General features: G+C 42.8%; 1 protein-coding gene and 1 long non-coding RNA gene across 2 annotated transcripts; one reads left to right on the top strand and one right to left on the bottom strand.

The window, feature by feature from the left end:
* Nucleotides 1-14,187: 14,187 nt before the first annotated feature.
* Nucleotides 14,188-16,301, top strand: LOC130116654 (uncharacterized). The gene is made up of 4 exons (XR_008810592.1): nucleotides 14,188-14,250; nucleotides 15,000-15,031; nucleotides 16,152-16,187; nucleotides 16,286-16,301. It is a non-coding gene; the product is annotated as an uncharacterized LOC130116654 (long non-coding RNA).
* A 3,425-nt stretch (nucleotides 16,302-19,726) lies between these two features.
* Nucleotides 19,727-61,380, bottom strand: arrb2a (arrestin, beta 2a). The gene is made up of 16 exons (XM_056284387.1): nucleotides 61,171-61,380; nucleotides 42,572-42,602; nucleotides 40,978-41,038; nucleotides 40,409-40,453; nucleotides 40,104-40,201; nucleotides 37,894-37,992; nucleotides 37,635-37,694; nucleotides 35,256-35,323; nucleotides 34,063-34,198; nucleotides 33,480-33,564; nucleotides 31,437-31,509; nucleotides 28,683-28,820; nucleotides 27,676-27,759; nucleotides 25,395-25,471; nucleotides 24,804-24,858; nucleotides 19,727-22,910 (listed from the first exon to the last, which is right to left on the bottom strand). The coding sequence occupies exons 1-16, from the start codon at nucleotides 61,191-61,193 to the stop codon at nucleotides 22,820-22,822; spliced, it is 1,224 nt and encodes a 407-aa protein (XP_056140362.1). The 5' UTR covers nucleotides 61,194-61,380; the 3' UTR covers nucleotides 19,727-22,819.
* Nucleotides 61,381-72,089: the final 10,709 nt, after the last annotated feature.

Raw genomic sequence — 72,089 nt, 5'->3', positions numbered from 1 at the left:
AGACAGGGTTTTCCTGGCCAACCGGCAACAGTTTGTGCATGCCCTGCTACCCTACAAGACCGCCCCACCACCACCTGTGTACGACTATATGGACACCGCGGCTGCGGTGACAGCCCACCGCCAACCTGACGACGGGCTCTGTTATTACCATGCCAGGTTTAGGGCAAAAGCAAAACAGTGTCGCAAACCCTGCAGTTACAGGGTTCAGGGAAACGCCAAGGCCGGCGCTCGTTAACGGCTATGGGCGCCGGCCGTGACTGCAAGCTGTTGTTCATCAGAGACTCCTTGTCGGGCCGGCGGCTGCTGGTTGACTCTGGCGCTCAACTCAGCATACTACCAGCACAAGCTGTGGACACAATGACCGACAGTCACGGCCCCCAGATGGACGCCGCCAACGGCACGTCCATTCGGACGTACGGTATCAGACATGTGGACGTGTGTTTTGGCGGCCGACGTTTCGGCTGGGACTTTGTGATGGCTGCTGTATCCACCCCGCTCCTAGGTGCGGATTTCCTCTGTGCTTTCAACCTGCTGGTGGATGTTAAAAACTGTCGCGTGATTGATGCCGTCTCTTTTGCGTCATACCCCTGCACGCTTGGGGGGGCTGGAGCGCTGTGCCTCGCTAACACACTCTCCACCGTGGATCCATACCAACGCCTGCTCGCAAATTTCCCCGAGCTCACCACACCCACCTTCTCCCCGGCGGTGGCCAAGCACGGCGTGGAACATCATATCACCACAGTGGGCCCCCCAGTTTACGCCCGGGCCCGACGCCTCGACTCGGCCAAGCTCGCAATAGCCAGGGATGAGTTTTCGACTATGGAGCGCCTCGGCATTGTCTGCCGTTCTGACAGCCCGTGGGCTTCCCCTCTTCACATGGTTACTAAGGCCGACGGGGGTTGGCGCCCGTGCGGGGACTACCGTCGCCTAAACAGTGCCACGACCCCCGACTGGTACCCCATACCGCACATACAAGATTTCTCTACCCACCTGGTGGGCGCTGCCATCTATTCCAAAATCGACTTAGTGCGGGGGTATCACCAAGTGCCGGTCCACCCACTGGATGTCCCAAAAACGGCAGTCATCACACCCTTTGGGCTCTTTGAGTTCTTACATATGCCTTTCGGCCTTAAAGGGACGGCGCAGACGTTTCAGCACCTTTTGGATTCTGTGCTCCGCGACATGCCATTTTTGTTAGTGTACTTAGACGACATCCTCGTGGCCAGCGCGTCGGCGGAGGAACACATGACGCACCTCAGACAGCTGTTCGACAGGCTCAGTGAACACGGCCTCATCATCAACCCAGCTAAGTGTCAGTTCGGGGAGTCGTCCATCACCTTCCTCGGGCACCACATCACTCCACAGGGGGCCGTTCCCCTCCCTGCCAGGGTTGAGGCTGTCACCATGTTCCCCCGCCCCCGCACTGTACAGTCGCTGCAGGAATTCCTGGGCATGGTGAACTTTTATAACCGTTTCCTGCCCCGTGCCGCCCACATCATGCGTCCCCTGTATGAGGCCCTGCGGGGTAAGAAGTCTAAGGACGAGCTGGACTGGTCTTCGGGGATGGACGAGGCTTTTGTGGCCGCCAAGACCGCGCTGGCCAACGCTGCGCTGCTAGCTCACCCGTCGCCTGCCGCCCCCATAGCCCTTACAACGGATGCCTCCGACTACGCCGTGGGGGCCGTGTGTGAGCAGTGGGTGAGAGGGGGCTGGCAGCCGTTGGCGTTCTTCAGTAAACAACTCCGTGAGAGCGAGCGCAAATACAGCACCTTTGATAGGGAACTACTGGGTCTCTTCCTCGCAACCAGACACTTTAGGTTCCTATTGGAGGGCCGACAGTTCACCACAAACCGCTGACGTTCTGTATGGCCAAAACCTCAGAACCGTGGTCTGGGCGTCAGCAGCGCCATCTCGCGGCGGTTTCCGAGTTTACCACGGACATACAACACGTGTCGGGCAAGGATAACTTCGTCGCCGACTGCCTTTCACGGGCGGTTGTTAACGCCGTTCACTTGGGACTCGACCACGCCGCTATGGCAGCGGACCGAGCCAAGGACGCGACCGTTCAAGACTACCGGTCGACCCCTACGGCGCTACGGCTGGAGGACGTGACGTTCGACGCGGCCAACACCACCCTCCTCTGTGACATCTCCACTGGTCAACCGCGCCCCCTGGTGCCTACTTCCTGGCGGCGCCGAGTTTTCGACACCGTCCACGGCCTTTACCACCCGGGAGTGAAGGCCTCGACCAAGCTGGTGAGCATCAAGTTCGTTTGGCCTGGGCTCCGTAAGGATGTTAGAGCCTGGGCCAGCTCGTGTGTGGCGTGCCAACACGCCAAGGTGCACCGCCATACCAAGGCCCCTTTGGCGCCGTTTGTGGTTCCAGAGAGGCGGTTTGACCACGTCAATGTTGACCTGGTGGGTCCCCTGCCCCCCTCCCGTGGTTATACGTTCCTCCTCACTATTGTGGACAGGGCCACCAGGTGGCCAGAGGCTATTCCCTTGTCCTCCACGACGGCAGCAGAGGTAGCACGGGCGTTCATCGGCTGCTAGGTGGCCCGTTTCGGCACACCTGGTGACATCACGAGCGACCGGGGCTCCCAGTTTACCTCGGAGCTCTGGACGGCGGTCGCTGAGCACCTGGGGGTGAAGATCCACCGCACTACGGCGTACAACCCGCAGAGCAACGGACTTTGTGAGCGGTTCCATCGGGACATGAAAGCCGCTCTGCGGGCAAGCCTCACTGGCTGCGACTGGATGGACCGGCTCCCGTGGGTCATGCTCGGCCTGCGTTCGGCCCCGAAGGAAGACCTCCAGACCTCCTCCGCTGAGCTGGTGTATGGCCAGCCCCTGCGGGTTCCGGGGGAGTTTCTTACGGATGCTACGGCTCCCTGGTCGGCTGCCTCTCACCTCAGTGCGTCCCGGAGCGCTGCCGGTGCCTTCGCTCCCGTCACCTGTTTTCCCCATGACTTTGCACTATGTCATTGACTGTTCTGTTGTAGAGTCTATTTTTATGTTCATGACTTGCACTTTTGCTGTTTTGCATTGTTTTGTGTAGGTGAATTCTGGGGGGGCCTGTGTGGTGACCCACATCTATATAACGAAAGACATTCACCTGAGAGGACGGTGTACCTTTAAGGGAAGAGGCGAGGGGTCAGATAATGCACTTCCGCTTCCGGTTCACAGTTCAGTGTCGTTGTCGAATGTATGACATGCTAAGTTGGAGCTAGTAAACTACCTCGACTACGTCTACTCTCACGTCTCCTGTCTCGTTTTCTAACTCCACACTGCACACATACACGGGCACACATGTCACAGGTAGACGCTGCACCGCTTAAAAACTACATTGAAATAAAGTTGTAAATTTATTTTTTTATCCGAAATTATTTTAAAATATCTTATTGTAAACCCAGCCACTGAGGATGCACAAGCCAGTGCATTCTTAGTGCCGGTCCCAAGCCCGGATAAATGGGGAGGGTTGCGTCAGGAAGGGCATCCGGCGTAAAATCTTTGCCAAATCAAATATGCGGATCATAAATAAGACTTACATACCGGATCGGTCGAGGCCCGGGTTACCAACGACCGCCACCGGTACTGTTAACCCACAGGGTGCCGGTGGAAACTATGCTACTGTTGGGCGAAGGAGAAGGAGAGGGGGAAGGCATGTCCAGAGGCAGCTAGAGAGGAGGAAGGGTAGGCGTGTGGAGGTGAGAGTCAGAACTTTGAATGATGCTAATATGACTAGTATAGGGAGAGAGCTGGCTGACATGATGGAAAGAAGAAAGGTAGGCATACTGTGTGTGCAAGAGACCAGGTGGAAGGGGAGTAAGGCCAGGAGTATCGAAGGTGGGTTCAAACTCTTCTACCATGGTGTGAATGGGAGGAGAAATGGGGTAGGGGTAATTCTGAAGGAAGAGTATGTAAAGAGTGTGCTGGAGGTGAAGAGAGTGTCAGAAAGAGTGATGAGTACGAAGCTGGAAATCGAAGGTGTATTGCTGAATGTTATCAGTGCATATGCCCTGCAAGTTGGGTGTGAGATGGACGAAAAAGAAGAATTCTGGAGTGAGTTGGACGACGTGATGGAGAGGGTACCCAAGGAGGAGAGAGTGGTGATTGGAGCGGACTTCAATGGACATGTTGGTGAAGGGAACAGAGGTGATGAGGAGGTGATGGGAAGGTATGGAGTCAAGGAGAGAAATGTGGAAGGACAGATGGTGGTCGATTTTGCGAAAAGGATGGAAATGGCTGTGGTGAATACATATTTCAAGAAGAGGGAGGAAAACAGGATGATGTACAAGAGTGGAGGAAAGTGCACACAGGTGGATATCTTATGTAGAAGGCGCGATCTAAAAGGGATTGGAGACTGCAATGTGGTGACAGGGGAGAACGTAGCTAGGCAGCATCGGATGGTGGTCTGTAGGATGACTTTGGAGGCCAAGAAGAGGAAGTGAGTGAAGACACAGCCGAAGATCAAATGGTGGAAGTTGAAGAAGGAAGACTGTTGTGTGGAGTGCAGGCAGGAGTTAAGACAGGCACTGGGTGGTAGTGAAGAGTTGCCAGATGGCTGGGCAAGCATTGCAGAAATAGTGAGGGAGACAGCTAGGAAGGTACTTGGTGTGTCATCAGGACAGAGGAAGGAAGACAAGGAGACTTGGTGGTGGAATGAGGACGTACAGCAAAGTATACAGAGGAAAAGGTTGGCAAAGAAGAAGTGGGATAGTCAGAGAGATGAAGAAAGTAGACAGGAGTACAAGGAGATGCAGCATAAAGCAAAGAGAGAGGTGGCAAAGGCAAAGGAAAAGGTGTATGGTGAGTTGTATGACAGGTTAGACACTAAGGAAGGAGAAAAGGACTTGTACCGATTGGCTAGACAGAGGGACCAAGCTGCAAAGGATGTGCAGCAAGTTAGGGCGATCAAGGATAGAGATGGAAATGTGCTGACAAGCGAGAAGAGTGTGCTAAGAAGGTGGAAGGAGTGCTTTGAGGGGCTGATGAATGAAGAAAATGAGAGAGAGAGAAGGTTGGGTGATGTAGGGATAGTGAATCAGGAAGTTCAGTGGATTAACAAGGAGGAAGTGAGGGCAGCTATGAAGAGGATGAAGAGTGGAAAGGCAGTTGGTCCTGATGACATACCTGTGGAGGCATGGAGATGTTTAGGAGAGATGGCAGTGGAGTTTTTAACTAGATCGTTTAACACAATCTTGGAAAGTGAGAGGATGCCTGAGGAGTGGAGAAGAAGCATACTGGTACAAATTTTCAAGAACAAGGGTGATGTGCAGAACTGTAGCAACTACAGAGGTGTAAAGTTGATCAGCCACAGCATGAAGATTTGGGAAAGAGTAATAGAAGCTAGGTTAAGAGGAGAGGTGATGATCAGTGAGCAGCAGTATGGTTTCATGCCACGAAAGAGCGCCACAGATGTGATGTTTGCTTTGAGAATGTTGATTGAGAAGTATAGAGAAGGCCAGAAAGAGTTGCATTGTGTCTTTGTAGATTTAGAGAAAGCATATGACAGGGTGCCGAGAGAGGAGGTGTGGTATTGTATGAGGAAGTCAGGAGTTGCAGAGAAGTACGTAGGAGTGGTGCAGGATATGTATTAGGGAGGTGTGACAATGGTGAGGTGTGTGGTTGGAATGACAGATGGGTTCAAGGTTGAGGTGGAATTACATCAAGGATTGGCTCTGAGCCCTTTCTTGTTTGCAATGGTGATGGACAGGTTGACGGACATCATCATGGATGATGATGTTCGCGGATGACATTGTGATCTGTAGCGAGAGTAGGGTGCAGGTTGAGGAGAGCCGGGAGAGGTAGAAGTATGCACTGGAGAGAAGAGGAATGAAAGTCAGTAGGAGCAAGACGGAATACCTATGCATGAATGAGAGGGAGGACAGTGGAATGGTGAGGATGCAAGGAGTGGAGGTGACAAAGGCATTTGAGTTTAAATACTTGGGGTCAACTGTCCAAAGTAACGGGGAGTGCAGTAGAGAGGTGAAGAAGAGAGTGCAGGCAGGGTGGAGTGGGTGGAGAAGAGTGTCAGGAGTGATTTGTAACAGAAGGGTACCAGCAAGAGTTAAAGGGAAGGTTTACAAGATGGTTGTGAGACCAGTTATGTTATATGGTTTGGAGACAGTGGCACTGACGAAAAGACAGGAGGCGGAGCTGGAGGTGGCAGAGTTGAAGATGCTAAGATTTTCACTGGGAGTAACGAAGAAGGGCAGGATTAGGAACGATTATATTAGAGGGACCGCTCAGGTTGGACGGTTTGGAGACAAAGCAAGAGAGGCAAGATTGAGATGGCTGGGACATGTGTGGAGGAGAGATGCTGGTTATATTGGGAGAAGGATACTGAATATGGAGCTGCCAGGAAAGAGGAAAAGAGGAAGGCCAAAGAGGAGGTTTATGGATGTGGTGAGGGAAGACATGCAGGTGGCTGGTGTGACAGAGGAAGACGCAGAAGACAGGAAGAAATGGAAACGGATGATCCGCTGTGGCGACCCCTAACAGGAGCAGCTGAAAGTAGTAGTAGATTTTAAAATATCTTATTGTAGTGACCTACTTACAGGTTACATATTAACCATGCGGGCGGCGGGCCAGAGACGGTCCCTTTAAGACAGTGGGCGGGTGTTAGCAAAGGGTATTATGGGTAGACACGAGGATGAGGTTTAGCAGAATGAACTGCGAACTTAGTTTGAGTTGGAGGAAATAAACGACCCCATGGCTGTGTGGTCAAAAGGGGAAGTGGTCTCGTCTCCTTTTTTCCATCCTCCACATTATGTTAAATATTTTTAATGTAGACCTAAAGTTGATGTTTTTTATCCGTCTGTCTAGACGACCCCCCCCCCCCCCGTGGCAATTAAACCCTGGGCAGCTGCCTAGTTTGCTTATGCCTAGATCCGGCTCTGGCGATGAGTTGTTGTCACACGCTCAATTCATTGACTTCGACCACTGGGCCTTGCATGGTTTTGAGAGTGTGCAGTTCATCGCACACAGATTCAAGATGCATCTACAGTGGGATGACAGCGCCATTGACAAGCTGTGGGAGACATTTATGGACTATCAACGTTTGCGAAAAGAGGGAATTCCACAGAATGCGTGGAAATGGAATGAAGCGGAGATCAAGCTGGAGACTAAAGATGGTAGCGCCACCGCAGTGTACCATCAGGTGGATGTGGTATGGGCTTTTCTATCGCAAGTAAAGGTGACAGGATCCGCTATTAATCGATTTGGTCGCCTATTGCAACTAGCACGCTTGTTGCTTGTGATTCCTCACAGCAATGCGGACGAGGAGAGACTTTTCAGTCTAGTCCGTAAAAACAGAACTGGTTTCCGAGCCAGCCTTGACTTGGACAGAACACTCAGTTCAGTGATTACGGTCAAGGTCAACAACAAGGACCCTTGTTTTAAATTCGCACCCGATCGAGAACTTCTAAAAAGGCCAAGAAGGTGACCTGGGAATATAATAACGCAAAAAGCTCGACCACAGAAACAGCATCCACTTCAGCGTCCACGCAGCCCTATTTATTATAGTTCATGTAAGTAACTCAGCTTTATCACTCTGCTGCTTATCTTATTTACTTGGCCATTGTTATGTTGTGCAGCACGAAGGACACCTTGCGGTGATATGCTGGTACTGCGTGTTGTAGTTGTACTGTGTGCATGCTCTATGTGACGCAGTTTTCTCTGACTGCGGACTATTTTTACTGTCTAAATGTTTGTGTAGTATATGTTGATAAAAAATAGAAATAAATAAATACATAATAATTATCTTCTTCGTTTTGTTGTTAATAAAACAAACAAACAAATAAATAATTGTATTCTTCGTTTTTGACCGCCCTGTCTGTCCGTCCATCTGTCCGTCGACAAATCTCACGCATTGGAATTCTGCAAACTTGAGAGCTACGTCCTCTCCCGGTCCGCCAAAGTATTGTCAATATTAAACCGGTCCGCGGTGCAAAAAAGGTTGGGCACCCCTGCTGTAAGGGACAATAGAGATACTTTGACGTTTGACGTATTTTCGCGCATGCGTCAAACAAATTGGTTTCGGCGGGAATTTGAAACGAGACGTAACCCAAGGTAGGCTGAATCGACGTAAAAGAAAATAATCCTTTAATGTCTTCCAGCGTCTCAATGCGTCTTTTATCGTTTTCGATTTTTGCTGTAGTGATATTTTCAAGGTGTCCAGAACATTTCAATACGAATCTGAAAAGGCGATCGTCAAGTTTTCGAAGACCTAAAAAGCGCTTGCGTACTCGGCCCTTGTCACATACGGGCCAGCTCATTTGCTTCTTTCCAACTGAGCACCACCCATCAGCACTCCCACACAGCACATAGGCCAGATTTAAAGGCAGTATAAGTGTATATATAAAATATTTTTTAAATCATTCAGATGCGGAGCAAATGTCGCCCCGTACGGGACGAACCACGTTTGATCTAAATACGGGGCGTCCCGGCTAATACGGGACAGTTGGCAACCCTAGTATGCAGCATGTTAATGAGCATTTTGGCGACGTTTGTTATGGACCTTGTCTTTGCAAACCCTCGGGTTTAACAGAGCTCGAGCTATGATAATATTTTTTGGATTCACTCCACACAGCTGAAACTAATTGCATACAGGTTACACTCCGTATTACCATCAGTCAGTCTTCCAGATGCTTTTCAGTCTGCCTGTGCGTAAACCCAATATCAGTAAAGCGCAGCACTGATCAGAAGACCGCTGTGTACAAGGGGTTTGCTTTATCTGTCTAATAGAACTACTCCGTTAGGATAGAAAATGGGAATTTGGCGATAATTCCCTATAGTCATATGTATTTTTGTATTTTCCCGGCAATATTTTCGTATTTCTTACTTATTTTAGTTTCCTCTATGCAGTGGCATCTTTAAGCATGGGCTTCTTGGGCTCCAGCCTCGTATGTTTTCTCAAAAGCCCCGAATCTTTTAGGTGTTTAAAATAACTTCGATTTTGTCTAATTTCTGCTCAGTCTGTATGCCGAATTAGCTATTATAAATTCCTGTTTGCTATACACCATTAGCTGTTCTGACAACTATCACCGGGTTACTTTGATACTGAAGAAAACTTGGAAACGTGATGATTCCCAGGGAAGTTCTGGAGTTTTAAGGAGCTTATATTTTCTCTGAATTCTAAGCAGATTTTTGGACGTTTATTTGCAATGGGCCTTGGACATAATTGTATATTATTGGAAAGTGTAAGTCACACTGAATCTAAAATTAAAAGATTCCATGTCTGTGTGGACAAGGAAGGAGGAAAAGAGAAATAAATCAAATAAAGTACCATAAAATGATAATATATGCCCATGTTGTTTATCCCACTATGCTTTTCCTTAAAGAAATCTAATATCATTTGAGTAAATGTTCTTTTATTGGCCTAATATTCAGTTCAGAGTATTGAAGACCAGTTACTTGGCATTGCTGCAGATACTTGATTTGCAGTTAGAGCAGCCCAGATTGATATGGCATGGATTCAAATGTAGATTTGTCCGCTAAACATTCATCTTGTGAACTCTACTCCATCATAGTATAACAAAAATAGGCTTCAGGATTAGTACTAATGCTGTCTTACACCAAATTCCTACCCTACCTATGTTATGTAACTTAAAAATAGTAACAACAGCCATTTTTTGCCTCCTTTTAGGTGGCATGAGTGAGAATTAGTCATCTTGTGTAGAGGAGCTCAATCAGGAGTCGTGACAACTTTCTCTTTCGGCTACACAACGTGCACCATTTATTCCTTCACCATAACAACAACCATAAAAACCCACACAGCGGAAGTGTGTCACTGTAAACACGAACCGAGAAAACAGGAGCTGTAAACAAACGTTCCTACTAGCTCAATAAGGGGAATTATGTATCCCTGTAACCACTACACTTCCACATTTGTTGTGTTATGATTTCAGAATTATGAAGACAGTTGGAGAACAATTAGATACAAAATAGTGGAGATGCATCGATTGCAGTTTTCTTGGCCAATTCCAATTTCCCCTTTTTTTTATTTTTATAGTCTGACTCGCCGATTCCGATTATGGCTTGAAAAATAGTGCATATTGCTGCCGTAAATGGGGGGGAAAAACCTCCCTGGGGGAGCATGCCGCCGGGCCCCACTAGGTTTGATTAAGATTAAGATATACTTTATTAATCCCCATGGGGAAATTCATCCTCTGCATTTAACCCATCCTATTGTATATGAGCAGTGGGCAGTTGCAGCACCTGGGGACCAACTCCAGTTCTTCTTTCCATTTCCTTGGTCAGGGACACAGATGGGAGTATTAACCCTAACTAACATGCATGTCTTTTTGATGGTGGGAGGAAACATTACATTACAGTCATTTAGCCGATGCTTTTATCCAAAGCGATTTACAATAAGTGCATTTAATGTAAGAAATCAGGAGAACTACTAGTCATTAGAGGTCATAAGTGCATCTTCTCTCTAAACAAGCATCTAAGAGCAAAACCAGGGCTAAATTAAAAGTGCAAGAAAGAGATTTTTTCTTTAAATGAGTGAATACAATAAGTGCTAAGAGCAAGTAACAGGGTAGTAGTTCTTGAAGAGGTGAGTTTTCAACCTGCAATGAAAGATGGGCAGCGACTCCGTTGTCCTGACATCAGTGGGGAGTTCATTCCATCACTGTGGAGCCAGGACAGAAAAGAGCCGTGACCGGGTCGATCGACAGCAGGGGCCTCTGAGCGACGGGGCAACCAGGCGTCCCAAGGCAGTAGAGCGAAGTGGTTGGGCGGGGGTGTAGGGCTTGACCATGGCCTGGAGATAGGAAGGAGCTGTTCCTTTCACTGCCCTGTAGGCTAGCACCAGAGTCTTAGACTGAATGCGAGCAGCTACTGGGAGCCAGTGTAGGGACATGAGAAGGGGAGTTGTGTGGGAGAACTTAGGGCGGTTGAACACCAGACGAGCTGCAGCTTTCTGAACAAGCTCCAGAGGTCTGATGGCTGACGCTGGGGCACCAGCAAGGAGGGAGTTGCCGTAGTCCAGCCGGGAGATGACCAGAGCCTGGATGAGCACCTGTGCCGTCTCGTCGGTGAAGAATGGGCAAATCCTCCTGATGTTATAGAGGAGAAATCTGCAGGAGCGAGCAACCGATGCAAGATTTGCGGCAGGAACTAGGAGACGAGTCAGGATCGAGGGAAAGTTGAATGGAGCAAAGTACAAAGAGATCCTTGATGAAAACCTGCTCCAGAGCGCTCAGGACCTCAGACTGGGGCGAATGTTTACCTTTCAACACGACAACGACCCTAAGCACACAACCAAGACAACGAGGGGTGGCTTCGGGACAAGTCTGTGAATGTCCTTGAGTGGCCCAGCCAGAGCCCAGACTTGAACCCCATTGAACATCTCTGGAAAGACCTGAAAATAGTTGTGCAGCGACGCTCCCCATCTAACCTTACAGAGCTCGAGAGGATCTGCAGAGAAGAATGGGAGAAATACCCCAAATATAGGTGTGCCAAGCTTGTAGCTTCATATCCAAGAAAACTTGAGGCTAATCGCTGCCAAGGGTGCCTCAACCAAGTACTGAGTAAAGGGTGTGAATACTTATGTACATGCAATATTTCAGTTTTTAATTTTTAATAAACTTGCAAAAATTTCTACAAAACCTTTTTCGCTTTGTCATTATGGGGTATTGTATGTAGATTGATGAGGAAAAAAAAGGAATTTAATCCATTTTGGAATAAGGCTGTAACATAACAAAATGTGGGGAAAGTGAAAGGGTGTGAATACTTTCCAGATGCACTGTATATATAATTAGTAGAGAACAGGAGGAGAAAGCAGAGGAGAGCGGCAGACAGATGAGACCCTAAAAGTGCTACTAGAGAGGTGAAGAAGAGGACAGTATCAGATAGACAGATAAGACACAGAGTTAACACAGTTTTTCACAGTTCAGAAGGAGACCTTGTCACACAACAGAAGCAGAAGCAACGAGACCAGGGTTGTTCAGTTTTCAAAATTGAACAAAGTATTGGCAACATACAATATGACCGCTTCATCAACGTCAAGGCTCTTTATTTCTTCTTAGTGTTTTACTCCTGCTGCTGAAAATAAAAATAATATTGAATGAAAACTCAGATTGCACTCAATTTTGTTTATTTTGATTTCATGTTGTGAAAGCCAGCCTACACACCTGACTGGGACCTTAAGGTAGAGCAGTGTCTCACATCTGTCCATAGCACATGAATCCTTTAAATAGTCTTCATTCTCACTTTCAGTCTTTATTTGTCAGGTCACACCCTGTCTTCTTTTTTTTTCTTAGATGAGTAAAAGGATTTGTGAGAAATCATGGAAAAAGGCTCTCATCGCCATCATAGACGAGTTACACAAAAAAGAGTACAAGAAGATGCTGCTGCTTTTGGATGGCATCCCAGCCGGTTTAAAGGAACGCAACAATTCAAAGGAGATGTTGGCTCAAATAATCATACAGCACCTGGGCAAAAAGAAGTCAGTTCACAAGATAAAGAAGATTATGGAAGAGATTCCCAGGAGGGACGATGGGGTTCAGAAACTACTGAAGCCTTTTGTAGCAACACTGAAAAAACAGTCAAAAGGTAATAGCAGGGGTATCCTAATACAATCTGTAGCTAATTAATCAGATTTTTGAGAGGTGCAAAGTGCATGTTTTTACACAAAAGTTTTAATCTTGCAAAACGTCTTTCAAGATGATTTTAAAGGAACTCATAAGATGCACCACGATTTTAAGGTACCTCTTAAGTAAACATGTTTTGGAAAATTGTGCAAATTTTTCGATTTTTTTTTCTTCTTTCCTCGATGAAACACTGTTCCTCTGTAAATCCAATAACACCATAATTTGGACTTGAACCAACAAATCCTCAAGTCTTCTCTATCCTCTAACCTAAACTTGTCGTCTAGTGAGGATTCTGATTAAAGAATAACAATATGTGGCTTTTCATTATTTTAAAGTGGGTCTGCCAGGTAAATCAAAGCAAAGAACACATTTTTCTTGAAATAGACAGCATTTTAATGATGACAAAGGACAGTAGTAGCTTTATTGAATGTAAGAGTCCTCCATGCTTTTAACGGGGCAGAAGAAGAACCATGAGGAACAGTCAGATTCAGACACAGAAGATGAGGCACCACAAACTACCAGTACAAGACCCATCTGTTTGTCTGTCTGTCTGTCTGTCTCTCTCTATCTATCTATCTATCTATCTATCTATCTGTCTATCTGTCTATCTGTCTGTCTGTCTGTCTGTCTGTCTGTCTGTCTGTCTATCTACCTATATAATTAGTCATGTGCATTAGTGTGTTAAACTTAACACTTCTACATATTTGTTTGTCGTACGTTTATGTAATACCTCTTCACATGAAAAGGACAGAAGAAATACATAAGTGACTCCGAGTCAGACACTGAGAATGAGAAGCCAAAGACTGCGAGTAGGTTCTCACACACACACACACACAAACACAAACACAATAGTTAATAATATAACAGGGAAATATACACACCATTTGGGGGGAAAAAACACCTTCTGATAAACAATTGCTATTAAACCTGTATCAAGAATTTATCTAAGTGACACCCTGGTTAGAATTTCATAAAACTCATGTAGTTAGATACATAGAACATACATACTGGCACACAAAATTTCGGGACAAAAGCAATTCTCAATTAGCACAAGAGAACAGTATAGGGTTAAATTTAATAAAAGAAAGCATTGATGAATTATAAAACAATGTATGTCAATGAACCCAACAAACACTAAAATGGGGATTTGAACTGGACACCTCAGATCTTCTCTAACGTCTTGGCTACAATATTAAGACTCATTTCTGAAAACTATGGTTAAAGGCACTTGTCTAGTGAGAATTTTGATTAAAGATTATATTGTTTTCAGATTTGAGTTCTTATTTTGAAGTGGGTGTACCAAGTAAACCACAACACAGAACACCTTTTTTTTCCCTTGAAATAGGCAGTGTTTTAAGCTACATTTAACTTTATTTTTATGTAATTGTCTTCTATATACTTTTCACAGGCAAGAGAGAAAGTGTGGAACAATCAGATTTGGACACACAAGATGAGGTGCTACAAATTGCTAGTAGGTGATGTATCTATCCATCCATCTACATCTATCCATTTATTTATCTAATTGTGTGCATTGGTGTATTAAACTTTGTGTTGTACGTTTATGTAATGCCACTTCACATGAAAAGAGCGCAAGAAATATGCAAGTGACTCCAAGTCAGACACTGAGAATGAGAAGCCAAAGACTGCAAGTAGGTTCTCAAACCACACACACACACACACACACACACACACACACTGGGATAATACATTTGCAATTCAAATCTTGAACAGAAATGGCGTGAAAGGTTACATAATTTAGTAAATAAATGACACCTCTTCTGGCAAAACAATTGCTATTAAACCAGATTCAGGAATTAGTCTTAATGCTACTGGCATGAAGATACTGAAGACTTGTGTAGCTACATACATACACATTATGAGATGCTGGGACAAAAAAAAAACAAACTTCATAATTAGCACAAGAGGGCAGTACGTGATAACATTACACAATAGGCTATGAGCGTCACTACATAGAGCTGTGTAGTGGAACACCAGATACGTTTATGTATAGTGGGAAATAAGTACAGTCCTCAAGGCTTAAGGATTGTGGTTTATAATGACCTGTGCAGATGATCTGTAGGTTGTACAAAACTAAGCAAATAACACTAAGTGCTTATAAAGGACTCGACAGTAATGACAGAAGAAAAGTTGCACTGTATTGTTGGTGGCAGCCCTTGCCATTATGCAACCCTTTCAAGAGCACCAGCCAGTGCACTGCTCAAGGGTACTGACAATATGTTTAAACTTTCTAAAGTGAAGTATGAGTCAAAATTGAAACTATACAACACCTTGAAATTATTGCTCACAGAATAGGTGTTTTCGCAACACTGATTGATACCATTAATGTTCTGACATGGAAGTCCCATTGACTTATACCACTTCCTGACTTTTTCTTAAGGCCAGCGAGAGAAAAGCTCTTCAAATGACAAGGTAGGACTTCCCATATGGGTTGAAGTCATATTTGACTGATAAATATGTACTGTAAATATGTACGATTGTTTTACTAAAGAGGTCAGTCACTATATGGGCCCCCTTGCTAGCAACATCAAGACTGCCTCTAAGAATTTTGGTCTTCTTTTGTTACCAGCATTTGAACTTTGAACCTCATATAACTTAACTTAGTAATTTCTTTCAGTTGAGAAGTAGTGCAAAAATCAGAACTTTATACTATCTGCCAAAAACTTGGTACCTCTAGTGCATACCTTAATCTTTTCTTGCTTAGACTACTGTAACCCCTTCTTTACTTCCATTACTTGGTCCTCTCTTGCTCACCTTCAGTTGGTGCAAAATGCAGTGGCTAGGCTGCTAACAAAAACTAGTCGTCGGTCCACATCACCCCAATTCTTGCCTCCCTTCACTGGCTTCCAGTAAAACATAGAATTGATTTTAAAATTGTACTAATTACGTACAAGGCCTTGCATGGTCCCTGCATATATAGCACAGTTGTTAAGCCCCTACTCAAGGAGCTGTCGGCCACTCAGGTCTTCTGATCAAGGCCTTTTATCTGTTCCCCGTTATTTTAAATCCAGAGGTGACTGTGCTTTAGCTTCTAAACTTTGGAACAGCCTTCCCCATTCCACCAGATCTGCTGAATTTGTGCTTTTAAGCAGCTGCTGAAAACGAATTTCTTTAGGTTAGCCTTTTTATAAATACTCTGTTTGCATTTAGTTTTGTTTATTTTGGTCGTGTGCTTTCAATTTTTTCTGTGTATCATGAATATGTAAATATGTAGGCATGTAGGTATTGTGAAGCACCTTACCTTGCACAAAGTCTCACTAGTTTATAATATCTCATACAAGAGTATTTGTTATAGATTTTATTTTTGTTGCATTTTATGATGCCAAGAACTTAAGTTAGTAGCACTTGGAGTAGTAACAATAAAATAATTTCACCGAGCAGTTTTCTCCAGCTGTAAACGAGGCAGATAAAACTTTGCTCTAAAAGCACAGTCATAGTGCAGCTATATGCCTCACAATGTAAACAGAATTGCTGGTTTTCAAATTAGCCGTGACAATCAAACATGATTAATAAACCTGTATGTCCTCTGCAGGAGAATGCTTCTCCATGGGACAAATCCAGATCTTGGGTAAGAAACCTCAGAATTGTGTCATAATTTGTAAAAGCTCTAATCAGGTACAATATAATGTTACTCAGGCAGACCCCCCCTTTTTTTTTTCTATCCAGAGAAAAACCATCAGGGATCTGAAATACACACGTGACCTCAACAATAAAGTCATCGTTGGAAAAGTGGTCCGGAAATTTGGGCTCCGTTCTTACAAAACACAAGCACAGAAAGCAAAGATGTTATTTCATCTGGTGCTTGCTGATGAGACAGACAGCATCAAGGTCACAGTGTATGGGATACAGCGCTACAATTACATTACGGAAGGGGGTTCTTACATGTTTCAAGATGTGATCTTTGACAATGAACAGAATACAGTAAAAGTTACTCAGGTTAGCAAAGTCTCAAAAACAGCTGCAGTCAAAGTCCCAGTGGAGGTGGAGACTGAGGCAAAAACACTTATTAATCATCAGAAGCCAGTTTATTTGATTGCAGAAGCCAAGAATTCCCCTGAGAAAACAGAAATGACCGTGGAAGGAACCATAACAATGGTGAGTTGCCATTGCCCTTCACAGAATTTATTTGTTCAGGATACATGGCCACAAGACTCTTGCACACATATTCACCTGTATACAAAAACAAGACATCACCTGAAGCTCGTCAATCAGTATTTTTACAATTAAGTAGCAAGAATCAAAAGATACTGCAACTTTGTAAGGAAATATGTTACTGACCCACTATCCGTCATTTTTTTTTTTTGGAGATTTTTTAGAAATGTGCGTTTATTCGTTTTTAAAGAGTTGGTCCCCATTTTAGAAGAGTGGGATGCCTCATTATGGTACCAAACATCTCATGTATCTTGCACTGTTGCTTGCTTGTTCAGATGGGCCTTGTTGAGAAAGTCAAGGTAAAAACAGAAAAGGGGACCGAGCTGCGTCGGGTTTTGATCTTGGAGGATGAGACTGGATCCATCAGAGTCTGCCTCTGGGGGGATAAGGCCAACCAATGCAATGCATTGGAGGGAAACACTGTCAGGATAACCAACGTCAAGTCCTCTCAGTTCAGGCAAACAACTTCCCTCAATTCCTCTGGGGAGACCAGCATTTTTAAAGTAGGTTAATGACGCGACTCTACTTACCTCCTCAGTTCAGACCAAATTAACTTTTATTATACCCCTCAGGGAAACAAGGTTGTCAAATCAGCAGAGATGTACTGTATACTATGAACATATGTACAAGTAGAGTAAAGCAGAACATCATACCAACCAAACAACACCCAACTAAAATCTTCTGGTTATATTGACATGCTAGTGAGCATCACAAGCTATATCTGCTGTTGAAGATACAGATATATGGAGAAAAGCAAGTCGGACTACTCTGGTAGCTATTCACATGGGGGAAAAAGATACAAAGTATGAATAGAAGTGAATATTCAACTGTGTGAGCATCTCAAATTTTCAGGATTTCAGCGCATGTTGAATGAATACTTTTTTTTAGCAACTTCATGGCTTGATTTTTAATTTTATATTTAGACTTGCATTAAAATGTTATCCCTAATGCTGATCTGCCTTTACATTGCAGATCCGCGCTGCTTCTCTCCAGACTGGTAGAATTGAGATAATAGGAATCACCAAGGCACACAAAACGGAGTACACTCTGGAGGTGGTGCTCAGCGGCGAAGTGAAAACACTCTTTGTGGCATCAGAGCTTCTGGCAAAGATGTATGACATCAAACTGGGGTCTGATTTTGAGGGAAAACTCCTTGATAAAATGTCTCTCTTTGCTGTTGCAGAAATGCAGGGTAACAGGATTACAGCCCTCAACAAAGATAAGACCGATGATTAGTGAGGGAAAGTACAAAACAAAAAAACCTGTACATTTTTTTCCCTGAAATTTCATTTAAAAAAGTCTTACGCCTTTATCGATTTGTTAATTTTTCATATAAAGCTACAATCATGAGATGTGCCATCTATAAATGACTGTCTAGTTTTCTACAATTTGAATTGAGAGCTTTCTCCACTCATCCAACCCAAATTCTCTCATAGAATGTGGTTCCATTTATTTTGTTGAACCAACAGCAAATGACAAATCTGAGCTCTGATGAACAGGCTCAGAGTTTTGTAATCTGGTTTCTTTTTACAAAGAAAAGTTTTCAGAATTTGGTTCACAATTTCTTTTAGCAGCTTAAAAGAAATCTGCTCTCAGTTCCTTGCCTAGATCACTGCAATTGTCTTCCTGCTTCAGAGTACCTTCTTTCCTCTGGCTTGTATAATACACAACAACTAGAATCACAGGAAGGTGACCTTTCTGTGATTTCCTTACCTGGATTATTGAGCATGCATAAAGACAACAACTAGAACTCATACTGGGCTCCTAAGTACTGATTTTAGGCGTCTTGCATCATGCTCCTAAACTGCAGAATAAAAACACAGGGTTTGAACATGATTGGGATTGTTCATATCAGAATTTTTGTTTTGTTTCTTTTGTTGAATGTAAACATTTTTAAATCACTTAAATTCTCATTTAAAAAAGGCTGCAGATTAAATTAGGCAGGTTGAACCAGTGTCACCTTTTGCAGTCTCAAATTTCTAGACTCAGTTTTATGTAAAGATGTGACCAGTACTTGAGCCGTATTTCAACATTATGATTTGGTTTGCTTTGCATATGTTGTTTATCATTTGATTCCTCTTTGCTAATTATTTGCTTGTATTAAATAAAGGACATTGCAACACCAAGTACATTTCATTTGATGCACTTCACTTGACAAAATGGTAATGGCAGAATTTTATAAAAGACTTGTATTTCATAAACCATTTCAAGTTCTTTAGAGGAAACTAGACAACTGTCATATATAAGGACAAATCCAAGGGATACAAAACTATATATAGTAGTACACTGGCCCATATGGTAGGTAGCTGGTGATGTGTACATGCGCTACAAGATATTTGAGCTCGTGGGACTAGTCTGAACTCTCCAGAGTTGGTTCTGCAACAAGGAAAACATGTTGAAAGCAGGCTATCGAGTCTGCTTTCAGAGTGGGCAGACTGTTGTGGCCAGGGGTTCAAATTTAGCAAGTTGTCTTAACAGTGAAGATCGGCCAGCTTTTTAAAAAAATATTTCTGATTTTTCCCTTTTTTCTCCCAATTTAGTGGCCAATCGATCCCTATTTTAATTCAAACACCCACCCTCGTACTGCATGCGTTCACCAACTGCATCTCTCCGGCTGGCAGTATCGAAGGAGTCGCCTCCCCACTTTCGTGACAAGGCGACTCCAGGCTGAACCACTGCTTTTCTCCCGACACACCAGAGTCGCATTCACGCAACGAACACAAGCCGACTCCGCCCCCCTCCCGAAGACAGCGTTTGCCAATGATTGCTGCTTCATCGAGTCCGGCCATAGTCGGATCTGACGGGCCAGCTTTTTATCTTTTTCTTGCTGTACATCAACTGCAGCGAAACCTTGATAAGTTCCTCCTCTGACTTAGATGTTTGCGGTTGATAATCACCCATTTCTGAGACGAATGGCAATAGTTTTATAAAAAGCACCAAACCGTGTATGTTAGATCATTTCACCTTTAATAATAAAAAAATTAAAATAAAAATCTCAAAATAAAAAAATACATGGCAAAACAAGACTTTCTTCAGTGATTATGAGGATAATCATGGTCGCAATGATGATACAGTAGACATAATAGTCACCATAATAATAATAATAATAATCAAAACCACAATTATGATAGTTTTATTTTTTTCTGGCGTATGTCCTACCAATAGAAATAATTTCCTGCGTTTATAGAACTTATGGCGAGCGTCGCACAGGCCAGGGGGGCGCGGCCCTTGTCAAAATGCTTTCACACTTAGCAGCGCCGCCTACAGATGCACAACGTAATAGAACACAGAATCACAGCTCGGACGATTCACAGCACCGCTTGGAAAGAAAGTAAAACAAAAACATGCTCCATCTATACTGGTTCTGTTGCATTGTTGGTGATAGCCATAGCTTAAGTGAAGAGGCTGCTCGGTGAACACCCACGTAATGGTTATGTTAGATATGGCAAACTAAATATTAACTTTTTTTTTAATGTGTCCAGTATGTATTGGGATCCATTGCATCGTTAAACTATTTAAAAAAAATATTTTTAATAAACTCAATTTGGAAAAATATCCATGAGTGTATACAAGAAAATAAACCTCTCTTCAGAGAGGGTTTGTGTGGGCGGGTGTTGCGCATGTGCAGATATTGGATTTTTGTTGCACGACAGTACATTTTTTGAAAATGGTGTGATGTTTGACATGTTTGTCAACGCAGCAAAAATTACACATTACGTGCCACACAACATGCAGTGAACAGACAGGTAGAAATAACATAATGCAGAACAGCAAAAGAAAAAAGGTGGGGCCCAAAACTACAGCAAGGCCCTTTAAAGGATGAATGCGCGGAGAAAAACAACCCGTGCTCTTACAATATGGTTTTCTTTGCAGCTTTCCATCCTTGACCAATGCGATGAGAGATGGGCAGCGTGCTAAAATTGTAAATTACAAGTTAAATACTGGTGTCGCTGGTGCAGTCTCACTTTGCATTTAACTGTTTGTAATTTATTTCCAAGAATTTGACAGCTTGTTTCAGAAGTAGTCATTGTTCCTGCTTAACACATGTCCATTCCCCATTGTTAGGAGACAGTCTACAAACATTTCAGATTTTGCTCAAAGTGGATTGATGAGTGAAGACTGAATAGGATGACAGCCACTTGGAATTGCTGCTGAAATTTGCCTCTGGCAAGCACCAAATAAAATTTGTCTGGATGTTACGTCATCTGTGACTAAGTCAAGATGATGCCAATGGTGTGTTGAAAAAATAATCATTTAGACAAGTGGGTGTGATGACTTAATTACGATACCATTTTGGTCATAAAAAAGATGGGGAAAAAAACTCATTCCAAAACACCAGTATTTACCTTGAACAAGTTTCTTTGATGAGAGTATGTTTAAACCGGAGGTGGGGACCAAGTCATTCTCTTGACTCACCTTTCGACCACAAGCGAACTTCCAGTCAAGAGGGTCCATGTCTCTGCTACAGGTTGGAGTCCGAAGCAAATTCGACCAGTGCCTAACACGTCTCAAAGTATTTGAACTATGAACGGAGACAGGATCCAAAACACATGACTTGAGTGCCCACCTCTGGCCTAAAGTACACAGGAGTTCAGGTTTACATGGAAGTGACTGACTGCAGGGTCTGTGACTGGGAGCACGAGGACACAAATAACAAAGACCAGATAAGGTGGCAGTGCTGGAATGGAGCCCTGAAACATGGAACTAACTAGTAGAAGTGACAACGGTTATCAGATCCAGAGTGAAGAGGAGAGCAGGTTGATGCTGGTGAAAGCCCACAAACGTTACGAAGCCACGACCGCTGTGTGCGCGCATCCGACTGTGTGTGTCAATGTTGTGTGCGCGCACTCCTCCCCCTTTCACAGGCACGGTTTAAAAATGTGTATCTGAGGAGACGGCGATTGACTTTATAGAGCTCATCATTTGTATAAGATTTAGTAAGTTTCAAATATATATTTTGTACAAGACAGTGATCAACAGTTGTAGAAATATTTAAATTTCAAAGGACAGTCCGAGTTCAAGGAACAGATGAGGTCCAGTGCTCTCGACCAATAGTGCCGCAACTCTTCAACTTTTGTCATTTTTTTCCTTTTTGTTTTTCAGCGATCAATTCATTTCCTTCCTCTCTCATTTCCCCCATTACTACTTCCCACATATAATCCGTTTTAAAATCCCAAATCTTCTCCATACTTTCCAGAATTCCACTCTCACTTGAATGTCCTTCGTTGTAAATTTGTGAAACTGTGGTGATCCCCTCACACACTTCTGCCAGAGATGTTAACAGAAAGAGATGGATAGAGGCTGCCTTTACACCCAAGTGTTTTTATGGATTTTTTTTTCTGTTAAATTACAAAAGCTACACACTGAAATAATCAAATTTCGCTAAATCTCGCTTATCAATGCAGGACATTTTTTTTCTACTACGAAAAATATAGACAATGAATAGCAATGGAAACTTGTTTGCTAAATGACAGTGTAAAGACTTAATCTTTTTTATTTTAAATGCGTTTTTTTGATGTAGCTACACTTTTATTCTCAGGAAGCCTTCTCCTTTGCTTCAACCTAGCTCATAGAAATGCACCCAATTCACATTTATTTTGCAACACTTCAAAAAGTTGGCTCAAAATTTGCTAGGCGGTTGGATGGGAACACAGCTAGAGAGACAGACACCGAGACGGGGACAGGCACAAAGTTAGACATCCCTTTCAACCAGCCCATGAAATGACCACCAGTAATATTAACCCTTAATCCTTCTGGACTGCACACTGCAATACAGTTTCAGCTTGCTGTCAGAAACGGAGAGGACGGATGGGGAAGCCGGAAAGATGGCAGCATGACAAATGGCTGAAGCAAGAGAGGAAAAGAAGAGCACTTCACCATCAGGAGTCACGTCAACAGACCACCACGCATTCATAAGCCTCTGTCTGCATGCCTTCACCCCCACCACTGGGGAATGTATGGGTGTATGAGAATATGACTGAGTGTATACCTGTGTGTATGTGTGTGTGTGTGTGTGTGTGTGTGTGTCTCTTGTTGGTTTGTGAACTCCTAGCAGTCCTCATCCTTGTCGTCAACCACTCCTTTCAGCCTCAGGCGAGCGAAGTCCTCAAACACAAAGTCATCATCCTGGGAGACGCTGCTGTGAGGGGGTCAAAGGCCGGGGTGAGGTGGAGTGGAGTGGAGCGGACAAGTAAAGAGAGGGAAGGCCATAGGTCACAGAAGAGTTGATTGTTGTTCAATTCACCTAGAAATTTTAGCGTCGAGTGCTTCAACCATAATATCCTCAAGCACCATGTGACATTTTTCTAACTTGAGGAAAGTTGGCATACAAGCAGTTGTCAGTCACAAATTCCTATATGGCTACAACACTGCGAACACTGGGGACAGTTTAAATGCAAACAGCATTTCAATGTAGGAATAGGTAGGAATGTCTATTTTTCACATATCCCTCTGTATTGCCAATCCGTGACTGTGTTCATGATGGAAAGTGGTGGGTAAGGAGTTTGTGCTCTGATTAGTGCCAACCATTGAAAACAAAACCAGTCAGTAGAGGTTTCAGTGTCTTACACTTAACTGAGGACAGACACATTGTTAAGGTAAGTGACGTGCTAATGGGAGGGATTCTCCACTCACCAGGTTCCCCACCTCTACCTTCAATGGATGCTCTGCAAGGGAGTGTTTCTAATCATAGACAATGACATAATCCTGCGTTTTTTGGACAATGCAACTTTGGAAGCTATTTGAAAACAACAAGGACCACAATCGCCAGGTTTTCCATGTCCATTTTTCACTCAGATCCTGAGATGACTTGTATATACAAACAACAAATGTCTTGTAACTGTTGAATTGTTAGCCTTTCTTTCAAACACAGTTGGATTGTGAACTGTGCCCTTGATATAAACGCAAACAAATGCACCACCAATAGAATGATGTGATGACAATGGCCATTTTACTGTTCAGACAACAGTCGCATACTGGATATAAATCTGATCCAGGATCACAAATCTGAATTGAAAAGATGCTTTTTCACACATTTTTGTATTCCGATCAATCCATCCATCCATTATCCAAGCTGCTTATCCCAATAGGGGTTGCGGGATGTTGGAGCCTATCCCAGCAGTCATTGGGTGGCAGGCGGGGAGACACCCTGGACAGGGCGCCAGGCCATCACAGGGCCAACACAGTCACACCTAGGGACAATTTACTACAGCTGATTCACCTGACCTACATGTCTTTGGACTGTAGGATATTCCCACTACTTTGAATAAATAAATAAATCAAATCATTCTTGTAATATTTCAGTAAGAGGGGTGGATTTGGCTGAAATCAAAGGTGCAGTTTGAACATGGGAAAGGTGACTCGCATAAATTCAAGATTTTATTCCTCTATTTACTACTAATGTATAAAGTCTAAAGGAGTGATTTTTTTCTACTTTTTCTTTTTTTTTGGATTTTGATATACTTTATTAATCCCCATGGGGAAAGTCTTCTCTGCATTTATCCCATCCTAGCTGTGTAGCTAGGAGCAGTGGGCAGCCACCGTGCAGCACCTTGGGACCAACTCCAGTCCGTGTTGCCATGCCTCGGTCAGGGGCACAGACAGGAGTATTAACCCTAACATGCACGTCTTTTTGATGGTGGGGGAAACCGGAGCACCCGGAGAAAACCCACCGCAGACAAGGGGAGAACATGCAAACTCCACACAGAGGATGACCTGGGATGACCCCTAAGGTTGGACAACCCTGGGGTTCGAACCCAGGACCTTCTTGCTGTAAGGCGACAGCGCTAACCACTGGGCCAATGTGCCGCCCATATAGTTAGTTCTCTTATTTTAAAGAGCAGAATAGGGGGGCACTGGGAAAAATAAGCTGTTTCAGCATCCATTATGTGACTGTAAAAAAATCTGATGTAATCTCCAGGAATGTGCTAAATAAGCTTTTTTTCAGTAAATTATGTCATTGAGTTTGTTTAAGTTTGCTTCAAAAATCTGTACTACAACATGCTGTTAAAAAGACAGAAGGCTGAATACTCACTTTGTGTCAAATTCTATCAAGTTGGTGTCAATGGGGGGGTCCAGGTCAGGCACGGCTATAACACACACACACACACACACACACACACACACACACACACACACACACACACACACACACACACACACACACGAAATAGTATGTCAGACTGCTGTTTCCATGGGAACTGTCCCAGTGTCTCCATGGCAACTCTATGCATGACAGTGAAGGGGGTAAGGGTGGCTAAGGCCAGAATCTAGCATAAAGGGCTATAGATTAAAATGCCTTTTGATTAGTATGTGTGTGTGTGTCTATGTGTGTGTGTCTGTGTGTGTGTGTGTGTGTGTGTGTTTGGTTGTACATGCAGCACTATAGTTCTGATGGCCAATTCAGGTCATGGCTGTTATGAAAAAGGACTTTTTTGGAGAAAGGTTTAAACCAGAGGCTGAGACTGTCAAAAAAAGTTAAGGTCAGACAAAAATATTTTGTTTTGAAACAACCTTTTTTTTTTAAACCTCACATAAGTTGTCGATGATAAGCCACGAATCCGAATGCGGCATCCGTGTGTATGTCACTTTGTGTGTTTATGTGAGTGGATGCGTGTGTACTTACCTGACTGTGGACGGGACACTGGTGGCTCCATGGGCTTGGGGTGCATTAACACAAAGGGCAGCTCCACCGACACATCTCTGGGTAAGCAGGGAGAGGGGCAGACTGTCACGTGAGACCTTTCACTTCTGTGGTATAACCATCTGGTTTTACTCGATTTATTAAAAGTTAGAGCATAGCATTGTTTGATTCAGAAAAGTCATTTATTTCTAAAGCAAATCTGAGACTACGTTAAAACAGTAGGGGATGAGAATCTCCATTTATTCAGCGCCAAGAGTCAAATTGGTTTTATTTAACCTCACTGTGAGAACAAGACCAGTTATCTTAAGTGGTTTCAGCTTATAACCAAGCCATTAAAATCAGTAACCTTTTTTACTTCGTTACTTGTGGTTTCCATCAATATTGGAGTCAGAACTGCAGCTTGTTCTACTACTGCATCCAGTCAGTGTACATCACTCTGGAGAGGAGCCATATGAAACTTAATGGCTGCAATATGAAATATAAACATCTTGCTCAACTGGCTTTGGTGATTAAAAGGTAAACACCGTTACCAACCTGATAATTTATCTAGCAAACATTTATGTCTTATAAAAGCTGACTGAATTTTGCTTTAATGTTTTGGATGTAGGCTCTACGTCTGAGGATTTTGGGTTTCTCTTGGTGCTTGCTGTCTAGGCTAGATTCCTAAGCTCTGGCAGACTATTGGTGTTAATGAATGTTAAATATTAAAGCTCAAAATTAACTAAAGATGAAATGGAAACCTGCCAAAGTAGCTTGTAGAGTGAGAATCGACATATCTACATGACATTTCCTAGCATTTGGCTGTTGGTTGGTGTCAATTTCAAACCCTGTGTATCTGCCCAAATAAAATTATATGTATGTAGACAGAAAAGGTTGTCTAGATTTATGCACAACATGTCTAGCTTCATATAATCCTCTTTAAACTCTTTAGTGTTTTAAATGCATATTAGTTTAAACCAATATGTATTTAAAGCACTTTGAAATTTTGTATTCTTACAATGAAAGATCAAGTTTGTGGGTTTTTGTATTTTTGAGAATGTGCATGACCTCACTACAGAGAACAGTGGAGACACTATGTACCAATGTTAAACTAATAGATACTGAAATGTGCCTTCTTTAGAAACTGCATCAGTATCTAACAATACCCAAGTCCTAGACCAGAGGTCCCCAGAATGGGCTACATGCCAGCAAGGTTTCCAACAAACTACACTCGTTTTGCTTTCCCGTCAGACATTAAACATGGATTAATTTAGGTGAGCTATTCATTATTGATTCAATCCCCACAGCAGCCAAATCTGCAGCCCAAGGTTTTCCTTTACAAAAGTCTTGACATCTATCTGCTTACTCACTTTAACTTGCTCCGGATTTTCAAGTCAAAAAGCTGCCAAAAATTTAAGTGTGAGATGAGAGTATCAACAAAATGTCATAAATTAGAAATGTTAATGTACGAGAGCCGGCTTCGAAGGCCCAGAGGAGACAAAATTGGCAACCACTGATCCGAGAATAGACATACACATCAGGCAGTAGCTGGCCAGTCAGAAATTACCTCTCCAACATGCCACTCAGCAACCTGAAGCCAGCCAGGGGGGATTGAGGTATTGAAGTGGGGGGGGGGGGGGGGTGAGCAGATGGACAGAGACAGAGGGGAGGACAGACAATGGGGAACAGAGACAAACATAAAAAGCCACAACAGACCAGGTGAGGTGAGAAGGGGAAAAAGGGACTTTCACATACCAAAATTGGTACAATTATGACTGGAAGAAATAATGGAATGGTAGAAACCAACAACTGAAAAAGGAGAGATGACAGCAAAACAACTGCAGCCCAAAAACAAGGGGGTGAGAAGAGTAATAAAGCAACCAAAACAGAGCAAAGACAGCAAGCATTTTTGCATGCCAGTAAGAGCGAAGGTGTATTTAGGGTAAAGGTGAGATCTGGGACCAATAGAAAACTTCCTGTTCAAAATATGCCATAGAGGCTATACCATAGTCTCTCACGGACAAACGCAAAACTATCCATTTCTCATCGATGACTTCACAACTGCATGTACTCATGCATGGTTATCAATATATGACTCAATGTTCTTTGGCAAAACAGCTGATGTAAATCTTATTAGATTTTGACTGCATGGCATTGTGGTAACATTGTGATTGTGAGAGAGAACAAGCAAGGGAGGGGGAGAGGGAGAGAGAGAGAGAGAGAGAGAGAGAGAGAGAGAGAGAGAGAGAGAGAGAGAGAGAGAGAGAGAGAGATAAAGACCAACCCTCCACGTGAAACGACCAGCTTGACTTTGACTCTGTAGGACACCAGAATGCCCAGAACTTCCTTGTTGGTAGTCTCCTTCACACTGGAACATAAAGACACACACAAGTACACACACACGAACGCACATCATTGTTAATTAGATTATTGGCGGTGACACATTATTAAAGAAGTTAACAGTCTATGTGACGTGCCACAAGTGTCACTACATTTTGAAGTTGTTTGTGTGGACACACAAGTTATGCATGAGTCTAGATACTGGAGAAGTGGGTGGTTTGAATCCCAGAGTCACAAGGAAAATTCAAGCAGGGAGAGTGGATGGGTATCATTCTTCTTTTGCCAAAATAACTCGCTGAACTGCTTTTGAGCCAAAAACTCCACTTTTCAACAGGAGCTGCTCAGTGCTTGTCTGTATTATACTGTGCAGTACCAGGGCAGCTTCCCGGTGTGAATGCATTTTACTGTATGAAATACATTCACAAGACTAATACATACATACATGCATACATACATATATATATATACACACACACACACACACACACACACATATATGTATTCACATATATGTATATAGACAGCATCTACACCAAATCTGCAAATGCTGAATACTAGTCAATTAAATCTGGTCTTAAATAGTGCATATACATAATGTAGGATGTGTATGCAGTGCTTCTTTAGAATCATAAAACTGAATAAAAATCATTAACAAAATGTCCAACAAAAGTCCTCGTTTGAACTAAATCATCTAAATCATGTAGTGTTAATGATCTATCAGTGTGCAGCCTGTAAAAACAATGTGAATGACCTCCGGTGTTCAAAGCACTTGCACGTATATTCAGTACTAGCTCTCTAAACTTGGTTTTGTTTATGTTATTTTATTTTCTACATGACAGTTTTGCTGCATTTTCAGAATTTTAGGGTTGGCATTTGTACACAAACCTAAAATCTGATATTTCATTGCAGGCCAAATGAACCTTGCTCCAACTGTCTGTGTGGATACTTTACATGGTGGAGGAGGCCAGGTTGGTGTCCTCGTGCTTCAGCTTGCCATCCAGCGCAAGGCCCCTCTTCTCTCTGTTCTTATCCAACGTCGGGGTCAGCGTATAGACCTTGCAGAACGTGGAGCTGGACGACACTTGGTCACTGGTGAGAAGCGCGCATGACAGCAAAACAGAAAAGTTCTAGGTAAGAAACTTGCATGTGTTAGGGGATCTGCTACTGCCAGTTATGCCTATGACCCACCACTGGCTAGTGGATACCCCAGGAGAGGAATAGGCTAGAAAATCAACATCCAGAGTGCTGTTGGGTTTTTTTTCTTGCCCTTTTGTATCTGTTTAAGTGGTAGAGTACTGCTGGCGTCGTGTGTGGCTGCCGCTTCTCCCTCTCGTAGCCCCTCCCTTCCCATCCACCCCTCTATGTTTGTGCTGTTTATCTGTTGTCTTGTTTCACCCTGTTTATTGTAAAGCGACTTTGAGTGTTAGAAAAGTGCTATATAAGACTGATTTATTATTATTATTATTATTGTTTTGGGTGTCGATCAATACTTCTGAGAAACTAGGCCGCAAGAGCATGGTGAATTTTACCCACGTCTCATCTTTCGGTGACCCCACTCCCTTCTAGGCTGTGGCATTGTGCATCTTCCCCAAATGAATCATGATAGCTACTATCAATGTACTACTACTACTTTCGACTGCTCCCGTTAGGGGTCGCCAAAGCAGATCATCTGTTTCCATCTCTTCCTGTCCTCTGCATCTTCCTCTGTCACGCCAGCCACCTGTACATCTTCCCTCACCACATCCATAAACCTCCTCTTTGGCCTTCCTCTTTTCCTCTTCCCTGGCAGCTCCATATTCAGCATCCTTCTCCCAATATACCCAGCATCTCTCTTCCACACATGTCCAAACCATCTAAATTTTTCCTCTCTTGCTACAGCTATTATGAATATTGTATATACGGTGCATCCGCAAAGTATTCACACCCCTTCACTTTCCCCATATTTTGTTATGTTACAGCCTTATTCCAAAATGGATTAAATTCCTTTTTTTTTCTCATCAATCTACACACAATACCCCATAATGACAAAGTGAAAAAGGTTTTGTTGAAATTTTAACAAATGTATTAAAAATAAAAAACTGAAATATTGCATGTACATAAGTATTCACACCCTTTGCAATGACACTCAAAATTGAGCTCAGGTTCATCCCGTTTCCACTGATCATCCTTGAGATGTTTCTACATCTTGATTGGAGTCCACCCGTAGTAAATTCAATTGATCGGACATGATTTGGAAAGGCACACACCTGTCTATAAGGTGTGTGCCCACTGTTGACAGTGCATGTCAGAGCAGAAACCAAGCCATGAAGTCAAAGGATTTGTCTGTGGACCTCCGAGACAGGATTGTATCGAGGCACAGATCTGGGGAAGGGTACTAAAAAAATTTCTACAGCTTTGAAGGTCCTGAAGAGCACAGTGGTCTCCATCATTCTTAATGGAAGAAGTTTGGATCCACCAGGACTCTTCCTAGAGCTGGCCGCCCAGCGAAACTGAGCAATCGGGGGAGAAGGACCTTGGTCAGGGAGGTGACCAAGAACCCGATGGATCACTCGGACAGCGCTCCAGTGTTCCTCTGTGGAGATGGGAGAACCTTTCAGAAGGACAACCATCTCTGCAGCACTCCACCAATCAGGCCTTTTTGGTAGAGTGGCCAGACGGAAGCCTTTGCTCAGTAAAAGGCACACGACAGCCCGCTTGGAGTTTGCCAGAAAGCACCTAAAGGACTCTCAGACCATGAGAAACAAGATTCTCTGGTCTGATGAAACCAAGATTGAACGTCTTTGGCCTGAATGCCAAACGTCACGTCTGGAGGAAACCAGGCACCTCTCATCACCTTGCTAATACCATCCCTACAGTGAAGCATGGTGGTGGCAGCATCATGCTGTGGGGATGTTCTTCAGCAGCAGGAACTGGGAGACTAGTCAGGATCGAGGTAAAGATGAATGGAGCAAAGTACAGAGAGATCCTTGATGAAAACCTGCTCCAGAGCGCTCAGGACCTCAGACTGGGGCGAAGGTTTACCTTTCAACATGACAACGATCCTAAGCACACAGCCAAAACAATGAAGGAGTGGCTTCGGGACAAGTCTGTGAATGTCCTTGAGTGGCCCAGCCAGAGCCCAGACTTGAACATCTCTGGAAAGACCTGAAAATAGCTGTGCAGCGACGCTCCCCATCTAACCTTACAGAGCTCGAGAGGATCTGCAGAGAAGAATGGGAGAAATACCCCAAATATAGGTGTGCCAAGCTTATAGCTTCTTACCCAAGAAGACTTGAGGCTGTAATCGCTGCCAAGGGTGCCTCAACCAAGTACTGAGTAAAGGGTGTGAATACTTATGTACATGCAATATTTCAGTTTTTAAAAAAAATAAATTTGCAAAAATTTCTGCAAAATCTTTTTCGCTTTGTCATTATGGGGTATTGTGTGTAGATTGATGAGAAAAAAAAAGAATTTAATCCATTTTGGAATAAGGCCGTAACATAACAAAATGCGGGGAAAGTCAAGGGGTGTGAATACTTTCCGGATGCACTGTATATAATTACTACAGCTGCAACTACAAATAATACTATATTGCAGGTTACAAGAACATCTGAAACTGTAATTCCTTCAAGGGAAGAGAGTATTATGATGCCATACGGACACAGAATTCTGTATGACATCAGTCTGTGTGCTAATCAAGATGTAGATCTTTTATGACCGACTTACTCTGCCTCAAGCTGAGCCACTGGACACTTATACTGGGCTGTACTGAACAGGCAGATATCAGCATACTGACGGACTGTAGAGACAGAAAAGGGAGGGAGGGCAAGAAAGACAATGTCAGTATGTATGCATGTTCATTGAAATGTTTAAAGCCAAGTCAGCTGTATTTGTCTTGTTTGAAGTGAGATATTTTCTCCAACCTTGAAATTTGAAGTACTATTTTTCCAAATTTTACAAATGGACTATTGAAAACAGAGCCGCAGAAGAACAGAACAGCTAAATATGTGACTGAGCCCGGTCCTGCATGGCTCCACGGTAGTGCTGACCATTAAATCGCATTTTCATTGTCATTGTGATATGAACATGCATGATAAACACATCATAAAAAAAGACAGCATGAAACGCAATGAATAAAGAAAAATCAGTTTATTTATCCATGCCATGCATTCACACTCAGCATGCGAACATTTGAACTATGGAGCCCTGTAGCTGGGTGCACCAGCAGAGCACAAGTTCAATCTTTACCTAGATCGAACGTAAATCGGCACTACATTTGAGTTTATGAACTAAATGTTATATCGTAGCACCAAGAGCACATCTTTCACCATCTTACAATGCTGTGATTGCAACTATTCCTCAATCCTCTGTGAATAGTACACATGGCCTTTGTAACTCTAGTTAATGGTCACGGCAATTTGCATATTAAACCGATCATTGTGCAACTGTGCCATTTAGAAGGGTTGGGATATCTGCAGTCAGTGAGACTGAAGAAGTCACTTGGATGAGTGATGAAAAGTTTCTCTCAATAAAAGCGTTGTGTCCAACTGATTCAACTTTCTGTGATTTTTTTTACAGAACTATTGCATTTTAGAAGTTGGACAGCTTTGGTGAAACTAGGAGTCTTAATATTCCTGATGTGGCAATATTCTATATATTACATAGTAATATAAACCGATCAGCCAAAACATTAAAACCACTGACAGGTAAGTGACTAACATTGCTTATCTCATTACAATGGCACCTGTCAAGGGGTGGGGTATATTAGGCAGCAGGTGAACAGTCAGTTCTTGAAGTTGACGTTTTGGAAGCAGGAAAAATGTGCAAGCATAAGGATCTGAGTGACTTTGACAAGGTCCAAGTTTGTGATGGCTAGAGGACTGGGTCAGAGCATCTCCAAAACAGCAGGTCTTGTGGGGTGTTCCCGGTATGCAGTGGTCAGTACCTCCCAAAAGTGGTCCAACGAAGGACAGCCGGTAAACTGGCGACAGGGTCATGGGCACCCAAGGCTCATCCACGCACTTGGGGAGTGAAGGCTAGCCCATCTGGTCCGATTGCACAGAAGAGCTACTGTAGCTCAAATTGTTGAAAAAGTTAATGCTGGCTATGATAGACAGGTGTCAGAACGCACAATGCATCGGAGCTTGCTTGCGTATGGGGCTGCGTAGCTGCAGAATGGTCAGTGTCCATGATGACCCTTGTCCACCACTGAAAGCACCCGCAAGGGTACGTCAGCGTCCGAACTGGACTGTGAAACAATGGAAGAAGGTGGCCTGGTCTGATGAATACCGTTTTCTTTTACATAATTTGGATGGCCAGGTGCACGTGTGTCGTTTACCTGGGGGAAAAGATGGCACCAGGATGCACTATGGGAAGAAGGCAAGCCGGCAGAGGCAGTGTGAGCCTCTGGGCAATGTTCAGCTGGGAAACCTTGGATCCTGGCATTGATGTGGATGTTACTTTGACAACTACCACCTATCTAAACATTGTTGCAGACCAAGTACACGCCTTCATGGCAGCGGTATTTCGTGATGGCACTGGCCTCAAGTGGTTTTAATGTTGTGGGTGATCGGTGTATATATTATTATGTAAACCTGGAAAAGCCCTTTGTAGTTTTGTTTTTTCCAGTCAATTACAGTGGGCGGACACACACCTTCACACAAACACAAAAAAAAAAAAGGAAAATGTGATCACATCATTACAGGTAGGGGGACAGATACATGGGAATGAAATGAAGAGAGACTGTGATAGAGAAGGGTTACTATATACCAGAAATCTTGACTCTCTTGACAGTCTTGGTGGAGTTGTTTGTGACGTGTACATTCACACTGATGGGCTCGCCATGGTAATAGAGCTGGGGGAAGAATAAGCAAATGAGAATTTAAATTTGACAATATTTTATTAAATCTAAAAGTATAAACATCCTTAAAAACAGCCAAAATATTAAACAAAAAAATTAAAATATTTTTAGTTACATAACCAAGTCTGTACATATTATGTTCACAATTATGTGTGTAGGCTGCATTATAATGCCCCCTCCCAAAAAGCAATAACTAAGAAATAGCAGTTACATTGAATGTTGCATTTTCCACAATATAAACGGCTTCTTTGAAAGGTGAAGATGTTCCAGACAGGCCCCTAAACACGATGTTCTGGTGCTGTGGAATCACTGGACTACAAATCAAATGGCATTGCAAAGATTGATTGAAACATTTTAACGGTAGCAGGTGAGTATGGTCTTACTTTGGGAAAAGAGTGTGTGTGTGTGTGTGTGTGTGTGTGTGTGTGTGTGTGTGTGTGTGTGTGTGTGTGTGTGTGTGTGTGTGTGTGTGTGCGCGTGTTATGTAGGTACCTCTTTATCCAGTGAGGCCTCGAGATGCAGAGATCTATCAGACATGAGGAAGCTGCGAGTGGTCTCCACCATTGGCTGAGGACCTGGCTTCTCTGGAGCATACTGGACCTTCCGAATCACCAGACGCACAGAGTTCCTACACAGGAATCATTTCATTAAATTCTACCTTTTCAGGAGGGATGCATAATAAATAACCATTAACAGCCATTAAGTTTCTGACATTTTTTATGCTCTATTAGTTGTATTTGTAGTTTTAAGCATGTTCTCTCCCTCTTTAACCATACTTTGTTAAGCACGCTAATATAAATTAGCTTACTGCCTTATAGCCCTCCAAAAATGGAAAATTTAAAAAAAGACCACTCATTGCCTTGAAAAACACAGTAAAATACATGCCGAGAAACACACAGCAAGTCTAAATCAACATTTTCTAAATTTCTTCCAAACTTCTTTTCCATGTCTTAATAATAGGATATTAAAAATGTATCCATTTTATATTTTTGTTGGCATTATTCAGCATAAAAACATTATTATTATTAGTTCTATCATCATTGTATTTTTTATAGTAATCGTTGGTAAAGAGTACATACAATGGTGTAAACAACCTTATAAAGATGTTGGTCTCTATACTTAGATGGCAGTTTTTTATCTTACATGTGTGCCGCTTTTTATTCATTTCAAATGAGACAGTGCACCTTGCAAGTCTCTGCCTCACTTTTGCATTGTTCATGTGCATCCTCCAAGCAGAAAATGTTAAAATATTTTACTTAATCACATTGGAGCTCGTCCCTAACTCACATGATCAAGCGGGTCCGTCAAAACTGGAGAAGCTACACGCCTCACGCTTTTTCACATACTAGCAAAATCCATGATCTGAACAGAACCTTAACGTTTCATTTTTTTCCATCTTAACCCAAGGTCCTTGTCCTTGTTGACTTAGAATTTGAGGACAGTAAAAAAAGAAGGTGTTTCTTTGATCACAAGTCACAAGTTTCAGAGCCATGACAGACTCACAGTACACTTGTAGCTTCAGAATGGTCATGCAAGAGCAACTGGTTGAGAAAAAAGAAATTAAATAAGTTGAAGTGAAGGGTAAAACGGATTTTTTAAAGCTCTAAAAATAGTCAGAATGCTTTTTAAGACTCTGATTACTTCCATCATCACAGTAACCCTGAGCATGTGGGAAGTGGTCTTACCGCTTGTGAATCTTCTCTTCTATTGACTTGGCACAGAAAGCTCTGATCTCAAAATCAACTCCGCAGGCCTAGAATGAGAAGAGGGAAAGGAGACCGCATTAAAATACAGAATGTTTGGACGCTTCAAATGTTGTGGGTCCACACCCCTGCTTTGTCTACACATGTACATAACATGGTCTGACGGACTCTGGGCACAAGGACTAGGGAATTATGTAGCTCAACAGCATTTTTGGACAACTAAAACAAGACAATGACGGAATCAAAATGCATCTTTGCAAACCATAGATATGAGGAAATGCTTAACATAACAGTTTTATTAAGAAATGAAGGTCAGTAAAAGGTCATATTTGTCAGTAAAACGAACACTACCACAGAATCAATTTAGCTCATATCCAAAAAAGGTTAAAAAAACAGGTATTGAAGTAAAACAGAATGATTTTTTCCCCCCGGATTTCCCCCCCCTTTTTCTCCCCCAATTATACCTGGCCAATCACCCTACTCTGTGAGCCATCCCGGTCGTTGCTCCACCCCCTCTGCTGATCTGGGGAGGACTGCAGACTACCACATGCCTCCTCTGATACATGTGGAGTTGCCAGCAGCTTCTTTTCACCTGACAGTGAGGAGTTTCACCAGGGGGACGTAGCACATGGGAGGATCATGCTATTCCCCCCAGTTCCCCCTCCCCGCTGAACAGGTGCCCCGACCGACCAGAGGAGGCAGTAGTGCAGCGACCAGGACACATACCTACATCTGGCTTCCCACCCGCAGACATGGCCAATTGTGTCTGTAGAAACGCCTGACCAAGCCGGAGGTAACACGGGGATAGACCGCTACGCTACCTGGACGCCCCAGAATGATTATTTAAATCAGAATCAGAATGTCAACATAATCAAACTACGGTTAAGTAGTTTAAACTCAGCAGTCTTGCAGTCTTGTGTGAATGTTTCGTTGTTAGATGTATATGAGGGTGCATGTTTGTGCCCTTTGTGTGCGCATGCACATGTTCTTGTGTGGTCATACAACCATCATACCAGTTACATGTGGTCATTATGTGGCTCAAGTCTAGTTGTGAGAATATACACCGATCAGCCAAAACATTAAAACCACTGACAGGTAAGTAAATAATATTGATTATCCCAGTACAATGGCACCTACCAAGGGGGGGGGGGTATATTAGGCAGCAAGTGAACAGTCAGTTCTTGAAGTTGATGTGTTGGAAGCAGGAAAAATGGGCAAGCATAAGAATGTCAGCGACTTTGACAGTCCAAATTGTGATGGCTAGACAACTGGGTCAGAGCGTCTCCAAAATGGCAGGTCTTGTGGGGTGTTCCCGGTATGCGGTGGTCAGTACCTACCAAAAGTGGTCCAAGGAAGGACAACCGGTGAACCAGCAACAGGGCCTAGGTGCCCAAGGCTCATTTATGCGTGTGGGGAGAAAAAGCTAGCCCATCTGGTCTGATCCTACAGAAGAACTACTGTAACTCAAATTACTGAAAAAGTTAATGCTGGCTATGATAGACAGGTGTCAGAACACACAGTGCATCGCAGCTTGCTGCATACGGGGCTGAGCAGCCGCAGACCGGTCAGAGTGCCAATGATGACCCCTGTCCACTGCCTGAAGCATCTACAATGGGCATGTTAGCATCAGAACTGGACAATGAAGCAATGGAAGAAGGCGCCCTGGTCTGATGAATCACATTTTCTTTCACATCATGTGGATGGCTGAGTGCGTGTGCTTCCCTTACCTGGGGAAGAGATGGCACCAGGATGCATTATGGGAAGAAGGCAAGCCGGTGGAGGCAGTGCGATGCTCTGGGTAATGTTTTGCTGGGAAACCTTGGGTCCTGGCATTCATGTGGATGTTACTTTGACACGTACCACCTATCTAAACATCGTCGCAGACCACATACACCCCTTTCATGGCAACGGTATTCCCTGACGGCAGAGACCTTTTTCAGCAGGATAATGCGCCCTGCCATACCGCAAAAATTGCTCAGGAATGGTTTGAGGAACATGACAAAGAGTTCAAGGTGTTGCCTTGGCCTTCAAATTCCCTAGATCTTCACCCGATTGAGCATTTGTGGGATATGCTGGAAAAACAAGTCCGATCCATGCAGATCCCACCTCGAAACTTACAGGACTTAAAGGATCTGCTGCTAACGTTCTGTGCCAGATACTAGAAGACACCTTCAGATGTCATGTGGAGTCCATGCCTCGACGGGTCAGAGCTGTTTTGGCAGCACGAGGGGATCTACACAATATTTGGCATAAATATGGCAGCATGCGGAGGACCAACAGCCTAGTCATTATGTTTTGGCTCGTCAGTGTATATACACATATGCAGGTGTGTGTGTCTATCTATCCTCATCACTGCATTACCTTCCCAGTGTCCTCCGGGCCAGGCTGTAAGGTAACTGAACAGGGGAGGTTCTGAGGAATCTGTAGTTCAGCAGGAGATACAAGCTGTTAGCATTAGCATGCAAGACAGACTAAGAGACAAAATGACATGGTTGTGCGTGTGCATATGTTTTTGTATTCACTCAAAAACAGGTTTTGAGAAAATGAGTGTTGTTCTTCTTCAGCACCACCCTTCTTCAGAGAGAGACAGAGAATGAGACACAAACTGAGGTGAACTCACAGTAAAGTAGAAGGGATGTGCGTGCTGGCCAAGTTTCTTCAGCAGTCTCTCCTGCAGACGACTGTTGGGTTTGCGCTCCTCAGGTACAGGAGGAAAGGCCTGCAATGAGAGCCAGACATTTAAAGATGGACTGAATCAGACCACATCAAACAAGCTCAAATCGACTTTACTTTCTTAGGCAGCTTAAAAAATACAGGATCAAACATCAACTGCTCGTTCTGTTTTACATTTAGATAGTTACATTATCAAGTCCATCATAACATCTTCTATTACAGTATGGTATGGCGGTACAGACATTCAAACATGGAAAAAACTGCAGCAGATTGTCAACAAGGCGTCCAAAATCATAGGTAACCCACTCCCCTCAGTTGAATCTCTACATACTCACTGGACTGTAAAGCGAGCAAAGAAGATCATCTCTGACCCCTCATATCCTGCTCATCACCTCTTCCAGCTCCTTCCCTCATGGAGGCACTACAGGTCACTGTCCACTAAGACTAAACACTTCATAGTTTTTTTCCCCCTTAGCTATCAGGACCTTTAATCCCTCCTCATACACCATTGCCATGCATACTACCATTCACCTAATTAATGTATGTGATATGCTTGTTTCTGTTATTGTGTAACTGTATTGCTCGTGATAATATGTGGAGTGTCTGCTGTTGTCCATGTATGTATTGTGCAGCAGAGTTTAATGTGTACTGAAAACAAATTTCACCGGCCTTGGTCATGTGGCTAATAGAACAATCTAATCTAATCTAATCTAATCTAATCTAATCTAATCTAATCTAATCTAATCTCAACACGAGTTAAACGGTGCCAGGTAAATCCAGGTCAGGGCAAGGGGGAGTTTTTCATCAATTCATTAGATTTAGGACAGTATGGGCACCAAAATATTGTTGAAGCATATAGTTGGTTGCAATTCATTATCAGCAAGTTACCAAAAAGATATGACGCTGACAGCCAGAAGGGAGGGATTCTGATCACCTATGTATCAGGGTGGTAGATAGGTTATCAGAATGGAATTTGACTCTGGTTTTGTGGCTCACTCAGTGCACTTAACAGAATAACAACACAACAATCTTCAGATATACACACAAGAATTGACTATACACAGGCGAAATAAGAGGCGATAAAGTGCAGTGGTGCAGAGAATAAGGCGGTAGTTGAGGCGACAGAGGCTCAGCAGGTACAGCAGGTCATCTGGTAACTGCAGGGTTGCCGGTTCGATCCTTGGCTCCTCCTTGCAAAAATGTCGAGGTGTCCTTGCTGAAGACACCTAACCCCTAACTGTTCCCGATGAGCTGGTTGTCGCCTTGCATGGCTGACACCACCGTTGTTGTGTGTGTGTGTGTGTGTGCGCGCGTGCGTGTGGGGGTGAATGTGAGGCATTCATTGATTGTAAAGTGATTTGAGTGGCTGTTGCAGCTAGAAAAGCCCTATATAAATGCAATCCATTTACTATTTACCCTGGAGGTAAAATTCCTCTTTCAGGGTCCCAAAAACAGGTCTTTAGCAATGTTATTATAGCTCAAGGCTTGCCACCACCTCTTTAGATCATGTAAGATAAAAATATTGGCAAGCCACTACAGGGAAACTGAAAAGACTGATAAAGACAAAAACAAAAAAATGACCCAAAAAAAAAATCACTATCAAATATTTCAGATGTCGTAAATTAATCAGGTTTGTGATTTTTTGACAGCTGCACTGTGAGGTCAGTTCACACTAGGACAGAAGCAGTAATTTTGTGTAAATTCAATTCAAGGCGATCACTGACTACAGGTCAAAGTTATCCAAAGACAACTGATATTTTAGTTTAACATACTTTAGTCATCTTTTCTACAAGGGTAAATTACCTTTTCCCCCTCTAGTTGGTGCTCAAGGACAGCTGGCTATTTTGGTGCCTCTGCAGCACTTAGAAGTATCTTGTTCGACCTCAAGCCAGTCCCCGAGGGTGCATGCGAGACCAAAGCTGGCTAAACCAGACTATCAAGCTGGGCCAATCGGAGAAAAAAACTAACCCCCAAAAAACGTTATTGTCTGATTTTTTGATAATACTTACTGTTATGTGCACTCTGAATTGGCATGAGGGGAAAAAATTAACACTGGCTTTAAAAAGGAAGGTAAACTGAATTTTGGGCAGGAGTGAGTGTACATGTACGGCATAATATTATAATATCCCTGGCCAGACCAGCCTCTTTGAACTGTACCTGGAAAGTGGAAATGTAGAGATCCTTCCGGAAGGACAAACCCAGAACATCCAAGTCCTCACGGCCATAACGGAATGCACACGTCAGGGTCACGAAGACTATGGTGTCGGAGGGAGGGGGAATGGAAGAGAAGCAAAGGAAAGAATTAGGCAGAACAAGGATAAACATTTGGTGAGTAGGTAGCTGAAGGGATTAGAGAGTAGAGTTCTGTGGAAGTGACTGCAGAACTGGACTGATATATAGAGACATTTAGGTAGGTTTTTGTGTTTTGTTATTTTTTTGTGAGTGGGAGGAAGCTGCCCAACCTTTCCTGTCCTTTAGATATTCAGGGTCCACCAGGATTACTCCGTCTGTTCACAGGAAGGAAGGAAGACAAGAACGCAGTGCTGTTAAGACAACTACATCCACACAGCAAAGATGCTTCATTCACACATTTTTTGCCTCGTGAGTTCAACCGGACCTACTACAAATTGAACATGCTACAAAGATTAGTATATCTTGTGTGATTATGTTATTTAATATGTTTGCTTAAGCATTGTTGCCACAACTATCTTGGTTTGTTAGAATTTTAAAGCCTAATATGTACGCATACCTTGTATACATGTTATGAAAATGAAATGCCACGGGTGTGGTTTGGAGCATGCGTGAGTGTGAGCTGTTAAGTGCCTTATTTGAATTAAAAATTGCTTCAATTCTTAATTCTTTTTAAACTTGATAACACAACTCAACAAGGATATTTTCTGACTGGGCTCTTGATTCCAAAAAAGTTCTAAACAGCGTTCTGAATCTGAGTCCTGAAACTAAGTTGGAAGTTTTAACCATAGCAAAAATAAACAAGCTGGAACATATCCCACTCCCTGATGTGTTCACTCACCTACTGGGTCCACCTGGTCCAGGTGATCCACAAAATCTCTCTTTCCAAGGTAAACGGTGACCTGCAGAGAGAAAACAACCACACTTATTCATGGATGTTTGGGATGCACTAATACAATCTCTTAATGTTTAAATCAATTTTTAAATAATATGTTTCAGTCTTTGTTTTGTGTCAAGGTTGTTTGTTAAAATGCTTTATCCTTACATTTTAGATGGTATTTTGCATTCTACTCTAAGCACGTATGAGGATGTATAAGGAAGTCCGTGTCTGTCGTAAAAGTGGCTTTTAATGTGTGCTTTTACAAAATGTTTCATACAATGCCAAAAGGTGCATGTGTCTTTGGCAGGTGTCCACTGTACACATTAAGGGGGTTTTCTGGGTCACCTAACACTTAGGCGAGCCACACAAGTGTTTAAGGCACATCTTGAGAAATAATGACCAAAATCCAAACTAAAACATGTACCTGACAAAAAAATAAAAAATAAAACCTGTCATTTATTTATCACTGACAGCCCCATCTACTCTGAGGTCATATGAAATTACATTTCCTACGAGTTACTGCTAGGTGCCAACACTCCTTAGGCATGCATGAGTGATTTCAATTTCATTTACACTGTAGCATCACATGGGAAGGCAGGCTCTGCACTAAATTATCAGGAGATTAATATTTTATGCTGTGGCACACTGTTGCAAAAAACAAAAAAAACATACTAATATTTCTGACAGCTCACTGTCTGCAGCCTCTTTGGTGCCTCAGAAAGGCAGGGAAAACCCCACCAGCATATGTGTTAATGTGTGTTTACATGCAAACTAACAGTCTGATCTTAACCTGATGAAGCAGACACTGTGACTACAGCAACTAAACTTTAAGCACACTCACGGGTGGTTATTTCTCAGAATTCAGCAAATTCAAAAGGTGTAAAGAATGTAAGCACAGCGTACTTAAGAGTTAGATTTCTGTTCAGTTCTTCCATTTCTTTGGCCACGACGTGTCAAAACCGTAGTCTCTTGTAGCCTTTTTAAGTTTTTGCATGGGTTTTCCTAAGCATTTTTCCATAGACAAGGTCCAAGATAAAAGTTGAGATGAATTAAAGGATGGTGTATTTGTTTATATAATGACAACAGCCAACAAAGGCAAATATCTTGCAGTTTATAGGTGCTCTGTAAACAGCAACAATGCCAATTACAAAGAAAAACAATTATATAGTGTGCCGATGGTCAGTTTTTCACTTAATCTTGTTTGACAATCTCCTCTTAGTAAGCAAATCCAAACGCCAAACAAATCTATGTATTAGAGAAAAATCAAACACCTTATCTTATACCATTTCAAGCCGATTTTTCTCCCTTGACAGATTTGTTGTGTGCATGGAAATGTACCCAGTGATTTTAAGAAAGCCTTAAAGGGTCAGATGTCTACACAGACCTCTCAAAGGCACCCAAAAGAGCTGCAAATTTAACATAGGTGAAAGTTTTTTGTTTTGTTTTTTAAACAGCCTGACTTGTTCTGCCACCGATTTGTTTTATGTAGCTTAAAAATGGGGAGATGAGCTTGTGAAATGACGGCAGTGTAGGACATCTTCAGTCTCTCACTTACCTTGCAGTTGGGGCTTGATTTCTTGAAAACTCTAAGGGGGGAAAAAGAGAGACAGAGACAGAGAGAGAGAGAGAGAGAGAGAGAAGAAATGTTACGTCACTGTGTGTCTTGGTCTAATTTCTACAACTTGGCCTCGTCTCCATAGCCAAACCATTTACCAGGCAGTGTACAACAACATCCACCACCAACAGGTTGAGCTGGATGGAATAATGTGATATTACAATTATAGATTCCATCATGTTTAAATTGTAAAATACTGTCTAGTTGGCAATACTAACCATCTTGTTTCATGTAAATTGCCGGCTGCAGCTGATAATAGCCATGAAATTGATAGATTCTAAATGTGCAATAACTACCTCAGATCATTCATACCAATAACTTCATTGGTATTCAGTACTAAATGGAAAAATAATCCCAAAAATCATTTCAGCTCTGTTCGCTCACAACAAGTCACTACGACTGACAATAAAAAAATTTTTAAAAAAAAATCTTGTAAGGGAATTTTTCAGCAGATTGAAAAAGGTCAGCCTAGATCTAAAATGGCAGACAATGCCAGAATTAATATATCATATGGCCAGAAGGACATGAGGTCAACAACATATTTTTTCCATAACAAGCAAGCTGAAAAGCAGTCAGCATAACTATCCTTTGGACAGAAAGTTTCCACAGAGTCATTAAAGGCCACTTCCTGTAACAACTGTCAGCACATTACACAAAACAGGAACTAACAGCTACAGTGGTTGCTCTTTCCCACTCAGCACAGAGTTCAAAGCAACACTTTTAGGACCAGCTCAGAGTAGTTGACAAGAGCTTCAGACAAAACTATATTCTGATATACTTACAAGACGAAACACGATCAAAACTGTTGCTGGGGTTTTATACAGATGCACAAACAATGATAACTAAGGGCAGGAAACCACCACCCCCAACCAGTGTTGTACCAGAGTTAACTCACACATTTCACAATACTTGAACTACATTCGCAAGTCAACAACTTCAGCTGTATGTGGCAGTTGGCTGGTGTTTGTTTCCCACTCTGCTGACGGTGTTAATTCAGCAAAAGAAACCATTAAACCCCACACAGTATTAATACACCTCCACATTTCCTCAGACAGTGGTGATCAAGACCAGCAAGGGGCAGATGAGTGCTTCTGTGTCCTGTTCCAAGGACAAAGACAAGGGCGGACACACCGGCTGAAGTGGGAACTAAACCTTCACTCTAGTAATAGTAAAAATCGTTACCGTATATATTCACAAAAAAAGAGAAAAAAGTGACAAGCACCAAGTACAGGCAAGGCAACAAGAATAAAATAAGATGTGAATTAAGACCTGGTAATAATGCTCACGACTACGCCAGATCAATTTTCCTCATTAAAAACCAAAACCAAGAGTTACATGTAACTTAAATAAGTGCTTGACAAAGTTTTCTACGAATTTCAAAAAAGTTAGAGTTCGGTTAGAGAGAATATTGGCATGGCATGCAATTCAGCACACTGCATCACTTCCAACAAACTGCATTCAAAGCTAACACTTCCTATTAAGTGATGGTTCATTCGTTCCATTTGTGTGTGTGTGTGGGGGGGGGGGCTTGAGATGTTTGGTAGTAGACATTTCTGATGCAAAATCACTAGCAGCCAAATGGTGTTTAATATCGGTCTTTGCCCTCTATCATTATGAGGCCCAGCTCTTATTTTATAAATCTAGATGCCAGGTCAAACATTTAACATGGCTGATGAACTTTTGGATTTTTTTAGAATGTTCCGGCCATTGTGGATTACAAGAAACACCCCTCCCCATTTCCTGCCCTGGGCAAATGCCAATACTCTATGATAAACTGTAAAAGCTAAGCCTCTTCTACAGCATGTTTATATATACATATATATATATAAAAAAAATCAACTGCGCATACCAATGTGACACTTTTGAGATCCATCAGAAGTGGTTGTAAAAAGCTGTTTCGCCACACACTGATACCAAGACTAAGAGATAACACTAGCTGATTAAAACTCTGTTGGGAGTACATTGGTGATTTGGCCGTGGTAGACACTTGAACAGCCTCCCTGACATAGACCTATGCAGCGTCTACATTATCTATTTTTCGAACATGCCAAAATAACAAAATAAAATACACAGGCAGGAATACAAGAACAAATGGAAAGAGTGAACATATTTTGCAAACGCTCTGTAACAACACAAGCAATAACTGGGCCATGTTCGAAAAGGGCATAGGATGAAGTAAAGAACTTTTCTGGTCCTACCCCTTTCTTATACTTTATCAATCAAATCAAAACAAAAAAAACTTTCAAGACAAAACAAAAGTGGAAAAATAGAAAAGAAATGCCAATGCATAGAGATCAAAATAAACAAAACAGTACAAGTCAAACAAGGCACCTTACGCGTAATGTATCATGTCAATTAACAAACTTGTGCACCTTCTCCGAAGCTCCCAAAACATATCAGACACCAACACTCAAAGGTGGACATGTACCAGAGCTGGAAACTATCCTAAATGAGGACAGGGGCTCCAGGATTGAACATTTAACTCACCAGATAAAGGGTATCTACAAAATACAAAACACTAAAAAATAACTAGCTACACGTACCTACACCCCCCCCCAAAAAAAACCCCACCACAGACACACTAACCCACAACACTACTATGCTTGTGAACATCTTCTCCTGCAGTCTTATTGCCATTCAGGTTCTTCTGAATACTGTTCATGTGCAATTTTGAAATTGGGGTAGGAATGTGGAGATGAACATTAACGGGACACGATCATAATTTTCAACATTAACTCCTTATGTTGTAGGGATAAAACTCCATTAGTAGCCATAATACTGAGCAGTCTTGTGTGCCTCTGAAACATCTCTGAAATTATGTCTGCCAGTGATGTCACTGGTGGACAATCAGTATTCGGGTTTCCACTGCAGTTTTGCACAAAATATAAGCAATTTTTTTAAAAGTCGAGAAAAAACACAATTGTGAATGGTCTGTGTTTCCACTGAGCGATGTTATGCGATTAAAACTGGGTTTTCTCCTCTCGCGAGTGTCTCCACAGTCTGATAAGTGTTGGCATAGTGATTTCTATTGCATGCACCACAAAAGCAGTGGTAGTGTTTAACTGAAGGCATGTGATGCACGCAATAACGTAAAGGCAAACCACTTATACCTGGCAGCAGCCACGTATCAGGGATTTATGGGAGGTCATTGTCCGCAATGATTTTACAGAGGTCCTGTGGATCCAAAACGAATGACTTGACATTTGATGAGTTATGCAATGCAATAAGGACCCCTTGTGGCACCTGCATATCATGCCCGAGGGAGCCAGTTCCGCCCAAAAAGTGCATAGCCATAACTGGCTACCTTGACTTAAATGCGAAAAATGTGTTTCCATTTCAATTTTGCTTAATATTGCGTCATCGAATCGTCACAATCGAAATGGGTCAAAGACTGAAATCAGAGAACTGTTCTGTCAACAGCCAATGGGATAGAAGCGCAAGTGGAGCATAATTACCATCAACAACTACTACTAACTACACACACAGGGAACAAAAACATTTAATGAAAATGGCCAAAACAATAGCTCTTGTAGAGCTGACTACTCTTTATGGGGTTTGCAGTCTTTGCTGCAGCCCAGCTCAAGCCACGTCTTCCTCGATGTGCAATGTCTTGATTTATGTTTTTGTTAATTTGGAGCAGTGACTGCTGTACAAGCTACACTACGATAGCTAGTTGCCAATGCTTCATGTTGGTTTTTTGTTTATTCTTTGACCGGCAGACTAATAATGGCGCTCTTGTCTCTCCCTCCGCATTACTGCTCTTCTTTTCTTCAACTTCATTTTTGAGTCTATGCGTTTCAATGAGATTTTGCAGATTTTGCAATGTGACGAAACGGGCTAGAGAGTCTTCATGTGTGAAACCCATTGCCTAGAGTGAGCACGATCAAAATGGCAGGCACGACCGATCACCAAGACCGCTCTTTAGGTCTGAACAGCCTGCGTTGGCCAAGACTGCTTCCGCTGCCAACTGTGGGAGCCTTCACACAATGCACACTATTGGCAAACCAAGAAGTAAAATTTCACATTCACAGGTTGTCCGTCAGTGATGTCACTGGTAGGCACTTGCAAATCAATTTTGGTGCGGTTGCATACACACAGAAGACTGCTCAATATTGGACCATCGACAAATGATGAGCAGTCAAAGTTGCGCTAGTGACTAAGGTGGGCACAGAATAGCTAGAGCTGGCAGCTAAATATTAGCTGAAAGAGCATTGTAGCCAAGTCATACTTAGTTTTGCTTTAAACAGAAAAGTACTTTGTGAGGTCAACAGCAAATGGGGTTCAAAGTACAGAGGCAAAGCAGAAAATCAGTGCGGTCCATGCCACCCAAGGTAGTGACACTGCTAGGTTGGGCGACACAACTCTCTGAGCCATTGCTTTCATCGGAAAAACGATGGCTCGGCTGGCACATCGTGGTTTTCGTGTTCACTCATCATATGCTGTTGGCTTTATGGCTGATAACAAAGTGTTATCCCAACAGCATGTAACGATAATGTTGAAAAGAGTTCATTCCAATAAAGACCTTTACCAAAATGGGTGTTTCCATTCTCTTCCTTAATTGATCCACTTTTTAAGGTCCCAGTAATATCCCAACATAAAATGGGCAGAAGGCAGGGCAGGCAACCCTAGACAGGTTACCAGGTCATCATAGTGCCATTTTATTTAAATTGAAAAACCTTTATTGTTCCAGGAAAGTTAAATGAGGACGTAGGGTGTTTTCTAGCCATGCCCCATTTCATGTTCATTCTCAACTGGAAGCTGCCCATCACCAGTCTGGCTGGCTGCTATCAAAGTCGCTATGGACTTTGATAGCAGCCAGGCAAAGCCAAACTTATTTTGACCTTCTTGCTTGAGGCAGGTGTCGAATGATATCTTCCCACCTGTAATAGAAGTTCTCAGGGGCATCACAGCTCAGACAAACAACTAGGCTGGGAATTCATCTGGTCCCCCGTCATTAGACTGATTACTTTGCACACAAAATGGTAGTGTCTCATGCCGTTAAAAAGCACTCTATTTTCTATTATAGGTTACTGCATTTCATCCTGGTAAGCCACAATTTACAGCACTCCATTAAGCAACTGTCACCCTGTCGAGGATGTCCTTTTTTTCTGTATGTACACACCTTTAATAGTAGTCCATCACCACAGGAAAGTACACACAGCTATATATATATAGCATTTTCTTCCAAATCATCAATGGTGTTGTGAGTGCTCGACAAATGAGCGGAATATATATATATATATATATATATATATATATATATATATATATACACACACACACACACACACACACACACACACACACACACACACACACACACCTATGCCACGAGTCAGCCTGCCAGTATGGCGTACCTTTTAAGGTGGTTTAAAATCTTGCTTAAAGGCACTTTGACGAAATGTGTAATTTATTGAAAACAGACCCTCTTGAAAATAACCTGGTTCTCCAACCAACATGGTGAAAAGGCTCAGCAAATTTGAAATTAACTGGTTCATACCTCGTTTTGTAGGATTTCAGGACATTTTTAATTGAGCTTTTCATCTTTTTAATGTCAAGTGTGTTGAGACAACTCCGAGATGCACTATAAATAAACTTGACCATCACTTCATACCTTTTCCAAACTAATCTGGCTAGAGGGATGAGATATTGTATTATCCACATGTCCAGACTACACCCCACAGCTTCTGGGACATCTCCCTCCATGAAAGCAGTAATTTTTGGTGTTTGAGTAATGGTGGTGAAGAGTCAAACTACGGTAGATACAGACAAACAGAAGTAGGGATGGTAGTCATGGATATTTTAGGGGTCGACTAACTATTGTTGTTAACTGGATGAAAACCAGTTAGCCATTGCTTTTTTTTTTTGGTTCATAAATTACTAACCAATTAAGTTCAACGGTGAAAACCAAAGTGCATTCAGACACGATCCAACCCATCAAAATAATAAAGCACTGAAAAGAGAACGGACCTTATTCACAAAGGAATTTATTAAAAAAACAGTACCAACATAACTAAGTTTCAAAGATTTTTATCCGTTTTATTTTAGATGACACTGGTAACAAGACATCAACAAACTGATGTCAGGACAGCGGAGTCGCTGCCCATCTTTCGGTGCAGGTTGAAAACTATCCTCTTTAAGAACTACTACCCTGTTACTTGTTCTTAGAACTTATTGTATTCACTCATTTAAAAAAAAAATTTTCTTGCACGTTTACTTAAGCACTGGTTTTGCTCTTAGATGCACTTAAGACCTCTGATGACTAGTAGTTCTGATTTCCTACGTTAAATGCACTTATTGTAAGTCGCTTTGGATAAAAGCCTCGGCTAAATGACTGTAATGTAATGTTTTGCCTTAGTCTAGCGATTATAAAAAATATATATATATATTAGCAATAGCAACCCCAATTCCACAACAAAACATACCTAACCTTTCCAGTGAATAGACATCTTTAGCCAAACGAAGTTTCTTAAGACATATCAGCATATCAACATGTTCTGGGGTGAGAGGAGTACCCAGCCCATTCATCACAAGGCAGGCGTTACACCAAAATCTGTTACCGTCAAAAATTATGACATGTGTAAGCAATGCAAAAACTGAGGAATAGTACAAGAGTTTGGCTGTAGACTGGAAAAAGGCCTCCAAGTCCTCCCACCTCCTGATTAAGTTTAGGTATGGGTTAGATGTTGTTAAATTTAGGACTGATGTAAGTGTGGCTAAGTTCATGGTAATGATCTGGGAGTGGTTGTCCCTTAGCAATAGTATGTAGTGACAATGATAGGGGTGCTGCTTTCTGTATATTCCGGATGTACACATGTATGGTCACAATTTTCAATGGTCACAGATTTTAGTGTAACACCAGAAATGAAGGCTGACGGTCTAGATGGCATGTTCACTTGTGTTTACTTGTCTTTATTTATTACACTTTGTAAACATTTACACTATAAAATCAATAACATTAAAAAATTTGCAAATTAACTGCTTAACTGTTTGTGAATATCAGACTAAAAAAATAAAATAAAATGGGCAGTTAGTTGGCTAACCGGTTAACTATGCACACCCCCAGTCAGTGAACTTACTTTGGAAAGTTCAAACAATCTTTGGACCCAGACTTCTCATTTTGGATCTCAGGAAGGTAGCTTTCCGATTCAAGTCAATACAACCCGTTGTACCACACAGGATTTTGTTTCAAACCATGCAACACGCCTCACATTCAACTCATGTTCACCTGTATAATGTATGTATTTCCCTATTGGTTTAATACATGTATGTTGCATTTTGGATGTTTTTTTCTAAAGAAAGAAAAAAGAAAAAGAAAAAAGTATATTGTATGGTGCTGTATTTTGGTATTTAGTGATATATGGCATTACACGGCTTACACATGGCACAGGGTTTTGTCAATCCTTCACATTTATTTATGATGTGGTCTAAATGAATCGCTTCAAGTATAACTGGGTCTGGCCAAGCAACTTGCCTGGGAAAGCTACACACAAACCAGAGTAGTGCTGAAATGATTAATTGCTTACAAAAATTATAATCAGTTAATTTTCCCCAATCAATTAATAATTTCATTTTTGACATTTTAGAGACCAAATCAGTAAAAGAATTAACAGATTTAAGATAATCATCAGTTGAAGCCCTATAGCAGAGTCAGGTTTCGCACAAGTAAACAACTTGATATGGGACCGGTGCTGGGGCCACTGAGGATAGAGATAGTCAGGCTCACTGACACAATCACACTCCCTCTCATGCAAACGCATGCACACACACACACACACACACACACACACACACACACACACACACACACACACACACACACACACCTTTGCCTGTCTCAGCAAAAATGAACTCGTGTCCATCTGTCGGTCCTGTGACTTTTCCTTCCTTGCTGTTGTCAAGTGGACATGATGATTTCAGTGTTGCCTTCGTCTTCCTCTTACTGAGGGTATGTACTCAGCTGTGAAGCCAAGGCAAAAACTGCCATGTTCAATTAAGTTCTGAAATGTTTTCAAGGAGAAATGCAGTTAGGGTGATTCCCACACGGTCAATAGTACTGCCCTTACAGCTATGTACAGACTGAAAGCCCAGATCCTACTTTTTCACACATTTGTTTTGAATAGTTTTGCTTTTTCTGTAGTCTAGGCTTGGACCGGTATCCGGTGTTATCATTGTTGGTCGGTGTGCACGCGCACAACTGGTGTAATTTTCCAACAAAGGTCCACAATGGCATTGCTCATCAGCAAATATGGGGATAAAAAAAAATAGCATAAGATTTAGGGTTTCGCTGTTTTCTCTATAGAATATGAAAACCACATCTTGATCATAACTCCACAAAGCAAAGCATACACAGTGTTGAGTTTTTGCTGGGAACTTGGTGAATGGAAGTAGCTGTGCTAACTACCTCAAGTGTAACACAAATAAGGGTCCGTGCTACAACAATACCTCTTCTACATTCGTGCCAGATCCCCTCTACACGTGAGCAACTTGCATAGAGAGAAGACTTATGCACTACTTAATTATAGCTTAACATTGCACTAAAAGCCCATGTGAAAGACTAGCTTGGGTTTATAAAGTGTGACATTTCTCATCCAAGGCATTTCTCTCTAGTTTGACAGAAATGTCTTACCTTTGTTTGAATAAAACAGTCCAGAGCTATAAAACATAATAGTTCATCTGATGAATCCAGAGCAGTGTCTATTTCTGTGCAACTCCTTCACTTTGTCTGCTATACTATGGTACGTCTTGTAGAAAAAAAGAAAAAAAATCATGTTGCTGCCAAAGGTGAGCAAAAGCCTATTGCTAGTTGCCCGGCAAGCTGCAATGAGCGTGTGCTCATAAAATGGTTCTGAGAGTCGGGAGTCTGACTGATAATCGTTATATATTCTGAAGATTGAAAGACAACAAATTCTGAAATCTGTCCTCATGTGTGCAGTCTCCCACATTTTCAATATTGTTTAGGATTTGAAATGTTTACGTGTTGGTGTGAGAGAACAATTTGTGGTCACTCACAGAGAACCAGAGTCTCACACTCGATTCTGAAACAAACTCCATGAATAGTAATAATTACTGTTATTAACAACACTTCATTATGAATAAATATCAAGTTGTTAAAACTTAAAAGCAGAAAAGTGCATAAACGGAAGACATGATAGACAAAAGAGAAAACAGTAGGCATTAGGAGAAGGTGGGGGTGGGTTGGGGTTATGGTTATCACGAGAAGGAAGGAAAGACCTTTCTGAACACCAATGTGTAAGGCCATTTTTGAAAGAGGCCAGAGTCTGTGGTGCCTTCAGGTGTTTAGGAAAGGCATTCCAGAGAAGAAGTGCAATCTCAACAGAAGGCCTGATCCTCCGTCATGCAGAGTTTTGTCCTGTGGGTACAGAGAGGCTGGCAGTTGTTGGATCTGAGGTTGCAGTGGGCGGTTCGGAGGGTAAGCAGGTCCTTCAGGCAGAGAGGTGCAGGTCAATGGATTCATTGAAATCTCAGAAGTATTTTGAATTCAATCCTGAACGAAACCAAGAGCTAATGTAGTGTGTGAAGAATGGATGATAATGTTTGTGCACTCTCACCAGCATCCTGGCAGCACAAATTAGGATGTACTGAGTCCCTGTAGGCTTCTGCCATGGATTCGAATGAAGGGCTTGTTGCAGTAGTCCATTGTTGAGATGATAATGGCAAGGACAAGGTCTATGCATCACACATGGTCATATGATTCCAGTTGAATGGAGACTGAGCATGTTCTAAAATTGATAGGAGGCTTTGCACAGCTCTTGATTGTGATGATCAAAGATTAGACAAGAGTCAAACCTAATGCCAAGATTGGACACTGTGATGGAGAGGAATGCTGACTGGAAAAGGTAGGAACTGGTGAGGGGAGTCAACAAGGAGGCACTCTAACTTGCTACTGTTCTGCTGGCATAAATTGTGTGTCATCAATCGGGAGGGGATGATATGTTAATCTCACAAGTCAATTCACAATGTGGGGTTCACGATATAATTCAGTGACAATTCAATATGAAAAAAAGTTGGATGACAAAGTATGACTGTGTGCAATATCATGTAATTATTTCTGAGTCAAATCTTCAGCTTATATACTTTAGGTCCCTTTAATGGAGACAAACCATGATTAACATTCAACTGTTTCAACAAAGGGTCAAAAGTTTGACCAAATCCAGATTTTTATGTTTATGTAATCATTTGGCTTATAATGACTTGAAATGTTCCATTCTTCGTCTGATAAACTGAGGAGGAGGCTTTTCCTTTTATCAGTTTGGATGCCACTTTCTTTAAAAAAAAAAAAAAAAAAGCATTAGCAATGGTGCTAGCAGCTGTATAAATTCAGTAGTACAAAGAAAAATTAAGTAGCACAAAGTTATGGCTGAAAAATTTTTTATATACAAGAGTAAATGAAGAGCTATGTATAAGAATACACCTGAAGATATAATAAAGGATGTTAAAAAATGTTTTATTGGCACCCCGGTAGCCGGATGGTTACAGCACATGCCACATAACCACAATATCCCCAGTTCGATTCTAGTCAGAGTGACCTTTGTTCCATATCGTACCCATCTCTCTATCCCCTCATTTCTTGTCTGCCACTTCACTAGCCTCTATCCAACAAAGGCAAAAATGAATATTGTTTTATTACTCAAAAATAAATTCTTTACAACTGTAGTAAATGCCAACAGCAGCCGACTTTGGTCCAAAAAGTAACAACTAAAACACACAAACCCACACTCGTACAGTGTTATGCACACTTAGTCACATGCCTGTGAACACACACATGCATGCATGCATATGTGTGTTTACAATCATAAAAACCAATACAGGCACCTTGCATGAAACAAGTGAGCATATCTTGTTTTTCCCATCGCTTGCTTTTCCTATGACAAGAGTGTTGCTCATGAAGGATTCAGTGATTGTTGTTTAGTGTGTTTGCAGTACTCAAGACTTCTTTTCTCCAAAGTATCATTCACATTAACTCAGCTTTCTTCCCACTGCTCTAATATTACCATGGCATGCACATAGGTGCCTATTCATTAGGTGACTAAGTAAACTCCTTGCACCTCCTCTGTTTCAGGGGACAGTCTTTCTGCACACCGCTGTTTGTTTAATGTCTACAATTTGAAATCCCAACCACTTCACTCAGTTTTTGGGAATCAACTCATCCAGTTGTCTACAACTTATGGCTACTCAGTCGCATGTCGTTTCAAAAACCAATACTTAAGAATAAGCTGTGTAATTAAGTCCAACAGATACCAGTTGACATCAATATTGATCTTGACACGATAATTTTTAAAAACAAATATCAGCGAAAATGACTCACTGTATAGCCCTGGCTTTGTCAACCATTTCCCATTATCCCAGATGATATCTCGTGCTGGTTGATGACATGGCCAAGGAGGGGAAGCACCTAGACTTAGAGGGTGAAGAGGATGGGGCTCAAGACTGATCCCTAGGGCATACCACAGGTAATGAAGAGTGCCTGGGGTCTGCCCCCCAGAGAAAAACTAAGTCCTGTCTGAGAGGTAGGACTTAAAACTGGGCAGTGCCAAAGAATCCTGTGGTGGCTGTGGTGACAGTTGTAGAGATAGGGAAGATCTTTTGGTCAATGGTTAAAAGCAGTAGTAGAGTCAAGGGGAACCAGAATTGATGAGCACATATCAGCTGCCATTGGCAAGTTGTTTGTGACAATGACCAGTGCCATTTCAGTACTGAGTTGGATGAAAACCAGACCGGAATTTCTGAAAGAGGCTTTTGAGTATGAGGTGGTCCTTCAGTCGAAGACCTTGGAGTGAAATCAGAGATTGGAGAAATGATCTTCAAGTTGGCAAGAGTCTCTGGGTCAAGGCTAGACTTGACTTAAAAGTATGGCAACATTAGAAACTGTTTGGATGTTTGACCATTCCAAATCCCTGGAAATCCATTTGAAATGAAACGGGGTTGTCGATGATCTGTCAGCACCTTCCCAATACCTCCCCTCACAAAAAAAAGGGGGGAACTGGAACCAGAGCAACAAAAGTTTGTAAATGTCTTCTACAAACTTCGTCAGCCATGTCTGCTTGTTAACCACAAAAACTTTGCTTAATCAAACTTTTTGTTTCTGGCTGCTATGGTGAAGATGTAAAAATGCTATGTGCAGGTTTTTTATTTCCTACCTGAAAGCAACCACTGAACTAAGCAACTATAAAAGAGATACTGATTTGGATCTATAACCCTATATAACTCTAGTGACATTGAGTATCACGAATGACATCTGTTTTAGAGATGCACAGATCCACTTTTTTTCAGTTCCGATCCCATTCCGACACCGGAATGTGGATATGCGCCGATAGCAATACAAGAGCTCTTTTTCTTTGAATATCCTTATTATCATTATTACCATGTCCATGACATTCAAGCGCTTGCCAAATGAGTTCACACAATGATGACTAAGCCTATCACTGCCAGGTAAATCTCTTATTTCGCAGTACACCGAAGTTTTAAATTTGGTTTCTGTGGCGACATTCCTGTGCTGGCACACCAGAGGTGATGTGTAGGGATGTGTTTTACACATGGACGTATTATAGTAGAGGATGCCGGATCTAAAAATGGCACCTGATCATTCCTATGAGAATTGCTCGCCTGGCGCATACGGCAAAAAAATTTCTGGCTTCCGGGCTACTTCCGGTACATACGGCCCACTGATTATGTGCAGTAGTGTTACTCCCATCGTGCCTCTAGGCTATGCGAACGAGCAAACCATGCTCAGGATCTGGGAATGCTATGCTAGTGGACTTCCCGTAGTAGTCTTATTATGATAAGACTACTACAGGACTTACTTGGGACTTGAAACCATGGAAGTATGTATACAAACGGCAACACCAACCAACAATGAAATTGTGTCATTTATTCACCTTTACCTTTGATTTTTCTTCATCCGAACAGCGTTTGTTTAACCTAGCAAAGATCCTCATTCCCGAGACACAACATGACCACACGTAGAGTGCTTGTACACAGCCATGATGTCAGGCAGAAGAAAAGAAAAAAAGATTTTTCTGGGCTTTGGAAATTTTTTAAAAAGATTAAAACCCCATGGCTTAAAAATATACAATACAAAGGGTAATAATTGACCATGATTATAGCTGCATGTGTCCTGTCAACAGTTTTACAGGCGTCTCTTTTAGAATGGTGGTCTATGGGGAAAATGTTTTTTGGGCCGCAGGGGATTTTTCACTGCAATACCGTGAGTGACCACTGAAAAAAATTGCTGCAAGGCTGAGCAGCGCCGTATCCAGTTTTACTATATCCATGGTTTTACATCAACCAGCAATGATTGGTTTGCCAGACCTGAACTCCCAAGTTAAGAAAGCGTTCGCATGCCTCTGATAGGCTTGTCTTCAGCTTTCTGCCTGAAAGCTTCCGGGCCCGGAAGCTATTGTGGAAAAACCTAAGAAGCGTTCAAGAAAAGTTTCTGATACTCCAGAAAAAAAAAAAAAACCTCAGCGTTCAGAGAGGGAGGACTAAGTCCCAAAAAAAAAAAGACAGAAAGAAAGCCATCGACAGCGAGGACAAACTCATAACCACTGGTGTAGCTTTTCCTCGGCGCACGCTGACATAAGAGAAGTAATAACTCTCACCGCCAGAAGGGGGAGAAAAAAACTTCCACATACAGGACTAAAATGCCAGAAAGACATATTTTTGTTGGTGAAAGACATAAGACAACATTGACTAAGTGGTGATATGTAAAACCAACTGGAAATATGTTGCTCCTGACTAACCTGGTGATAAGGTGTCTGGTGATATACACCCAGTCTAGCCTGGCAGCACTGACCCTGTTCCCTGAAACCATTACCCATGTGTACTGTCTGATGTTTGAATTTTCTATTCTCTGAGCATCAATTAAATAAATCTGTGAAAATAACCTGGATAAAGTGAGGGAACACTGTAAATGTGGTTCTTCACGTGTCGTGTCCTGTCACAGGTGGGTCTGCCGCCTCCTCCCCGTCACTCTGCACCTTCTGCCCGTGCTCGGCTGCAGCAGCTGCCAGGGAGCTTACATACGCAGCAGCGCCACTAACTCCATCCACATTGGGTCCCTCTGTTACAGTTACTGGGTCCCTCCAATACAATTACTATGCCATCTACAGCCATTTTAACTTTCTCTGAATTACTATGGAGTTTAGGAGTCTCCAGGTTTACATTTTGTCATCTTTCACTTGTTTCACTTGTCATCACTACCCCCCACCTCCTTGCTGCTCCCCCTGCCTGCTTCAGCTGCCTGGCCAGCAGCTTCCACATCCCGCTCTCTATGCAGGCAAGTGAAGCGCTTGTGTCCCATGTCCCCGCACACAAAACACTTCATACTACCTAAACTTACATATACAATTTTGGCTATGGGCTTGAAATTGCATTATTACGTATTTATAATTCATAAAAACATTAGACTATGGAATATGGATCAGTTAACGTCAATTGGACATCCAATGACTGAATTATGTCAGTATCGGCACCCGATACTGAATCAGCCCCAACTCGTATTTGTTAGCATGTAAATCTTCCAAAATCTCTAATCTTTAGCTTTAATTGTCTGTCTTTGTACCCAACTGTCAGCAAGACAAACTTGTGCATTTTCCTTAGTTGTCACAATTTTCTATGCCTAGGATGGTCTTGGGCCTCGCAAGAGACAATAATTTGAATGCCTCCTGTTGTGAAAATCCTTTTTGCATATAGCATTTGAATGCATTTTAAATACTGCCTGTTCTACCTAGAATTCAATTCAGGTTGAGTGAATTAGGAATCTTTAACCGAATCCATTCTAAGAAAGGGCAGCAGTTCTCAAATTCTTATCATTTAGATTGGTGCCCTCAGCATTTCACACTAAATCACAGAAATTTTAGTGCTCTGTCACTTGCTATCAACACACTGTCCCAAAGTTGTCAGTGAGCCAGACCTGAATAATGCCGCCCTTTCTACTCAATGGTCCGCTTTGTAGTCGGGTGATGAGATCGCCCTGCAGAGGCGGCTGTTAATCACCAAGACCTTGAAGCAAAAAAGGGCAGATCAGCATTTAGACACACTTATGGTTGCAGTGGAATGCTAAAAAATGAGTGAAGGTATTCGCAAGTAAAACAGTGCACTTTATGTCTTTCAAACACAAAAAGATATGTATAGTGATACCTAGAGACCTCTGTCCCCGTGGTTAGTGTGTTTAGTCTGTTTAGATGTAGAGTGATATGTATTCTACACAGAAGACTTGAGTGATGTGAATGTAAAGCACTCTGAGGTCACAACTGTGATGGACTATACAAACTATACAAATAAACCTGACAATACAGTCTACTTGTAAAGCAATATTTAGTTAGTCTACAAACCAGACTACACATATATATGACTACACACAGACACACACACACACACACACATATATATATATATATATATATATATATATAAAACACTGTGCCTTTACACTGTATGTGAACCCTGTTGTACTTGTACCCAGGGTTCCAGCATGTACTGTGAAACTGCCTCAGCAAATTCTCAGAAAAGTTTAGTAAATTATGAGGGGCATACCTACAGGCCGGCAGTATAAATGAGAAGTTCAAATAAAAACAAAAGACTGCTGTGATAGTCATAATAAAAATGAACGATTACTACGACCTTCAGCATCCTGAAGAACACAGATGATATATGCCTACATCAAGTAGTATTGTTTAGCACATATGATATCTATTTCCACGTACAGAACTTCCTCACAGCACACTGAGTGATGCAGGATTGGATAACTGAAGACTTCCCCCTATACCAGTAATCACACCAATACATTGCCCAGGCAAACACGGCTATACCATACTACATCATGAATGTAAATACGCAGCGTGAAAAGTCTAGCCCAGGGGTCGGCAACCTATGGCATACGAGCCTACAGGGGCACGCAAGGCCATTAACATGGGCACATGAAACAATTCAACAAAATATTTTTTTTTACATTTTTATTAAATATACATATATAAAAAATATAGCCTAGTGGTAGATGGACTGCATTTATATAGTTCTTTTATAGTCTACTGATCACTCAGAACTACAAGAACAATTCGATTTAAATACTGAAATAAGTAGTCTCAAAATAGATAATAGTTTTTGACAGCAAGAGAACGCACACAATTGACGTGGTCTATCATACCCCTCTTCCCCCTCCCACTGACCTGCCGATGAGCACAGCATTACAGCGATAGTGAAAATGTAAGATAGCTAGCTAGCTTTCCTTTATGCTTTATTGTCAACAACAACTGACAATGGCAGAAGCAAAAAAAAAAGTAGGCTGTCTAACATTCATCCCTTTCAGCCTTCTCGGAACAACGAATTCAGATTTATTTCATGAAAGGAAGGACCAAGCTGTGAGCACTTTCTGCTGCGAAAATGTGTGTCAAACTTCAAGTGTAAAATGTCATTTTGAAACAAGGCACGAGAAAAACTTCAAAGATAAGGTTGATAAAGCTGAATCAATCAAAAGGGCAATGGCCCAGTACAGGTGGCAAAGCAACATGTTTACAACGCTATGTGCAACGAAAAACCAAGCTACAGAAGGCAGCTATAAAGTCACACAGTGCATTGCTAAACACGGGAAGCTATTCTGCGATGGAGTATATAAAGGAGACTTCCCTCAGTAGCTCGTAAGTTATATTTGATGGGTTACCAAACAAAGACACAATCGTCAACAGGATAAAAGAAATGCTAATTTCTGTGAGAACTGTAGAGAGGCGCATTACAGACATGGCTGAAACCACAAGGCACCAACAAACTCTTACATTCAAAGATGTGTCAGTATTCAGTGTAGCTCTTGATTAGAGTGTGGATGTAAATGACGCCCTACGTCTAACAGTGGTTACCTGATATTACGACAAACAAGGGTTGGGTTAAATCGGTAAGATGGAATTCATTTTCTTTTGTGCCCTACTAACTTTCATACATTTGCACAAATTGTGTGTGTGTGTGTGTGTGTGTGTGTGTGTGTGTGTGTGTGTGTGTGTGTGTAGACAGGGAGACAAGAAACAATAATCAATAAATAAATAAATGCTCATTATGAAAATGAACTGGCACTCGGGTCTGTATTTTTTTTCTTTGCAAAGTGGCAGGGGACATCCAAAAGGTTGTCCAACCCTAGTCTAGCCCATCCTACTGTCCTTCTACTCTGTGTGTCAGTATTCTCTGAACTAGTTAGGTCTCTGCAGTCTCCACCAATGTCACCCAAAGACCCATATCCTGCACATTTAAAACGTTATCCTAGCCGTCCTGTCAATTTCTGGCTCTGCTTTACATTTACCCAGCCGCACCTCGGTGTTACTTGGTACAACCACTGTTGAGCATTAACAGCCATGCTTAAGGGTCTTGAGGCAGGGACGTCAAAGGCAGGGGGGTACATGCTACAGCGCACTTTTGTAAATCAGTCTTGCCTCCAAGACTGCTGAGTGGAACATTTTCAATAGGTGTGAACATCTCACAATCGTTTGCAGCAAGAAGGGAAGGAAAAGGGGGGGGGGGGCCAAGCTGTTTTTTTTTTTTTGCCGGACCTGACAGTCAATTATATTCCATGTTGAGCAGTCATGTGCGAGGCGCGCATGATGCCATGAGCAGCGAACCGCGGCGGGCCTTGTTTACATTTTGCATGCGTTTCACTTAAGTTAAGTGGAGATGACGCGTTAACCAGACGTCAAAACAACGTCATCGAGATATACTTGGGATGTGTGGTTGGCTTCCAGGTGGGAGACATAAAAAAAGGGAAAAAAGGGATCTATTCAGAGTAAATGAGATTGTATGGACAGACATCGATTAATAATTTCCCCCCCGATAGCCATGCATTCATCCGGCGGAATGACAAGTTATTCGTTCGTCGGGGACCGATTATTGTGACTGTTGTAGCTCTACATATCTTCATCTTAAATTGTAATCAGACATGGCCAGGGCAACACAATCGGGAAAACGAAGAGCCTTACCCAATGCAATATAGGATTAGTGGAATTTAATGAAGAGTTCGTAAACTAAACAAGTCCAGAAACTTCGATCTCGGGAAGATTGCAGCAGGGCACCTCTAGCCTCGTTTAAACTGCCCCTGGAAATAAATGGCGCAAGAGGCATTTAAACGGACGCCAAGCGCACTTATGTTTAGAAAGACTGCACTTAACACAATAATGTAACACTAACGTGCAAATTGGTCGAGATGAACTGGAAGCCTTGAATCGCATCCCTCTAAAGGGGAATACGACTAACCCGAGACTACGTTAGCCGGAGAGCTAAATTAGCCACAAATTGTAACCAGCTAACCCCACCCAGCTGTGCGTTCGTACGGTTCGTACAACGAGGGCATCGTTAACACATCGCTACAGAACAAACGACGGAGGGGGTTAGCAGCGAGGCAGATTTTGGCGTTAGTCTTTCGACCTGCCCGCACAAACACAGCAAAAAACACGTTTTAGTTACACACCCCGTCAAGGAGCCGAGCTTGTTTTAGCGAAAGGCAAGACTCGTATGCTAGCACCGCTAGCCGGACAACCTACCTGGTGCCCGCCTTGTCCCCCATCTCCTCAGGCAGGCGTGCGGTTGAAGAGTCCCAAGAAAAAGGAAAAAAAAAAAAAAAACAACAACAACCTCGGAATCGGCAGTACTCTCGTCCTAGATTGCGGCTTTCAAACCTTGCTCGCAATCCGCATCTATGCACGTCGCTCCCCCCGCAAGCTAACTAGTGTGCTAATTTGATTTGGCACCGCCTCGTAAATTCTCGCTTCCGCAAAGACAGGAACTTCGGTCGGTGCCGTGCGTTGTTGTGTACACTCAGCCGCGTTGCACTGCGCAAGAGCCGCGGCAGAAATGTAAACACGGCACGTAAAGTGAATTTAAACAGGACTATGTCAAAATCAGGTATATGACTGTACTGTGTGCGGTTAATGTTTGAAATCGTGGGCAACGTGTTTCCAGGATAGTCAGTGGTAGTGTCAATAATGTGAATCCCTGGATGTTAAATATTCATCTACAATTTTCTGTAGTGGTCCCATTGATATTTGTTTTTAAAGTGTACTCAAGTAGCATGGTATGGTTAAAATACGTTTCAGTTTTTTTTAAAAAAGAAAAGATTATCAATGCATTTGCAAGTACACTTATATCTTGCGATGTTTGATTTGAAATAACTTAATTGTAATTATGGCTATACTAATTATCTGTTAACTCCCCCTCCCCATTCATCGGTTTCCATCTGTGGATGTCTCGTTTTTCTAAGACTCGCTCTGTTGCTGCTGATAGCACCCTGAGAAGTGCGCATCACTTGCAACCGCTATCTGTCCCGTCTCAAGGTCCAATTCACGACAGATACCGGCGCTAATGATATTACAGTGCAAACACGCCCATGAAGTTTTACAGCTGAGTGCAGTTTGCCCTTGTTTAGCGTCTGATTGCAATTATCCATGTGGCAAAATATAAACGGTGGCTTGCGCCAAGAGCACAGTAGGCAAGCTCAATTTCATCCTTGATGTCATCAAGTATAGCATGATTTGTTTGACCTGGGGCCTATTTCAGAAAGCAGTTTCAACAAAACGAGTTTAAACCCGAACTCTGCGTTGACTAACTCTGAGCTGTCAAGCTCGTTTTCTGCTTCAGAACAGCTGATCTGAGTTTGTTCAATCAACTCTATGTTCACTCTGAGTTAAGTCAGTGCGTAACGACTATTAAATAAAAAAACATCTTCAATGGAGCTCCGATACTATGATTCACCATGGTGGCCTGCGAGAGTGAAAAAAAGGTCGTCCTACCCTGTTAGACAAATTAATATGTTTGCAGAATACGAGTATATATTCAATAAGGTGGGAAAAAAACTTGTTCAATATTTATGCAGGCACAAAACCTACTTGGCAGCATCTGAAGATGAAACATAAAGCTACAGTTAAACGGCTAAGATATGATTTTATTACAAGCAATTGTAACGTTGTTTAGCCTACCCTACCTAATTAAACAGCATTCAGTGGCTACATTCAACTTGTGATATATTTAAGTAGTTATTGAAAATTTCTAAGAAAAAATAAAGTACATTTTCAGCCATCCCAACACTGCCAGTATTTAACATTGTCTATGTGAAAGCAACACCTAAATGCCTTTATACATACAAGTCTCAAAATGTGTGCGTACTGGATATGTTCAAATTTTACCTCCATTATAGTCAATAGAAAAAAGGCTGAGGCCCGAAAAACAAGTGTTGGGGTCCACCACTGTTACACTTCTAAGTTGCATATTATGCCAAGTAGAACCGAATTAAATCATACGCACACCGAGAGCCACGTTTCACATCACTTCACTTTACTCCATATTTCTTCATCTACATTCCGCATCAAAGCGCGATGTAATGACGTAATCAATACACGACATCCCCCCTTACTTGGATTCGAACTCTAGTGTCTCCTCTACATAAACAACAGGTCATATCTGAATGTTAATAATATATTCTCTCACAGAATAAACCTTCCTGCCCCCTAGCATTGTGTATTAATTTCCTCTATTACCATACACATGAACATATGCCTTCTTACATTGAATTTACTTCATAACAAAACCTGTGAATCTCTGGGGCATCTTTATTTCTCGTCGAGGTCTCTCTGTCTGTGCTGTCAGAGGTCGGCATGGGGATGACCCCTGACTGAGTGTCTCTGGTGTGGACCTCTCTGCGTGTTCAAGTCCCTGGTTTTCATTCTCACTCAGTGTTGTCTGTGTTTCTTTTCCAGCAGGTGATGACGTCAGCTCAGCTGGTGTGTACCTTTTGACATAGGTTGTGTTTCTGAAGTACTGAGCTCCTGTGGGTGACTCGACTACCACATTGTTACCGTTCTTACTGATTACCGTGTGTGGTGTCTGGTTGAAAGTTGTCGTGAACTTATCTGCCTTGTCCTGTTTCAAAAGGACTTCATCTCCCACTTGTACTTGGGATGGTTTGGCTCCATGTCGGTCGTCGGTGTATATTTTGGACTTCCCCTTTCGCTCTGTGTCCCGTGCCTCCAGGTCACTCCTAGGTGTACTGATGTCCGGCAGCTTTCCTCTCAGCTTTCTGCTGAACAAGAGTTCGGCTGGGCTCTTGCCCGTGGTGGAGTGGTCTATGGATCTGTAGATGGTGACGTACCTCCGGAGTTCCTTCTCCCAGTCCAGTCCCTCCGCCTGTGCGATGCATATCCGTTTCATGATCGACGCGTTTTGCCTCTCCACTTCTCCAATTGCTTGTGCCCATTTAGGCGTTGTTTTCACGTGCTGTATGCCGTTGTCTTGACAGAACTCCTGGAACTGTGATGACAAGGACTGTGGTCCACAGTCGGACCTGATAGAGACAGGTAGACCGTGGCGGCTGAATATGTTCTCTAGACGGTCTATCACTTTGTCTGTCGTGGTGGATCGCATGGTCTCGTACTCATAATATCAGCTGTAGTAGTCTACAACTACTAAGATAGAATGTCCTGTTGGTAACGGACCTAACAAATCCGTGGCAATATCCTGCCATGGTCCATCAGGGAGAGCTGTGGGCCGCAATGGCTCTGGTACGTCGGGCCGCGCCACTAGTTGGCACCCGTGACATGACTTAACATATTTCTCTGTTGCCCCGTACATCCCTGGCCACCACACCTTTCCCCTGAGATGCTGTTTTGTCCCTACAATACCTAAATGTCCTTCATGAGCTAATGCTAGAGCTCTGTTCTGTAGGCTCTGCGGTAGAACAGTTCTCATTCCTCTTAACACTAACTGTCCTATAGTGCATAGTTCCTTTGCGATAGGCGCATAGGCTGAACACTTCTCAAACCAGCCACTCTGTATCGCTTTCCTCACCTCATTCAGTTCTTCATCCTCTGCAGAGGCTCTCTCCACCTCTTTTGTAGTCAGCGCCCTGGGCGATGCTTGCACTGCCACAAACCGCATCAGTTCTTCATCCTCTGCAGAGGCTCTCTCCACCTCTTTTGTAGTCAGCGCCCTGGGCGATGCTTGCACTGCCACAAACCGCACGTATTCTTCCGCTCCATGTGCGTGTGTCGTCTTCTTTGCAGTGTCCCCCAGGAGACGAGACAGAGGATCAGCAATGTTGTACTTTCCAGATATTATGTGTATCACTTGAAAGTCATAAGGTTGGAGACAGAGCACCCAACACTCGATCCGGGCGCACGGTTTTGATCTGAGGCTGTAGATCACCTCCAGAGCCTTATGATCCGTTATCAGGTCGAACCTCTTGCCGTATATGTATGGGTGTAGGCGTTCACATGCCCAAACCAGTGCCAGGGCCTCGCGCTCCGTTTGAAAATATCTCCTCTCACAGTCTGTCAGGCTCCTGCTCACATAGCATATAGGCACCATAACTCCCTGCTGTTCCTGTACCAGAACTGCTCCTATGCCTACCGGCCCTGCATCAGCTATCACTTTTGTGGGGGCATCTTTATCAAAGTATGCCAGTGTGCCCGCCTCAGCTAACTTATTTTTCAGTGTCTCAAATGCCTGTTTCTGCTCTGGGCCAAAGACAAATGGCACATCCTTTTTGGTCAGTCTCCGCAGCGGCTCTGAGATGGCGGCAAACTGGGGTATGAATCTACTACTGTACCCAGCCAAGCCCAGGAAACTGTGGACCTCTGATCCGTTCTCCAGCTCACGTGCTTCTGTCAGTGCTCTCACTCTCTCGCTTGTGGGCCCTATCCCCTTCTCTGATAGTAACATGCCCATGAACACTAGTTTGTCCATCTCAAACTGACACTTCTCACCATTTAAGGTCAAGTCGCATCTCTCAAGTCTCTCCAGTACGGCGTGTAGTCACTGGTCATGTGTCTCACGATCCGGTGCGTGGACGATGATGTCATCGGATATGTTTGCAACTCCTTCGATGCCAGCCAGTGCCGTTGCCACTTCATGTTGGTACTGCTCACTCGCAGACGAGACTCCAAATATAAGCCTTTTGTAGCGGTATGTTCCACTGTGCACAGCGAATGTTGTTATGGCTCTTGACTCTGGTGTGAGCTCCATTTGATGGTAGCCCCATTTTAGATCGAGTTTACTAAACACAACTGAACCGTTCATGTCATGTAACAGTTCATCTACTGTCGGGATTGGATATCTTCCCTGGATGATAGCCCTGTTTGCCATTCTCATATCTAGGCATAGTCTGATGTCAGTATCTTTTGCTTTGGGAACTACTACGACTGGGTTTACCCATGGTGTTGGGCCCTCAACCTTTTCGATAATGTCCATGCTTAGCAGCTCCTCTATCTTCTTGTCGACTGCCTCCCTCAGATGGAACGGTACTCGTCTCAGTGGTTGTGCTACGGGTTCCACGTCGTTGTCAATGTGCAGACTGATCTGTTTGGTATTGAGCTTACCAACCCCTGTGAAGAGCTTTGGGTACTTCCTCTTTACCTCTGCCCTGATATCAGTCACCGCTGCTACATCTACACCCACTTTTAGCACACCTAGCTCCATAGCTGTCTCTCTCCCTAGTAGTGGTATTCCCTGACCCGCTACTACTGTGAACTCTGCTTGGGTTTCCCTTTTCCCTATCTTCACCTCACATGTGACACTCCCTTCACTGGCAGGGGTTCCTTTGACGAGTATGTATACAGCTTTTTGTCTTAAGTGGAGGACTGACACTTAATTTTTTTCTCTCTTTAGTCCTTCCCATGTGTTTTCATCTACTACTACTAATGGCCGTAGCCCCTGAGTCAATTAACATTACTAGGTCTAAACCCCCCACATTAAATGTTAATCTACTGTCACGTACTACAAATGCATAATCTTTATCCTGTTGCTCTTCCTTTTCTGAGTCTACGTATTTCACTGACTGTTTGCCACCTTTAGATTTGCACATTTTCGCATAGTGGTCTCTACCACCCCACTTCCTGCAGGTTTGCCCGCGTGCTGGACATGTTTCATCTTTTGCAAAGTGGTCTCCGTGCCCACAACGATAGCACACTTTCCCTTTTCCTTCCCCTTCACGTTTGCGGCTCTTCTTGGCCCATTTCCCTTTGGATACCTGGTTCACAGTCTCAGTTGCCTTTGCGTCCGTGTCACTCACTCTCATTGCTGCCATCCGTTGTTCTACTCTTTCACACTGCGCAGCAATATCTAGCGCTCTCGCTAAAGTCAGTCCCGAACCCTCCTCAAGCAGCTTTCTCCGCACATATTCTGACGTGCATTTACTCAGCACCGCATCCCTGAGCTGGTTAGACATATCCGCCCCAAAACCACAGTCTTTAGCTGTCTGGCGCAAACGTGCTACAAACTGTTGTACAGTCTCGCCATTGTTCTGTGACAATTGGTAGAAAGTCTGGCGCGCGAACGCGGTATTCACCTGAGGCACGAAATAGTTATTCAGTGCATCCACTGCTTTGGCATAATCTTCAGGACCTCCCGTGTCGTCAAGGGCAGAGAAAACGTCCTGCACATCTGTCGCTGTGTGATGCAAACGTAATGCTCTTCTCCTAATCTTTGTACTTGCGCTGACATTATCTGTCATTATCAGACCTTTACCATCTGCGAACAACTCGAAAGCCGTTAACCATCTACTCCAACGAGGACCTAGCGTAGCAGGCTCGTCGTAGCGATCAAACTTTAGCAAGTTGGTGTTCTCCATCTCGCGGACGAACTAAACTCACTTTCCAGATTTAACTATTCGAATTTAGTATCCTCGTCGCCACTGTTACACTTCTAACTCGCATATTATGCCAAGTAGAACCGAATTAAATCATACGCACACCGAGAGCCACGTTTCACATCACTTCACTTTATTCCATATTTCTTCTTCATCTACATTCCGCATCAAAGCGCGACCTAATGACGTAATCAGTACACGACATCCAACACTTTTCCATCTCGTGCATCAGCGGGGTGGTCAGAAACGTTATCAGGATCCTTCACTGGTTAAGTAGCACATTGCTCTCCTCGAATTGTGGCAATGCTGTGGAGAATCACACATGCTGCGTGCCCTTTCTGAGGTGACCCTGAGCCTACAAGAGCACTGGAACCGGGCCTTGAGCATCCCAATGGTCATCTCTGCCCTGGCACATGTCCTGCAGTAAGCCAAGTTATGACGCTGCTGCGGGCCAGGCTCAGGGCAAGGGGTCAACAAATAGGGCTGGCAGGGGTACCCTCTGTCAACAAGCAGGTAACCATCAAACTCTCCTCTGATGATATGATTTCAATTTTCAGTTGCAATTGGAGGAAACAAAATATATCATAGGACATAGCTATATATATATAAACTCACCACGGGCAAATCTATCGCTCAGTGTACACTCACGAAAAAAATCATCATAAGTCATCCACAGGCCCAGGCCACTTTGCTTCCATGTTGCTGATGATGTGGGCTGCATCACATACGTATGATCTTCACAGTCCAGAACAGTAATTAGCTGTATTGTGACGAATCTTTCATTTGGAACGCTAAAGGATACTATTTAGGCCTACCTGCACATTCATACTATATGTAAAGACTTCCTATTCACATAATCTCCTTCATTTACTGAAGGAGCTGTGAAAGGAATACGAGTGACATCTATGCTGCCAATCACACCCGGAAATCCTAAAATATATTAAATTAACTTATTAATGCTTCAAGTCCCAAAGCTTCGTACTAAATAAATAAATTATTGCTTAGACTGACACCTGCATTCTGTGGAATTCTTCCTTGATGACTCTTGTGGGTCTGTGGCTTGGGAACACCACAAAAGTGTGCAGTAAACATTTCAGTGCAAGAGTCAAATTTCTGACAGCCCAACAGACAGTTGCCTTGGAAATAATGCTCAGCATCACTGATGTATATAGAAAGCTCCTGTTGGGGGAAAAAACAAAGTGCAATACAGAATTTGTTCCAAACAGAGCATGTCTACTATGTGTCATATGAATGATATCAGGGCTGAGCATATTGTTCAGATGAATGATCGATTGAGCAGAAAAATCATCAGGGAATGATAAAACCTCCAAGTGGGATCTGATCACCTTCTCCTGATGGGAGATTTCTGTGGGGTATTTGTGCTTCAATATCAACTGGCTCTTAAAGAAAAGGACACACCATGTCTGACACTGACTTCAGCCTGCAGGCTTCAGCTAAAGAGAAGAAACTCAGGGTTAGTCGAAGAAAACCTGCCAGCGAGCAGGTTATTGTCACAGAGTATGTTGCCATGGAGACTGACTCAGCATTGGCTTGGTGAATCCGAAAACACAAAATTTCCTTCAACTCTTGAGTGAGCTAACCGAGTTTTCACTAAACCTGCTTTCTGAAACAGGGCCCTAAGTTCTGATCCAACTACATTATTGTCTTCATTTTCAGCAGCAGAAAGAAAAATAAGAGCCTTGACATTGATGAAGAGGTCATCTGCTAGATTGTATGTTGCCAATACTTTGTTCAATTATCAAAATTGACCAACCCTGGTCTCATCGCTTCTGCTTCTGTTGTGTGACAAGGTCTCCTTCTGAACTGTGACAAACTGTGTTAACTCTGTCTTATCTGTCTATCTGATACTGTCCTCTTCTTCACCTCTCTAGTAGCACTTTTAGTGTCTCATCTGTCTGTCGCACCCCTCATCTCCTCTGCTCTCTCTTGTTCTCTTCTCTCTCCTGCCCTTGTCATAAAAAGGATGCAATTAGCATATTCTAACCATATCTCTCTTTTTTTAATGTGATGATTAGATCATAAACACATGTTATTTATCAATTTATTTTATAAATAGACTTAACCAATTATTTGAACTCACCAACCAATATCAGATTATACGAAACCAAACCATTGATGTACTATTCCATTCCACAGGGGCTAAATAGTCATCAATGCTCATTATTCCATATGGGCTGACAGTCACACAACACGGCAACTCTATTGAATGCCAGCTACAGACCAATATTCAATGCAGCAACAGATAATAATAATAGTAACTTTTATTTATATAGCACTTTGCTAAAACAATGTTACAAAGGGCTTTACAAGGAAATAAAACCAGACAAGGCAAAAATAAGTGTAAGACCAAATAAGTAAGAGAAAATAAGTAAGTATGCAATACAGGGATTGGCACACACTGGAATAAACATCATCAATATCATCATACATCAATCAGCATCCTGTTGCTCTTTGTTACTTACCGCAGTGTAATCATTGGATTCGGTGCCCTCTCCATCTGATAACATCTATCTCCACAGCCTTATCCCTCCCCCTGTTTTGTTCTTTCAAGTTCTCTCTCTCTCTCTCTCTCTCTCTCTCTCTCTCTCTCTCTCTCTCTCTCTCTCTCTCTCTCTCTCTCTCTCTCTCTCTCTCTCTCATATCCGTTCACATTGTGGCACTCTCACATCCTGACTCATCTGCTGCTACAGCAACAGGAGATAACTGTTCCTCCACCTCCTCTAGCCTTGCCTGTGCATCGTTGCCTTCATCCATTTTCTTTTTGATAAAGCTTCTTATGTCCATAACCTTCAAGTCTTGCTTTAGTGAATTAGCTAGCTAGCTACCACCAGACACCAAAAATGACAAACCCTGTAACCAGGCCCGCCATGTGTCTTGCTCATGCCCTGGACATGATCTCCAAAGCCCCCCCCCCCCCCCACCAATCCCAACTGCGCACAGGTCGCTGACTGGCCATAATGCGCACACAACGCATGTTCCATTTGCGCATGGAAAAAGAGCTCTCCTGTCCCACACACTATTTCATCCAAATACATATAGGCTAATTAAAAGGGTAACCCCACCACCAAAATTCAGTCATATTAGAGACATGCTATCATTCCCAAATCCTGACTTTAATAATTTGAAGTTGTCCATGGAAAATTGATAACAAACCTTGTTATTCAATTACCTGAATATACTATACATCAGATTTACATAGAAAAAATACACATTTGGACCTGTGGCATAGGCAGAAATCAGTGTGAATGGGCACAGAGAAAATCAGGTGGGCCTAGCCTGTCCAAGACCAATCATACTTAATAGCTTCTGAAATGAACATGTTAACCAAAAGAGGCCATTACAACTATACTTGCCTGAATGCACCACAGTTTAATAATACAAGGCTTATACATCATCAGAGGTAATGTTACACGCACCAATGTGAACATTAACAGCATCCCATAGCCTGGCATGGCATAGCGGCCACATTCATACACACACACACACACACACACACACACACACACACACACACACACACACACAGACAGCTGACAGACGTAACAGCGTTATTGATTGAGTGTATAGACTGAGGTACACATAGGAGTGCTGACACTGGGGGAGCACCAGGTCAGTTGTCCTGGGTCTCTGGGTCAAGGAAGGGTCCAACTCTGACAGCTCCCGCAGCCACTGCCGCTCCCTCAGCCTGCGGAGTGCATGACCGTATAGCACCGCTGGAGCAGGGGGACCTGCACGAGCCTGATCAGGATTGAGGTCCAGACTAGAAAAGAGGTTTATTTACACACCGCCTATGCTTGGGCTGTTTAAGGTCCCAGTATGTATTTTTTTCCATGTAACTCTAATATATAGCATGTTAAGAAAATTAAATAACGAGTTTATCAATTTTCCATGGACAACTTCAAAGCATTAAAGTTAGGATTTGGGAATGATGGCATGTCTCTAATATGATTGGATTTTGGTGGTGGGGTTACCCTTTTAATTAGCCTATATTTGGATTAAATAGTGAGTGAGAGAGGAGAGTTCTTTTGCCGTATGCAAATGGAATAAACGTTGTGTGCGCATTATGGTCAGTCAGCATCCCATGAGCAGTCGGGATCGTGGGTTGGCTTTGGAGATCATCTTGTCCTGAGCACAAGCAAGACACTTAAACATAGCCACATAAACCACACATGCACAGTGTTGTGTATGAATGCACTTAATGTGCTCATGTTTTTGGTGAACAGTGAACTGAACTTATCCACTTGCAACTAATGAACATGAATGTGAGCATCGTTCACTCCCACAAGAGCAAACGATGCTCACGCACTGTGTTTCATGGCACACACCCAGCATGTGGCTAGTGCAACTGGCAGTTCAGACGCAGTTACCGGTACTGCTGAAGCCAGTTCATATGAATATTTGAAGGAGTTTCATGAACAAATCAGTACAGAATCAAACGGAAAAAATGTCACATTTTTATGGAAATTGTGCCCGATGGGTCTAAAAAAAAATCTCAGAGAATCGTCACCTTAACATGGTGGAGGGGTTTGTGTGTCCCGATGATCCTGGGAGCTGTGTTGTCGGAGGCAATAGTCCCTGGCAGGGTCTCTCAAGGCAAACTGGTCCCAGCGGAGGGGCCAGACTCAGAGCGATTCCCAAAAAAATCCAGTGAATTTACACCAGCACAGTTACAGCACCTCGCCCGGAAAAGGGAAACCAGGGCCCCCACCTGGAGCCAGACCTGGGAGGGGAGCTCGCCGGTGAGCATCTGATGGCCAGGCCTTGGCCCATGGGGCCCGGTCAGGCCTGGTCGGGCCCAGCCCGAAA

Source organism: Lampris incognitus, chromosome 8 (genome assembly GCF_029633865.1).
Source record: "Lampris incognitus isolate fLamInc1 chromosome 8, fLamInc1.hap2, whole genome shotgun sequence".
In the NCBI taxonomy this organism is placed as follows: Eukaryota; Metazoa; Chordata; class Actinopteri; order Lampriformes; family Lampridae; genus Lampris; species Lampris incognitus.
The sequence above is the reverse complement of the archived record's forward strand: the minus strand, read 5'-3'. Positions and strand labels throughout refer to the sequence as shown.

Excerpts from the sequence above, each read along its gene's own strand:
- arrb2a (XM_056284387.1), bottom strand. The coding sequence starts at position 61,193 with ATGGGGGACAAGGCGGGCACCAG. Across the intron at positions 31,510-33,479 it reads CAAGAGAGTCAAGATTTCTG|TCCGTCAGTATGCTGATATC; the intron begins GTATATAGTAAC and ends CTGTCTCTACAG. Across the intron at positions 25,472-27,675 it reads CTGGTCGTTTCACGTGGAGG|AGATGTGTCGGTGGAGCTGC; the intron begins GTTGGTCTTTAT and ends CTGCTTACCCAG.